This window comes from Vipera ursinii (assembly GCF_947247035.1).
Source record: "Vipera ursinii genome assembly, chromosome: 2".
Taxonomy (NCBI): Eukaryota; Metazoa; Chordata; class Lepidosauria; order Squamata; family Viperidae; genus Vipera; species Vipera ursinii.
In genome coordinates, this window is record NC_139513.1 from 125,693,895 (window position 1) to 125,765,983 (window position 72,089).

A 72,089-nucleotide genomic window follows, 5' to 3' on the forward strand; every position below is an offset into this window, starting at 1 on the left:
ATCTAGACAGCACACTAAAAAGCAGAGACATCACCCTTTCAACAAAAGTGTGTATAGTCAAGGCTATGGTCTTCCCAGTTGCAATGTATGGCAGTGAAAGCTGGACCATAAGAAAGGCTGAGCGCCAAAGAATTGAGGCCTTTGAACTATGGTGCTGGAGAAGACTCCTGCGAGTCCCTTGGACTGCAAGGCGATCAAACCGGTCAGTCCTAGAGGAGATCAACCCTGACTGCTCTTTAGAAGGCCAGATCCTGAAGCTAAAACTCAAATACTTTGGCCACCTAATGAGAAGGAAGGACTCACTGAAGAAGAGCCTAATGCTGGGAAAGATTGAGGGCAATAGAAGAAGGGGACGACAGAGAATGAGGTGGCTGGATGGAGTCACTGAAGCAGTAGGCGTGAGCTTAAATGGACTCCAGAAGATGGTAGAGGACAGGAAGGCCTGGAGGAACGTTGTCCATAGGGTCGCGATGGGTCGGACACGACTTCGCAGCTAACAACAACAAAGGAGAACCTTAGTGTTAGTGATTTGTCTAATTAAAGTCAATGTATAACTTCTTAGTCAATGGTGGAAGTCAACTTGCAGCAAAAAGAACTCAGAGGGCATTCCTTTAGAAACAAAAATCAGGAGCTAAACTCCATGCTTCCCGCCCTGCTTTATTACAACATTGTAATACTGTCTTGTATTTTGAAGTTATTATAGATTGATTTGTAGCTATTTTGTGTATAGACAAGCATACACAGTCCAAACAGGAGATGGTTCCCATGTGAAATGGATAATATGTACAATGGCACTTAAGAGGAAAAGTACTAAGGGTTGGCAGAAAAGTACAACAGTGTGTCTGACCAAGCCTTTTGGGAAGTTATGAAAGTGAATGAAAATAGTACTTCAGAACCATCAGACAGATGAACACAGTGGGCTTCCCACTCAAGTTCTTCAGGAATCTGAATCTAATATAGCCAGCAAGACTTTGAGTTAGGTAGATATGAGTAGGTTTGTGTATATGTATAAGAATATAGAATTTTAAAAATATAGAATTTAAAACTTCTCATTTACAAAGTGAATACAAGTGGTAAAGCTGCATTCACTACACAAAAAGCTTAGAAGTGTTATAACGCTTCTTTTATGATCTCTCTGTGCAACAACTTTCGTGAGAAATATTGAGTACAGTACTGTAGTTACAGAATACCTCAACCTTTACCTAAGACTAAATCCAAGTTGGGAAATAGGCTAAAACACAGAGTATACTCAAATAAAAATTTGTTTTTAAAGTAGAAGTGTAGATTGAGATTTCAATACTTAATCTCTAAATACAATTCACTAACTAGGTATTATACATTGTTCATTTAAAGTCAGTTTTCATCTCCATTTGAAAAACAACTTTAAAAAATCAAACTATATGTATGGAAATTTTACATTCAGCCAAGGCTCTTGTAGTTTCAGAGAGGCCTATTCTTTCTTAATTTCCCTTTCTACTGTCAATTTCCTTAAAAAAAATCCCTGGTCTCAAGATTAAGATCCTAAGATTATGTCAGTTTCCTGAGGCTTGTTGTGCATTTATCACAGTCCTTCTATACCAGCCTAACTTCTTATGACTCAAGACAGTTTACAAAGTTAATAATATTTTAACAAGATCTTCTAATTTAATTGATATTTGTGGAGAACTAGTCAGGACTATAAAAGTAAGACATAACTAGGAGGAAGACCTGTTCTATGAGCATCAAGAAGAATCTATTGTCAACCTCTTTCCAGCAGCTCACAATCACAAAACCAGAATTCCTATCAATTCAAAGTAAGCTGGTTTATTGAGTGAGAAAGGTGATAAGCTACTGAACATTGAAAACTGAACTTGGTGCTTAGAGTACTTAAAATAGTACTCTTTGGAGAGTGCTATTTTATTTATTGCATTTATATTCAGGATCGACCCAAATGGAGACGGCTTTGCCATACACAGGAATAACCCTAGGAAGAAGATTCTATTGCAATAAAAATATTCTTTTAGGTGGGGCTTTCTTGCTACTGTTAATCTTCTTGATAACTGAACCTTGGCTCAACAAGGATATCTTAACTGTTCTTGTCCTGTAGTGTTCGGGAAATGTCTATTTTCACTCCGAAGGTCATAGAATTCTGCCACAGACTCCTAAGGCACTGTCTCAGATCCTGAAACAGTGCATGAAGCTAAGCACATATGTGCAAGTTAAAGTGTTACATTATGAGAATAAAGATTTTTTACCTTGCTTTTAATAGGAAGTAACTTGGCCTTTTCAAGCAAACCCATTAAACATTTCAAAATACACTTATGAAGGTAGATTGCTTTGAGTATGGCAAATACAGTATATGCACCTACTAGCGTAACTGCATTTATGCAGAGTGCAATAAGCTTTTTGCTCTTAGGAAACTCATTCTCACATTCCTTCAAGGGTTGTTTAGAAAAGCTGAAAAGGGCAAAAAAATGCGTGGGCAAGGCTTTAGAGTGAAATAGTGTGTCCTACTCCCTAGAGGGGCAGCTTCTTTGCGATAAAGAAGAATGAACATCTCAGAGAAGGAAGACATCATGCTGAAGGGGAAAATGCTCTCCGTTTTTAGCTGCCTCTGAAAATATATGAGCCTTGATGGGCTTGTGGTGGTGAGTGATTCCATTATTTGAAAAGGAATTCAATGACAAACATAGCTGTGAGATCCTGAAGTCAATTCTGCATGGAACCTAGGAGGATTTTTATTTTTAATGTAAAATGAAAGAGAAGGAAAGACAGATATCTTTGTATAAGACTATCTAACTAGGCCACCTGCCTAGTAATACAGTTATCCTTCTGGGTTCCAGAAAAAAATCATCTTTTTTCCCCCTCAAGCATTTTTCCTCTCAAGGATTTTGTTCCAGGGTCTTTGTAACCAGCCTGGCCCTAACTGACCTACCATGTTTAAATTTCCGAATTAGTTAACTGGGCAGCTGTGCCTTTTCCCAGCCAACATTGCTTTGCAAAAGCACAAAAACGCCTGGCAAAAGACTTGCCACTTCCTTGCCCATTTTCACTAATTGGGCAAAATAATGGTATTAAGTGTCCCACTGATGGTTCTTCTCTTGCCTATCTGCACTGATACTATACCTGTTAGTCAAGAAAAAGAATCTCATCAATTAGTTATCTCTACAACCTGATGGAGACCTTTTCTTATCTCACATAAGTTTAATACTCTAAGAAGTGACTAGTTCATATTATATTTTCTGTGCAAACTTCGTTCAACTGGTGTGTGTTTTCTAAATTTAATTTTTCCTTGTTTTATGTAACCCACCCTGAGAAAACTTGTTATTTGGAGGACTAAAAATACATTAAATAAATATTCCGCACATATAGCTAATAAACAAAACTGAGGAGTCTTAATGCATGACCGCAGACAAGAGCAATTTACATTAGTGAAGCACCAAGAACCATTTAGCATTAACTAAGACTTATACAAAAGGGGCAAGCACCCCAGGATGAGAATGAAAGGAGCCTGCTGGTATTTAGAATCAAAATGGTGCCAGAATTACTTTTAATCTGAACCTTGAGGAAAAAGCTGAAAGAAGCTGTGGAATATCCTTTGGAGATGAAGCATCCTCAGTGAAGCTGAAGAGTCAAAAAGAAAAATACTATTTTTAGACTTCCGGTTTGATGTTGCGGCATAAAAGACATAGGAAGACGGGGTCCGTCTTCCACATTTGATTTTTCCCTGCTGGAGACCCTAAAAAGGGTCGGAAATCACCCCAGAAAGGCGACAAAGAAAGAGGGGACCCTCATTGATTGCGCCCCTTCTGTTTGATCCAAGGAAGCCTTTCAAACCAGTGGGGGAAAGACTGGCTACATTCATGTGGCCAGTCAGAAGCTGCTGACCACTGAAGAAAATAAGCACTAATGAGCAACGTGGATGGAACTGGGTGAGACCCTATCCTCTCATGACTTTTTCCTGGAAAAAAAACACCCAAAGCAAAGAATTCTCCCTGAGGAGAGGGAAGGGGAATTTCTGCCCCCTTCCCTCAGGAAAAGAAAAGTGGTGAATTAATTGCTTGGGGGAAAGCAGAGAAAATTACAAGATTAATTTGGAATCAATACATATATGTAACTTTGAAATTTGGGGACTAAAAGTGCTTTTGAGATTTTTTTGTTAAAAAAGAGACTTGAAAAGCTTGTAATATAAGCTTGGACTTAAAAAGCTGGAAGACGGCATCAACGACATCAAGACACCACAGCACTACAATTTATTATGTTTAAGGGAAACTTGGCTTGAAGCCCAGACCCAAATAAGACGTTTGTTGTCCTTGGAAACTTTCACTTTTCTAGACTGCAGCGGGGAAAAGGGGAAAAAAACCTCTTGGGCTACTTATCTCTGTGGCAAAGACGATAAACTATTTTGAAACTGGCCTGCCTAGACCACAAATATAAATACTAACTGACTTTTAGAGCTGTGTCGTGGAGCTATTTACCTGTAGAAGAAACATGCATTATGGATTCAGATGATGGAATACTTTGGATTATAAACCTTTGATGAACAACTTTTCATTGCTTTTTCTCTCTGGACAGAAAGGACATGTTTTTCATTGGACAGAAAAACTTGAATTTTGCTTATATTTGCTTAGGAGAGGCTTAAGAATGGACTGGTAGGCTGACTGGATAACTTGGCACTGAAATGACAATTGACTGAAACTTTTTAAATCCCTAAACAGATTGAACTATACAGACCACATATAAAAACAAAATGGATCTTCCACACTCAGCTTTAAATGGTAAAAAACCATCTCTAATACTTATCTCCAAAGTCCCCAGCTTGACATATTAACAAGAAAATGTTGATGAAGCTCAGAAGGAAATTCTTTATATGTTAAAATTAATACGAGAGACAATTCCCTTAGCTCATGATGAGACTAAAAATAACACAAAGGAGATAAAAGTACAATTTTCTAATCTAAATCCACAAATTCAGAAAATGATTATAAAGAAGGAACTAGTAAGCAGATCCAAAAATCAAGGACCTAAAGGAAGGAATTAACAAACAGACTCAGACAAACAAAGTATTAGAAGACGTAGCGATAATACCAGAAATGGAAAAGACATCTTACCCGTGAAGAGAATACTCTTGAGGATAAGGAAGAACCGATCGAATAAAGCTATTAGGAGAATTGTGGGAAATTGGAGAAGGAGGGAGGCTGTTTAATGAATATCAATGGGCTGAGCTTTCTTCCAAAAATACCTTAACCAAATTGTGTTACTTATTTATACAATATAGATAAAAATAGAGAAAGAATGACTTGATGGTTCAAAAGCATTGACTTGGAAAGTTAGTTGGCAAAGAAAGAAAGCTACAGTAAGATTGAAGAAAATAGAGGTCCTGACCCACTAGATGGGATATTATACTATTAAAGAGATGTTTGCATATGGCTAAGAAAATAGATAATTGTTAGAAATAGAAGTGTTATTAGAACTAGAAAGATAGGATTTATAACTAGAATTTTACATTTTGGTATGAGAAGGGAAATATGAAAATGCTAAGAGGGTTTGAACAAGGGAAGCCTTTGGTTGCCCAAATATAATTTATTATGAGAAAGTTATAAGTGATAGAGACACTTTGAACACTGATGGGAAATCAAAATTAAAATAAAAAGTGGGAAAAGCAGGATATTGATTGAACAAATGGATATTAAGTGAAAATGCAATTGAGATGTTTTGGTTAGAAAAGATATTTTAAATTAACACTATTGATATTATATATAATATTAGAAAAATGTAACAAAGATGCTCATATTCAATTGCATATGTATTAACAGCAATAAGAATTGTATTTGACCAGTATGGAAAATGTATAACACTGGAAGAAGAGAGGAAGCACTGGATGGTGTAGTATTGTACCTAGATTGAGAAAGTTAATATGTACCACTGAATTACTAATGGACCCAGACAACACGTTTTTTATTAAGTACTTATGATAGTAAAACTAGGAAATTAATAAAATATTTATAAAAAAAGAAAAATACTATTTTTAAGAATTCAGTTGAAGAAGAATACAGTATACAAGTACTTATGTTGAAATGGAATAAAACTAAGCCTGAGTTGGGTGGAGTGTGGGAAAGTTACATTATAAAAGACTAGTTTAATTTTCCAGAAAACTAATTATAGAACATTTTGACCTAGGGAAATTTGTGAATTTGGTTTTGGCTTAGTAGCATGTATGAATCTAGCCAACTGTGATCACAATAGAAATATGGCTGAATAAACTAGAAAGCATCTGATGTCACCTCTTCTGACTGGCAAATTTTATCAAAAGAGTGGCCAAACTAATACAGGGTTTAAATTGCTCTCATAGACTAACATGACTCTCTTGCTCTAATGGCTGAATAAACAAATCAGTCAGTGTAATTATCTTTGGAAACAAACCAGGAAGGAGTTATCAGATATAATATTTCTGTATATGTCAAAGAGGGCAGTGTTAAACAAGCTAGAAACTTCAGTGAGGGAGAAACTCTCAAAAGAATAGTTGTGAGTGACAACATCATATCCCAAAATAATGCATTAGTTTCTAACCAGAATGCTTAGGGCAATCTTGAGATACATAATAGGAATGCAAAGGAGAGACGAATTGTAACAATGGGTAACTTCATTTGTGTGAGAGTGTATGTCTATATATAGCTTGAAAACCCCTGTATATTTTGTGGAGGTCTTGATCCTCTCTGAGTTTGCAGACATTTCCTTACTCTCTGCTTGTATTATTCTCTGCTTTTTTGTTTGTGTTAATTCCTGTTTACCTGGGTGCTGCTGAAAGTGATGTGTTTTGGCCTTCGTTGTTTCCTTCTTAGGTTTTTGCTCGGCTCTGTTGATGACTAGCTTGTCTAAATGCCAAGCTTCCAGGAATTCTCTATAGAGTTTTTGGATTTAGGATATTCAGAGTTTCCCAATTGAAACAACAGTTGCGTCTGTTCATTATGTTGTGAGAGTAAGGAGTTCTCATTATGTCTTCTGACTGCTAGTTGGTGATCATGGATGCACTCTGCTAGTCTTCTGCTTGTTTGTCCTACATAGTGGCAGTTACAGTCCTTACTGTATGTTGTAGATCAGCGTTTTCCAACCTTAGGAACTTGAAGATGCTATGCTGGCTGGGGAATTCTGGGAGTTGAAGTCCACGCATCTTCAAGTTCCTAAGGTTGGAAAACGCTGTTGTAGATGACTTGTTTTTATTTCTTGGGCTGATGGGTTTACTTGTTTTAATTATACTTTTTTGTTCTAATTGTAACAAATCTCAAATAGGTTTCTTATCTAGAAAAGCCAGAGAATTTTGTTTCACTGGCCTTTTCAAGTGTAATCCACACTTCTCATGTGAGTATGTGGGTTGTATGTTTCTTTTAATCTTATTACTTTTTTATGATACAAAATAAATTTTGGTATATTTTTAAATTTGTAGATTGAGGCATATATTTGATGGAAGGGATTTAAAACTGAATAATTGTAAAACTGTTTATTCTGGTGCAATGTTCCTCAACCTTGGCAATTTTAAAATATGTGTGAACATCGACTCCCAGAATTCTCTAGCCAGCATTGAATTCTGGGAATTAAAGTTGCTATGTTTGACAAACACTGCTCTAATAATTAAAGCATTTGACTAGGTAGGCAGATCTGAGTTGTAGTTCTGCTTTATGCATATAAGCCAATAGGTGACATTGGGTCAGTTATTCTATCTCTGCTCTTAGAAGAAGGCAATATAGGTAATCCTTGAGTTACGACTGTATGGGCAGACTCCCATATGATCAACTCACTTAGAGATCCCCACCACTGCTCTTTCTAATGTAGTTGTTAAACGATGGGGCAGGTTGTTAAGTGGAGCATGGTGAGCCTTGGAGTGGTGGGAGCCCTGGGAGCCAAGCATAAGCATAAACCATCTGTCCCAGGCCCTCTCGTGGCCTCTTACCCTGAGGCACCCCATGCTCTTTCTTCTTCCCACCCCTCAAAGTCCATGCACTTCTTGGACCTTCTTCCTTTCCCCATTGGGTCCCCACAGACTTAGGCTTGCTTCCCTCCCCCCCCCTTTGGTCCCCACAGGCTTTGGGCTTGCTTTCCCACACAACCAGGTTGTTGCAAGACTTGGGCCTCCTCTCAATTCCCTCCTGAAACCTTGGGCTCACGGGCTACCAGCATGTGACCAGCTACTGCAGCCTGGAGGACTTGGCCTACCCCTCAGCCATCTCTAGGGTCCAGCAGAAGCTTTCTGTTTTTCTGCAGCTTTTGACTGAGGTGCCCAGCCGATACAAAACTCAGTTTTCCTACAGAGCCAGTTTTCCTGTGAGCAGGTGCTATTCTCAACTATTATGCAATCCTTTGGAATGCTCAGTTTTTAAGGAGGCTCTGTTTTTAAGAGGACCCGGCAGGGTGGGATGAGCAATCAGTCATTAGGGTAAATGTCAATGGGGGTGCTGCAGTGGCCATAACTTTGATTTTTGGGGAAGGGATTCCATCGCAACTTTGAATTATCACTAAGCAACTGGTCATAAATTATGGACTACCTATAGCCAACCACTTCAAATATATTATTTAGAAAACTGCATGTGCTTCCCTATGTGGGTGCCAAGAGCAGACTCAAACCCACCTGCCCTTTTTCCCCAAAATTAAAATGAACAGGCTATTGAGCTTTTTCTCTGAAATTTCCAGCAAAACAATTAAGTATTTATTTAAGCATTATTATTTATTATGTGTCATTTAGATGCAAGTTGATAAAGGTAGAATCTTATCTCTTTTATTTAAAGCACAAAGAACTTAAATCTTGCAAGGGAAATAAAGATTCTATCAACAATTCTGTCCTCAGTGGCGTTGTAATAACATATAATTTGTTTCATGGAACATCAGGTATAGAAAATACTTCCAACCATTTCAACAGAGACACATATAATTTAGATACATGTATTTGCATATTAACAGAGAAATGTGCTACTTCACTTAAATGTCTTTTCTATATATAGGAAAAGGAGAATAAATTAATTAACGGGACATTTCTCTGTTAGGCAATCTGGGAAGCCTATCTCTAAAATTTCAGTCACAGTTTCACAGCAAGGAAACATAGAGGTTACACATTTAAGAGGAATCACTAAGTGTCCTAGCTTGAGAAGAGTGAATAGAATAAGAAGACCCATAGCTCAGTGACAGAGCACCTGATCCACATCCATATTTTCAGAAGCTGAATTCCTGAAAACTTTATTTCAAAAACTGAATGGGAAGGAGGATTGCAGGAAAAAAAATGATGCCCCAAACTCTAGTTGGCAATCACTTTTGCTAGCAGACAATACTGTTGTTCTGTTTTGAATGGACATATGGTCTAGGTCTGAATTAGATGCCATATTTATGAGAAACATAAATGGTATCTGGGACTGAAAGTGGAATGTACTAAAGTGAAGCAATATGGCACTCATTGCTGAAAAAAATAAGGGGCTAAAGGAACACACGAGCCACATATTGTAGAGCAGTGCATCAAATCTATTGCTGAATTGACATGCATGATAAGGAAGCAAAGTACCTCTGACGGAGGATAGAAACATTTTCTCTGCATTTTATTCTATTTTTCTTTTCTACTGCCTGTAATTATTCTAGCATGGGAGACGGAGACATTTTGTTATTCCAACAGTCCCGAGAGGTCTGCATTAAAACATTCCCTGTTCTGCGGTTCCTCCGAACTGCCATTGCTGCAGCTTCTCTCTTGGTGAGGAACATAAACGGGATTTATGGCTGGTTGACATTAGGGATGTTCCCTTTGTTGATGTTTTAATTCTTGGTGGCAGCACAGCTGCATTTAAGGTAAGAGAGAGGCAAAGAAGCCACCAAGTATGGGGGTAACCATGGTAACTTCATGGAAATTAAATAAAAAACTTCTTTTAAAAAATAAAGATAATGAGGTCCCTGAATCAAGCTTCATGAGCCTTGTTGTTTCAAAGATAGAGATAGAGCTACCTCAGGACTCCTAATTAACTTTGCAAAAGAATAGTGTAGCAAGACAGATTATACACAGAAGCATTGCCTCTTTCTGCAAACACAAAACCCAGCATGCAATTTAAACTGCATCCAATACACAGAAACAAAAGAGGCACAAAATAAAGGAGTTAATGTCCCTTTGCTAAAGGCAGAGCAACCTATAAAAGTAGCAGTCAGTACAACAATCTGCAGTGAGAAGGCCAAGGAAGCCCAGCGACGTAACTATGGTGGCCACTAAGGAGAGAAATGGTTTCCTTTATGTATTATAGATAGAGACTGTTGACAACACAATGGGAATCAGTCTGTGTGTTTTCTTCCTGCTATAATGCTGCTTTAACTCACTGCAGCAGACAGTGTACTTTAATGCAGATTACCTGCAGAGTATTTCAGCATAGAACAGCACGCTCCATCCACATCTGCCTTCCAGACAGGTATACAGTATGAGAAGACAATACAACCCAAACACATAAGCACACAATGTGATATGTCCATCTTGGTTTAGCTTTTAAAGTTATTAACTGTTTGTATTTCACTCTTCATATGGTAGTTTATGACCATAAGGTGACAAAATTAGTGGATCAGAGGGATGCTGTGGATATAATTTACTTGGACTTCGGTAAGGCATTTGATAAAGTAGATCACAACCTACTACTTGATAAGATAGAAAAATGTGGGTTAGAATCCATCACCACTAGATGGATTAGTAACTGGCTGACCAACTGCACTCAGTGTGTGGTCCTCAATGGAATTGTACCTACATGGAGGAAGTGTGTAGTGGGGGGGCCCGGGGCTCTCTTCTGGGCCCAGTGCTCTTCAACATCTTCATCAATGATTTGGATGGGGGGATAGATGGGGAACTCATAAAATCTGCAGATGACACCAAGCTGGCAGGAATAGCCAACACTCCAGAAAATAGGCTTAAGATACAGAAGGATCTTGACAGACTTGAACATTGGGCGCTATCTAACAAAATGAAATTCAATGGTGAAAAAAGTAAGGTTCTATATTTGGCTAAGAAAAACCAAATGCACAGGTACAGTATAGGCAGTACCTTGCTCAATAGTAACAACTGTGAGAGGGATTTTGGAGTCTATTTTTTTATTTTAATTCCATTTATATCCCGCCCTTCTCCGAAGACTCAGGGCGGCTTACAAGCTTAGCAGTAGCCTTCATTCTATGTATATGCCTGCTTATTAGGGCTTTCACACACCCCCAAGCGGCATTATTACAAAGTCAGCTTAATTGCCCCCAACAATCTGGTTCCTAGTGGACAATCACTTAAATATGAACCAATAGTGTGCAGCAACTACCAAAAAAGTCAACACAGTTCTAGGCTGCAAAAACAGAGGGATAGAATCAAGATCAGGTGTTAATACCATTTTATAATACTGCATCTAGTTTTGGTCACCGAGGTGTAAAAAAGAGGTTGGATTCTAGATGGAGTGCACAGAAGAACAACAAAAATGATCAGGGAACTGGAGGCTAAAACATATAAGGAACGGTTGCTGGAATTGGGCATGTGTAGTTTAATGAAGAGAAGGGTGAGGGGTGACATGATAGCAGTGTTCCAGTATCTCAGGGGCTGCCACAAAGAAGAGGGAGTCAAGCTATTCTACAAAGCACCTGAAAGCAGGACAAGAAGCAATGGATGGAAACTAGTCAAGGAGAGAAGCAACCTAGAACTAAGGAGAAACTTCCTGACAGTTAGAACAACTAACCAGTGGAACAACCTGCCTCCAGAAGCTGTGAATGCTCCAACACTGGAAGTTTTTAAGAAGGGATTGGACAATCATTTGTCTGAAAAGGTAAAGGGTTTCCTGCCTAGGCAGGGGGTTCGACAGGGCTTTTCAACCTTTTCACCCATTGTACCACTTTTAGGATATGGCAACATCCGAGTACCACCAGTTGCCTAGCAAGGTGTCAAAAACTTGATGACCAAAAAAAAAAAAAAAAAAGGAAAAGTGATGAAGTACAGTACAAGTAGTCCTCGACAGTTCGCTTAGTGACTGTTCGAAGTTACAATGGCACTGAAAAAAGTTCCCCCCAAGCAACAGCCGAGCAAGACACCTGCCTGGCGGCGCTCTTCCTCCTGTCCGAGGTTTTCATTGTTGTGAGCATTTCTGTTGAGGACTGGCAGCGGGGGTGGGGTGGGGGTGTTTGGTTTTTATTCCCCCCTGTCTGCTGGGTGGTTGCAGCAGGTTTTGGTCACTTCACGTGACCCTGGGACACTGTGACCGTCATAAATATGAATCAGTTGCCAAGAATCTGAATGTAAATCACAAGACCCTGGAGATGCTGCAACATTCCAGCTGATTGGTGCTTTTTCTGGGCTCAGCAGAAGCACCAGGATCAGCGCCGACCTCCAGCTGGATCCTGGCGCTTCCGCTGAGCCCTGACAGCCCTGCAGCTCCAGCCGTCTCTCACTCAGGCTTGTGTGGTGCTGCCACCAATTCAGCTCATTCCCCTCCCCTGCTACCACTTTTCTAGGATGGTCGTGTACCACCTGCCAGGTGCCAATGTACCACAGGTGATACCCGTACCACTGGTTGAAAAGCCCTGGACTAGAAGATCTCCAAGGTCCTGTCCAATTCTGTTGTCTATTCTATTCTATTCTATTCTATTCTATTCTATTCTATTCTATTCTATTCTATTCTATTCTATTCTATTTTTCATAATAAAGATTTGACTGAATGTGATATGTCCAGTTATCTACTAGCTAACACCAACTTGGTTTTTTACAACAGGGCTATATCCTTACTACACAACAAAATTTCAGCTAACAGGACTATAACCCTCAACCATCTGGAAAATAAATCTTTGCACCAGGACATCTTCAGCCTATGCAAAATGTCACCATCTACTCCATTATCAAACTGGAACAGTATTCTGGGCTCTATCTTTTTATAATCATTCTTTCAAAAACATTTAATATGCAATGGAAGAGACTGAGTTTGACTGTCTGGAAAGCTTGGTGAAATCAATTTTATTATTTAAAAAAGCCAGTTAGACTCCCTCTGCCCCAATAGTGTTTGGGAATGAAGCAGGATTTTTCCTAATGTAAAGCAGACAAATGGAAAAAAGTATAATCTGTAATGATCCCATATTCATTAGACAGCATATAACTGACAGTCTCCTAGTGTGAATACAATAGATTATATATGTGAGGAACAAATAATCCTTCACTTTTTTGTCTCTCCCAAATCATAAAAAGTGTTAATATTTATAATTTATCCACATTATTTTATCAGTTTTAAAGAAAAATAGTTACTAACACAAGCAAGGAAACACTATACTCAGTCAGTTTCAATCCATTACATTCCCATACCAAATGCCTTATTAAATATCCATTATATTTTTAAGGATCCAAGGTTTAGGGAAAGTGGAACAATTTATGCATAAAGTGAAAGTACATGGTTTTGAATAATGAGATTTAAAAAGTTATACTAATGACTTTAACTTCCAAATAGCAAAATTTAGCTAATGCTTGTATCACACTATTTATACCTTCTGCTTGAGTAAAAGATGAAGTCTGGGGCCAGGAGGACCTTCACGCAATTACATATTGTGCGTCATTTGCAGCTATTTCTGCAACAGAAAGTTTTGTTCTTGGTTATTTGTGCCACCTAGCAGCTGGACTACTGCAATTGTCATCATATAGGGCTGCTCTTAAAATCTTTTTTAAACCTTCAGCTGGTTCACCCATGTAATACACTACTGTGGAAGCTACAGTAGATAACAGCTTTTCGGGGTAGACAATTCAAGGTGCTTATTTTCACTTTAAAAAGCAGTGTGGCTCAGGGCTTGGAGATCTCCAAGACCATCTTCTTTGACTTGATTCTACTCACCCGGGGAAATTTAACGGAGATGCTTGTTGAGAATCCCAAACCTGAAGGAATGTCATCTACTGGAACTATATGCTCAAGTCTTCCCAGCAATGGTCCCTACCTCTACAGCCTCAATCCCCCCGTCCCCCGATATTCAGATCAACCCGATTCCACTTTTAGATCATAAAAATATGGCTTTTCAGATATGGATTTGTGACCACTTAAACATTTTACAGTCTCAATGGTGAGATATCAGGGCTTTGTTACTTGTTTAGGTTATTGCCTTTTTATACTTCAAAATCTCAAGCTAATTGGACATTGTGAAAATGGAGCAGCATTTAAGAAAAATAAATGTTCTGAGATTGTAATAAATTGTTGAGTAATGGAGAGTCCTGAATTACATCTAACTGCATTTATGCCTTCTTCATCATGCTAGCTTGTACGGCTTTAGACCTTACCATCACTCTCTAATACTATAGTCCAGAAATACACTCTGTGTGTTTTTGCCACATTCCAGTAGAGAGAACTACTGTAGAACACTTTATTGAATTATTGCTATTTAAACTATTTATTAAAAAGTAAAAATAGAAAGAAATAATCTTTGAATTTGCTTGATGCTAGTCGATTATATTTGTCTTATTTTGTTACATTTTACTTTATCTGTGTAGCTGCCCATCTTCAAGGTTTCAGGGCAGCTCACAACAGAAGAATTTGATGGAACTGGAAAAGAACTGTGATGCAAAAGCTGCCTATAAGAGGAGAGAACATTGTAAGGCAGGGGTGTCAAACTCAATTTCATTGAGGACCGCATCAGCATTGCAGTTGCCCTCAGGGGGCCGGGTGGGCGTGGCCAGGGTGGGCATGGCCTACTGGGTAGGCGTGGCTAGAGTGCATATGGCCTACTGGGTGGGCATGGCCAGCTCTACCTCGTTCGCATCAAGGGTGCCTATGGGGGCCTGGGCAGGAGTGGGACAGATCTGGGGGTCTCTGGCAGAAGGAGGGTCTCTGGGCCAGGGCCAAGGCAGTGGGGGCCGTTCCCTCACTTTTTCCAGGATGGCTTCACGGGCCGCATGAAACCACTTCGCGGGCCGGATCTGGCCCCCGGGCCTTGTGTTTGACATGTCTGTTGTAAGGTCTGGAAAGGTGATATATGAGATCAGGACATAGGTAACCAGAGATACTACTTCAGAACATATCCCTACATATTTCCTAGGCACCAAGAAAGCAAAAAGGAATTGCCATATTTTTTTTTCATATTCTTCACATTCTCTTCATATTCTACCTATAGTTTCCAACTAATTCACTTTTGCTTCATGTTCCTTTATTATGTTTTTACATTTAAAATTCACTCATTACCATTTTTTTTCTAATTTTCCTTCTTAGCATATTTCCCACAAGGGCAAAGTCTGGGGTTGGTTTTTTTTTTCAGATCAACCAAGTGTTGATCTGTTGATTGTGGCAGGAATTGACTGACTGGCTTATTGCGCCAGCCTGACATGGGCTGAGAGTGATTGGCACAAAGTCACCCAGCTGGCTTTCATGCCTAAGGCAGGACTAGAACTCAGTCTCCTGGTTTCTAGCTTGGTGTCTTCACCACGATATCAGGCAAAATAAAATTGGCATTGCCAGTACTCTAGGTTTGTGCTGCTATCTACAAAGATAATGTCATCCTCATCCTAGAAAAACATCTGGAAAGCAAATTGAGCCAAAAGATGACAAATTACGGTCTCCTTGAACTACTGGTATCAAAAGACTGATGCCTCCCTAATATCCTTCAAGGGAAAATTATACATGGTTGTAACCACAGCTAGTATTTTTGCTTAGGGCTTGTCACTTTCCTGCCCCCGTCCCCCTTTCAGGAAAATGAAGAGTTCAATCCTTGTGGAATTTTTCATTCACAATTGCCAATCATGAAAACCTAGGGGCATCAAATCTAAGTTGCAAGATTAAATAGTGACAAACTTTATAGCTTTCTGCAGCTCTTTGCCACCGTCCGATATCTGGATTTTTGCATTCCAAATCAGGTAGTCCCAAAAAGAACTTTGTAAATTTAATTAAACTCTTAATACTTTTGCCCTTTTTTGTTCTGATGATCTCATCTCTGGCAAAATAAAATAGAATCAAATCATTGTGAAACTCGATGAGGGAAAATTTGCTCAAAATCAGTTTCATACTAATATTTTAGGAACTGTAAATTAGCAATACTCAAACACAGTCCAGTAGGAAATTTCCAGGTATCCTGTTGATGGATCTTAGAGATTTTCCTCTTTTGCAGTTCTTCAATAATCACATGAACAAGAAGAACACTATATTACATGTTGAAGTCACAACCAAAGCCTCTCAGTGATTCAGAAGAAGGGCTGGGATTCTCTTTTCCTCTGGAATAACTGCAAAGAATGCTGCATAGACAAGATTTATCAATGCAGCAGGAAAGCAGCAGAGATCTGCAGTGCTCCTGCTAAAAGATATTGTATTCTGGCTGCCATCACAGCCTCAGCAGGAATTTAACAAAGAAACAAGGGGGGCTGGATATAGTCATCCATGGCACAAATAAATTAACATACTGAAAAGCTATGCCCTTAGCACATTCCATGTTTTAGAAATATATTTTGACAGAAGTGTAACCAATCTCAGCCGTATTCATATGGTCCAGCAGTTTAAAATATGTCTCCATCCTTTGTTAATATACTAGTAGGGGATTGTACACAAATCACACAAGGACACATCAGACAATTCTATATGGACTATAAACCCGTCAACCATTGCCTTATTGATCCATCTAGCTCTATTGGCTAGCAATCTTATGCAGAATAGCTGTGGCCAAGAAATACAATTACTTTTGTTGCTCTTAATAACCAAAGAACCATACATTCCTTGTTCGCATATATCATGCTAAGATATAATCTGGTTTGTTTGGTTTGGCTAATTATCTTGTGTGACTGTGATCATCGTTACTGTGATTTGTAAGTCATATTAATAGTTTAGCATGTTGTATAAACTGAGTAACTGTAGCTGATTCAACAAGCAACAGCTAATCCATGGCTTAATGCAGGGGGAGCAACTTTTTCAAGCAGTGGATGCCATTATGAAATTTTAAATGATGCTGCAGCTGTCAACAAGCAGGGCAAGGAAGTATGTTTGAAAATATGTCTACATGTGTGAAAAAAAATAAGTTAAAATGACTACAATCTTATCAGATACTGTGCAGGAATATAAATCTTACAAGATTGGGGTAGTATTATTCTGAAAAATGGAAAGTAGATTCTATAGGACAATTGTGGGTATTAGGATATTTTAGTTTAAGCTGTGTTGCAAAGTTAGTTTTTCATCACCACTGTAAGTGCAAACGATCAGTGTCTGAGGCCAAGACTACCTATATAAGCCTACTCATTCCTGACATAAACAGGCCATTTTCCAAGCTGGCTGTAGAGAATGGAAATGACACCTATGTGTTCCAAAGTTGGTGACCTAGAGCTAAGAAGTATATTTTAGTCTTATTTAAATCACAGGGTTGTGTAAAGCAAAATAAAGGAAAATACATTCGATCATCAGTTCTGAATACTCAGATGTGCACTTTGAGCAATGTTCCATGGTTGAATTTTTGAGTGTCAAAGAAGCCATTCAAAGTTATCTCCAAATGCAAGTTATTTAGGATGATGACTATGTTGACAAAAGTATTGTGTGTCCCTGGCCAACAAATGTACAAATGATGAACTAGTTAAGAGCTGATCTATGTAATCAAGAATGAAGTGGATGAGCTGTGACAGCAACTAATGAGTTTCATATGAGAAAGTCTGATAACCCGATTAAGGACAATCTTAGGATCTTCAAAAGGAAATTGTTATCAAGCTTAATATTTCACAGAAATTTATAGGTCACATTGTTGATGTTCTTTAATAACTGAAGATTTGTACCAGATGGTTCCTGTTATGCTGATAGCAGAAATGAAAGCTTCACGAATTGAAATTTGCTCACAAATGTTGTTTCCCTATAAGAATGAAGGTGAAGAATTTCTTCATAGAATCCTGTCAGCAAATGAAACATGGGTTCTGTCAGGACCCACCCCAATCCACGTCTTAGGAAAACAAAAACTCTTGGAGTCAGTTCTAGTCCAAAAGGAATTTTTACTAGGACATGCTTGGTTGTGGAAATACAAGACAGGACTTAGTATTGTTTTACAAATTGAAACTTTATGAAGGGTTCCCAGTTCAACCCCCCCTTCCCTCAACCCCATTTGGTCAGCCCCCATCATTTTACTTCGTGTCATCCCTTTCGTGGGAAAAAAGGAACTTCAAATCTTTATGGTTATTGCCTTCTTCCTCTACAGATTTAAATGAAGACACAGGCCAGATGCCCTCTTCTCTAACCCTCCCTTTTGTTCCCCCAGTTCAAAAGGTTTCCCTTGGTCTTTGAAATAACCTAAGGCAGGCTGAATCCACATGTGCTCCTCCTTCCTCAGGAGATGGCAGAATCCATGGGGGGGGATAATGTTTTAAACATACATTTATGAATGTGATATAAATGGATTCTGACAGGTTCATCATTATGACTCAGAAACAAAGTGCCAGTCTATGGAAAACCTTGACAAAGCTTCACCTCTGGGGAAAAGAAAATTCAAAATCTAGACTTAAACCCTGTTACTTTTTTTGGGGAGATGCTGAAAATATTATTCATGTGGATTTCCTTGAACCTGACACCATTATCAACTCAGAGTACCATACTGCAGCAAACAAAACTTTGAAACAAGGATTAAATAAAGTTGGCTTCATACCTCATGAGCCACCCAGGAAGCAAATGTAAAATTGGATCACTTTGACTGAAGAGTGAAGTTTTTCATGATGGCTTTAAGAAACTTCTCTGTTGGTTGGCAAAAGTGAATTGTGATTATGTGGAGAGGTAAATATAGATAACCAAAGAATTTATTTCAAAAACCATTTTCTGTTTCATTTATTAAAATATACCTACTTAAAATTATGGAGGTGGAAGCATTATCTTTCATTCAACCTCTTATTTGCTCCCAGTTTCCAGGATATCAAACACTTTTCTGCTTTATTTTCAGGTGTGTTTTTAGCAGATTATTCTGTTTTAAGCCTCCAAAATTGAAGCAGCTGGTTACACACATACAAGCCAACTGGAATTTGGATTCACATAAAAAGCAAACATGTTTTATTAAGATGCTGATATGGATATAATTTAAGATAGGTGATATCATTATTAGACTGGGTCCTAATCATAATACTGAATGGTTAAATATAAAAGGGATATAGGAACTACAACTTAAAATTACATAAGAAATGAACATAAATACCTTGTGCTACTATTTGATATTGAAACTTGATACTGAAAAATGTACAATATAAACAGTACTGTAAAGATGTTGAGACTCTAGAAATAGTACAGAGAAGAGCAACAAAGAAGATTAGGGGGCTGGAGGCTAAAACACATAGGGAACGGTTGCTGGAATTGGGTATGTGTAGTTTAATGAAGAGAAGGGTGAGGGGTGACATGATAGCAGTGTTCCAATATCTCAGGGGCTGCCACAAAGAAGAGGGAGCCAAGCTGTTCTCCAAAGCACCTGAAAGCAGGACAAGAAGCAATGGATGGAAACTAGTCAAGGAGAGAAGCAACCTAGAACTAAGGAGAAACTTCCTGACAGTTAGAACAACTAACCCGTGGAACAACCTGCCTCCAGAAGCAGTGAATGCTCCAACACTGGAAGTTTTTAAGAAGAGACTGGACAGCCATTTGTCTGAAATGGTATAGGGTTTCCTGCCTGAGCAGGGGGTTGGACTAGATGACCTCCAAGGTCCCTTCCAACTTATTATTTATTTTTATTATATAATAATAATAATAATAATAATAATAATAATAATAATAATAATAGTAATGAAGGACAGCAATACCCATCTTCCATGACCATAGACTGCTGATAAAAATTAGAATCTACAACAGTTCATTTAGTGGAAAAAATGTCTGATGACCATTTCTCACACTTACACCTCTGCAGCATCCCCATGGCCAGGTGATCAAAATTCAGACACTTGGCAACTGGCATGTATTTATGACGGTTGCAGTGTCCCGGGGTCATGTGATCTCCTTTTGCAAACCTCTGACCAGCAAAGTCAAAGGGGAAGTCAGATTCATTTCACAACCATTTTATTAACTTAACAAGTACAGTGATTTACTTAATAACTATGGGAAGAAAGGTCATAAAACGGGAGAAAATTTTCTAAACAAATGTCTCGTTTAACAAAAGAAATTTTGGGCTCAATTGTGACCGTAAGTCAAGGACTACTTGTATCTACTTCTATAGACATCTGATGCAAAATACTTTTTTAAAAGTCATGTGACTTAAAAGATAGACATTTTTAAATCAGAGTGAGGTCCACCTCTTCTTACAATGAGGAGGCCGTTTCAGGCAACATATATACTAAGTCCTGTGGCTTGCCCTGCATTCCTTAAAATTTAATTTTTTAATTTAATAATAGTTCTATACCGCCCTTCTCCCGAAGGACTCAGGGCGGTGAACAGGGCAAGAATAAAAATACAAAATTACAAAAGTTAAAAAAAATAATTAAATACATGCCCATATACTAAAAATACATCTTAAAACCTCAATAAAATGACAATAACAACCCCCCCAGTCCCCTCATCAGGCCAGGCCAGCTTGTTCAAAAAAGTATGTTTTTAGCTCGCGGCAAAAGGAGCGAAGATCGGGCTCCGTCCGGAGCTCCACCGGTAGCTGATTCCATAGCTCCGGGGCGCCCACAGAGAAGGATCTCCCCCTGGGGGCCACCAGACGACATTCTCTGACCGGTGGCACCCTGAGGAGGCCCTCTCTGTGGGAACGCACAGGGCGGAGGGAAGTTGATGCCGGCAGCAGGTGTTCCTTAAGGTACTCCGGACCCCTGCCAAGAAGGGCTTTGAACACCATTACTAGTACCTTGAATCTGCCAGTGGGACAGTTCTGCCATTTTAAGACAGAAGCTCTTCCCTGCTTCTGTCTCACCACCAATACTAAAGCAAATTCGCTATTTTTCTTCAAATGGGTGTAGAAAAACAGTATCTTATCACTTAAATATCTTGGGTGGGCCTGGATTTCGGCAGCATTGTGAGCAGTCTGTTTTTCTCAAAGCTGGTTATGCTTAGCTGCGAGAAAAGAAGAATTAAGAGGGATGTGATAGCATTCTTCAAATATGTGAAAAGACTGTTACATAGAAGAAAACCAAGACTGCTGTCTCTTGCTTGAGTACGAGAACAGAATAATGGACTGAAGTCATCAGAAGCATCTGCTTAAATGTTGTGGGGGAGGGGGAATCTTCCTTAAAGGAAGAGCATTTCAAAAATTAGATCCATTTTTGAAATGGTCTTCCTGTAAGGAAGGTGTGGGTGTTGTTTTTTTTACCAGAGAACTAGTGGGTTCACCTTCACTGGATGTATTAAAATGAAAGCCAGGCAACCATTTTGTCAGAATGTTTTAATTTGGGATTCTGCTCCAAAAAAGAGGTTGGACTAAATGGCCCTATCCAACTCTATGAAACTTTAAGCTCAAAAATGTTATTACCGTGGCTAGAATTACCATGAAAAGTACTGGGTTGCAAAATGCTTCCATGGTACCTCCTAAGCCCTGCAACCAGCAGAAACTTTTTTATACAAATAAAAGGAATGGTGCCTTTAGAACAGGGTGGCTTCTCCCTGAAATAATTTTGTGCATACACTCTTTTACAGGAGGTCAAATCCACACAACACAGACTGTGTGGTACTTGCAAATTATTTTGTGTGTGGAACAGGGGCAGGAGGATTTCTGTTACTCCAGAGACTGGAAAGGGAACTGATTGGCGTTCCTGACTTGTTCTTAGAACTTCAAGGCTGGCAGAAAATTATTGGGTTTCTGAAGTACTGGAGGTAGAAATGTGGTTAATACTGTGCCGGGATGTTATGGTTTTTTCAGTGCCTGGGACTAAAGATGGTGGCTTGGAAAACATGCAAATTCAGAACATCTGCTCATTCTTTCCAAGCAGGTAACTGCTTGTCAAACAATTGGTACCGTCAGGTGTTAAGGAACAAGAACATCTCTGTGAGTAGGCCCAAATAGTTTCTTTATTGTTGTTATTCTGCTCACAAAAATCCCGCCAGACTAACTGTACCTACTGGGCTCATTAGTAATACCACGTGGGTTGCTGGAGCAGCTAACGGCTCTCCAGCAACCCAGACTACAAGTCTCCAGCGCTATAATTGCCTATCCCTAGGCGGTAATGGTTGCTTCAAACCTATTGGCTGCTGCCTATGGGCTAGACTATATATTGCGGCTTGTTGCAGCCATTTGCCAGTACAGATTCTACATGAAATAAAATATGAGTTTCCCTGTACTCAGTTACCTCGTCTTCATTCTTGCGTCAAAGAACCTGCTATTTAACATTGGCGACGAGGATGGGATCCTGCTTCACTGAAAAAAAGAGTTGAAGTCTACGAGGGGAAGGTAGCACACGCCGGAGGGAAAAGGCATTCCCCGCCCTTTTCAAGGTCAGCTAGCAAGCTACGCTAGCGACCTCGTGCTCAGTGGACTCATTCCCTGAGCCTGGAAGCAGGATTCGGAAGGTAACGCAGGAACCAGCAAAGAAAGAATGCCAAAGGTCGGGAAACTTCGAGAATTCGACGTGAAGCACCCAGAGGAATGGCCATCCTATTTGTCCCAGGTAGAGAACTACCTCAGGGCAAATCAGATCGTGGAAGAAGGACTGAAGGCCGCAATGCTACTCTGCGTGTGTGGCCCAGCAACCTTTGACTTGGCCGAGAACCTTTTCACGCTGACACCGATTGAAGCAGTCTGCTACGCAGATCTCAAAAAGAAGCTAATCGGACATTTCCAGCCCAAGATGTCTGAAATGGCTTGGCGGTTCAAGTTCAACCAAAGAGTGCAGCAACCCGGGGAATTAGCTTCAGAGTTCATAGCGGGCCTGAGGCAGGCTGCACGCCTTTGCAAATTTTCAAATTTAGAAGAGTGACTACGAGACCGGCTCATCTGCAGCCTACGGGACAGAACGCTTCAGCAGAGACTCTTTGCAAGACCAAACTTAACGTTTTCTGAAGCACAAGACGAAGTGATGGCCGACGAAGCCACCAGGGGCGCAGTTCAAACAGTACAACCTGGCAAAATGACAAAGTTTTAAGAAACGGTCCACCTTGAGGACGCCAAATGCACCGTGGAATCTTCCGAGGAAGAAGAGCCCGAAATCAACAGACTCCTTTAACTATGGTAGTAAGATTTCTAGTAAAGAGGTGGAACTACTGATTATAGAAGAATGGACTGTAAAGTTTTTAATATCGAGGATATGGTAAAGACTATAGTGCACCTGAAAGACTATTTGCAACAGAGAGATACTACGGAGTAAATATGGGACTAAAAAGTATTATTCAGCATTTGAATAATTATTGATTTGATATTTATACATTTGGAGTTTATCTATATGAGTTAAAGTGCGATAGTTTTAATAGTCTAGGATTGTTTGCATAAGGTAGATTATGATTGTTTGTATTTTTATACCCTGTACTCAGCTCTGGGAAGTCGGGGGGGAGGGGAAAGGGAGGGAGGGGCTGGGGAGGGCTGGGGAGTGGGAAGGGGGTGGGAGGGGAGGGGGTTGGGAGGGGTTTTGTTTTGATAAAATGTATTGTAAAACTTTTCAATAAAAAAAAAACAGACTCCAAAAGCAACCCAACGTGCAACACCGCAACAGCCTGCAGCGAGAGAACACTTACAAGGCAGTTTTCTTACCTAGATATAAGGGGTGTGTTTTCTATATGAAATATTAGTATTGTTTGTAGTTATCTTATATGAGCTAGAGAGTGATAGATTTAAGAACTTATTGTTGGTAGCATATGGATGTTTATGATTGTTTTTTGTTTTTATACCCTGTACTTAGCTCTGGGAAGTCGGGGGGGGTGGAGGGGGGGAGGGGTAGGGAGGGATAGGTAGGGGAGGGGGAGGGGGGTATTGTTAAAGATAAAATGTATTTTAAAACTTTTGAATAAAAAAAGGGGTGTGGCAGCAACCATTTTTGCGCCGATTGCACATTCCAATCAGCCATGTGCAGAGCTTGTGGAAGGACAGGCCACATTGCAGTGGTTTGCAGAGCCCGCCAGAGAGACCGGCCACCCAAACACCTGTCGGAAGAACCAACTAGGAGAGGTACTAACCTATATGGGTTGTTGTTGTTTCGATTACTTTATTTTAGTATGTTTTTATATTGAGCTTTGATAATTGCATTGAGGCTAATTTGTGTTAATATTGTCTGGTCTAAGAGGGGAGGGGTGTTATGTACTGGGCTCATTAGTAATACCATGTGGGTTGCTGGAGCAGCTAACGGCTCTCCAGCAACCCAGACTACATGTCTCCAGTGCTATAATTGGCTATCCCTAGGCGGCAATGGTTGCTTCAAACCTATTGGCTGCTGCCTATGGGCTAGAGCAGAGGTGTCAAACTCAATTTCATTGAGGGCCACATCAGCATTGCGGTTGCCCTTGGGGGGGCGGGGGTGTGTGGCCAAGGTGGGCATGGCCTACTAGGTGGGCATGGCTGGAGTGCAGGGGCCTACTGGGTGGGCATGGCCAGCTCTACATCATTTGCATCAAGGGTAGCTGTGGGGGCCTGGGCAGGAGTGGGACAGATCTGAGGGTCTCTGGCAGAAGGAGAAGGGACAGGGCAAGTGCCAAGGCATGGTCCACTGGAGGAGCCTCACTATTCCTCTCAGGCCATGTGGGGGGGCTGGATGGTGGCACGGAGGTCAAATGCCCTCAAGCACCCACGGCACTAAGTCCAGCCCTACTTCCCCAAGGGAGTGCCCAGCTGCACTTACCTCCTCAAGGCTGCTGCTGCTGTGCTTCCTCTCCTTAGCCAGGTTGCTCATGATGTGTACGAAGGCAAAGTCAAGAGGGAGGCCCATTCCCTGTCCATGTGATGAGACCTGGCTTTGTATCCAAAGCTTCCTTAGCAATAGGATGGGAGACCCCCCAGGATAGGACAGGAGGAGGGGGCAAGGGGATGGTGAAAGGGCAGCAGGGAAGGACTAAGGCAGGACTTCCCTCAGACCCTTCCTTCCTTCCTTCCTTCCTTCCTTCCTTCCTTCCCTTCCTTCCTTCCTTCCTTCCTTCCTTCGAGTTGTAGGAAAATATTTGACATGAGGGAGGGAGAAAAACAGGCAAGAAACGCAGCTGGGGAAGTGTCATCCTTCGTGAGGAATGAAGAAATGCACCATCGCATGTAAGTGGCCAGCACCTCTGACAGTTACTACTATTGAGCAAGGTACCACCTATACTATACCTGTGCATTTGATTTTTCCTGCCTAAATGTAGAACCTTACTTTTTCACCATTGAATTTCATTTTGTTAGATAGCGCCCAGTGTTCAAGTCTGTCCAGATCCTCCTGTATTTTAAGCCTATCTTCTGGAGTATTGGCTATTCCTGCCAGCTTGGTGTCATCTGCAGATTTGATGAATTCCCCATCTATCCCCTCATCCAAATCGTTAATGAAGATATTGAAGAGCACTGGGCCCAGAACAGAGCCCTGGGGCACCCCACTACACACTTCCTTCCATGTAGATGCAGTTCCATTGAGGACCACACGCTGAGTACGGCATGTCAGCCAGCTACGAATCCATCTGGTGGTGATGCTATCTAACCCACATTTTTCTATCTTATCAAGTAGTAGGTTGTGATCTACTTTATCAATGCCTTACTGAAGTCCAAGTAAATTATATCTACAGCATTCCTCTGGTCCACTAATTTTGTCACTTGGTCAAAGAATGTGATAAGATTTGTCTGGCATGATCTGTTTTTGACAAACCCATGATGACTTTTAGTGATGACTTTGTTTGCATCTAGGTGTTCGCTGATTCGTTGTTTATCTTTTCCAGAATCTTCCCAGGTATTGAGGTCAGGCTGATAGGTCTGTAGTTTCCAGGATCTATTTTTTTCCCTTTTTTGAAGATGGGAACTACATCAGCTCTCTTCCAGTCCTCTGGTAGTTCCCCAGTGCTCCAGGATCTTTGAAAAATATAGTTCAGTGGTTCTGAGATCACATCTGCCAGTTCCTTGAGAACTTTGGGGTGTAATCCATCTGGTCCTGGTGATTTGAACTCGTCTAGGCTGGACAGGTGTTCACTTACCATTTTTTTTGCCTATCTTAACTTGCGTTTCTATTCTGTTTTTTATGGCACTGGTTTTGGTAGGTTGGACTGTTTTTTTCCCTTTGTGTAAAGACAGATGCAAAAAGCGAGTTGAATAGTTCTGCTTTCTCCCTATTGCTGGTCACCTTCTTGCCACTTTCCCCCACTAATGGACCAATCATTTCCTTAACTTTTTTCTTGTTTTCTATATGTTGAAAGAAGCATTTTTTGTTATTTTTGACTTTGGTTGCAAGCCTTAGTTCATTTTGAGCCTTAGCTTTCCTCACTTCATCTTTGCAGGCACGGGCTATTTGCTGATATTCTGACTTAGTTATGTGCCCCTCTTTCCAATTCTTATACTTGTCCTTTTTATCTTTCAATTTATCAGAGAGTTCTTTACGCAGCCATGCTGGTTTCTTTTGAGAGCTGTTATTTTTCTTCTTTGTTGGAATTGTACTAGACTGGGCCTTTATTATCTCACTTTTCAAAATTTCCCAAGCTTCTTCAAGTTGTTTTCCCCTTTAGGATTCTCATCCATGGAATTCTTCCCATGGTCTCTCTAAGTTTATTGAAATTAGCTCTTTTAAAGTCCAAGACTCTAGTTTGACTGTGTTCTATTGCTTGTGCCTCCAGAATGTTGAATTCCAATATTGCATGATCACTTCCCCCCAAGGTTCCTGTGGCTTCGACACCTTCTATCATTTCATCTCTGTTTGTGAGAATTAAATCCAATATGGCTAATCCCCTAGTTCCCTTCTCTACTTTTTGGGAGAGAAAGTTGTCTGCTAGGTTTGTCAGGAATCTGTTAGATCTTCCACTTGGTGCAGAGTTTGTCTTCCAGTTGATATCAGGGTAATTAAAGTCCCCCATTACTATTGTGATGTGCTTCTTACATACCTTAGTTAGCTGACTAGCAAAAAGTTCATCTATTTCCTCTGCTTGGTTGGGCGGCCTACAGTATACACCTATGGCAATGTCATTTTTCCCCCTTTTATATTGACCCAAATACATTCAAGTTTACAGTTTTCGTCAGTGTTGTGCTCTATTTCTGTAGAGATAAAGTTATTTCTTATATAGACAGCAACTCCACCTCCTCTTTTGTTTAGTCTGTTTCTTTTAAATAGTTTAAATCCCTCTAGCTGTGTGTTCCATTTGTGGGTTTCATCCCACCATGTTTCTGTAATGGCAACAATATCATATCTGCCCTCATGTACCTGAATTTCTAGTTCACCCTGCTTACTGTTCATACTCTGTGCATTAGTGTATAGACATTTGAGTCCTTTATGACTGACCCTGTGTTTACTTGCTGCATAACCTGTGTGGTGCCTGGCTTCCCCTATTTTCTTAGATTGCCGGGGACAGTGATGTTCTGTATCAATTAACTCACTGTCCCCATTGTTTAGTTTAAATGTTCCTCCAGAAAAGCTGTGATTTTATTGCCAAGTAACTCAGTCCCTTTCTTGGATGGATGCAGACCATCTCTTTTATACATTTTTTCATTGGACCAGCTACAGACATCGTGACTAATATAATTAGTGCAGGTTCACATCCCACCAGGCTCAAGGTTGACTCAGCCTTCCATCCTTCCGAGGTAGGTAAAATGAGGACCCAGATTGTTGGGGGCAATAAGCTGACTTTGTAATAATGCCGCTTGGGGGGGGGGGCGAAAGCTCTAATAAGCAGGCATATACATAGAATGAAGGCTATTGCTAAGCACATTGATTTGTGCTTAGAGTGTAAGCCGCCTTGAGTCTTCGGAGAAGGGCGGGATATAAATGGGATTAAAAAACCAAAAACAAACCCTTCTCCTTTACACCACTCCTTTAGCCACATATTAAATTCTGCTATACGCTGGCCTTTTCCATTTTGCTCCTTATACACTGGTAAAACCTCTGAAAAAGTAAGCCTACAGCCTATTCTGCTAAGTTCCTGCCTCAAGCTCTGGAAATCATTCTGCACAGAGAGTACATCTTTTTGGGACAGATCGTTAGTGCCAAGATGTACAATAGCTTCCACAACACAGTCCTTGCTGGCATTCTTGATTATTTTAGAAATACGCTTCTTGTCCCTACTGGCAGTAGCACCTGGAAGACACCTGACCTCTTTCAAAACCTCTGTGCCCTTTCCTAAATTTACATCCCTTACAATTGAATCACCAACTAGAAGGTGGCTTCTCTTTTTGGATGCCTTTCTGTTCTTGCATGACTGGTGTGTAATACCAGATTCACACTTCTCCCTGTCAAAAACAAGTTTTTCATCTTGGACCAAGAACCCCTGCTTATTTGAGTTATTATCACAGATACCTTTACCTGTCTCCTTAATGTCCCTATTAAGGTCAGAAAGGGCACTGTATCTGTTGTGCAGGGACACAGCGAAAGCTTTGGGTTTATGGTTCAAGGAAGAGTTTTGAGTCAGTAGGAGAGCTAATCTAGGCTTAGAAATATAGCCAGTACTGGCTTTCTATGAATCACATCTATATTTGTGAAAGATTTGGACCTGACCTTGTCCCCAATTATTATTTATTAATAAGATTTATAAGGCTGTTCAATTCAAAAAGTGTGACTGGGGACAGTATACAGCATTAAAAAAAATCAACCAACCCTACTTAAAACCTTATAATACTAAACATATTCAATATATAATTAAATTTTAAAAAATGGTGACCAGGCAATAGAACAATTTGACCAAAAGGGCACTTTCATTCAACTAGAATAAACCTAGAATTAGAGCCTGTCATATATCCGGGGGGCAAGGGGGGGGAATCAATCCATAAATTATAATCAATTATTTTGGTTGGAATGATTTCTGTTAATTGTTTTTCATAATGTATTATTACACCCATTTTTATTCATTTGTATTAGTGTCAATGGATCATTAAACAACTCAATCCAGAGTTCTCACCTGAGGTACAAATAATCAGGCTCAAATTATTCTACTTTGGACACATTGCTGAAGATCCAGCTCTCTGGAAAGGACTCTAACACTAGGAAAGGTGGAAAGAAGGAAGAAGAGGACAACCACAGCAAGGTGGATGGACTCAATTTTACTGAGTGTACCTGAGGGAGATTTGAAAGAGCAGGCTGAGATAGATTGTCATGGAGAATATCTTATCTATGGTTCCTAGGAGTAAAAAAAAAACAGCTTAATGGCACATAATCAATCAACTAGTTTCTAGTTTATTCCTGGAAGTGCTGCTTTATAATAAACATGTAACCATAATAAAGTCCTAGATATTTGGGATCAAGTTATTTAGAACTATCTCTTCCCATACTGTTTTTTTATTATTTAGTATCTTTATTTTTTTAATAATCTTAAAAGAAAAAGACAGTGTTTTTTAAAAAGTGCAAACTAAACAAAAATACTAAGAAAGGAAAAGAAAAGAAATGATCTATTTTATATTTTACAATTACTAATACCTACTGAATTACCAATGAATTTACTTCTATAATATGAACAGTATAATGCTGTAAGATTTCATAGACTATCTGCCATAGTAACACATATTGCTGCATCCTTTGGTTAGTAGAAAAAATTTCCATTTGCAAAACATATCACAAATTTATCCTTCCACATTGTATTCAACAACCAGATCTTTACATTATGTTCTACTATCTCCAAACTAAGTTATACTTCTCAGTTCCAGCACATTATTTCTCAGACTAAATATTTTAGTTGGCCCCTGCTCTATCATTTATTTATTTATTTATGGGATTTATATCCCGCCCTATCTCCCGAAGGACTCAGGGCGGCTAACAACAAAACATATAATAAGTACAGAAATCAAGATAAAAATAAAATTAAGATCATCTGTGCAATAAATTAAAATTAAAAACTAAAAAATAAATTAAAAATTCTAAATATAATTAATTAAAATGCCTGTCAGTCCAGGTCAGCCTGGTTGAAAAGGAGTGTTTTGAGGCTGCGGCGAAAGGATTGGAGATTTTGGGCCGTCCGAAGCTCAGGGGGGAGCTGATTCCATAGGGCTGGCGCTCCGACAGAGAAGGCCCTCCCCCTGGGGGTCGCCAGCCGACATTGCCTAGCTGACGGTACCCTGAGGAGGCCTTCTCTGTGTGAGCGTACTGGACGATGGGAATTTGTTCCTGGCAGCAGATGGTCCTGCAAGTATCCCGGGCCAAAGCCATGTAGGGCTTTAAAGGTAAGTACCAGCACCTTAAATCTCACCCGGAGGGCAACTAGTAGCCAATGCAGCTCACGCAGGAGGGGTGTAATATGGGAGTATCGGGGTGCTCCCATCACAACCCATGCAGCTGCATTCTGTACCAGCTGAAGCCTCTGGGTGGTCTTCAAGGGCAGCCCCATGTAGAGAGCATTACAGTAATCTATACGGGAGGTAACGAGTGCGTGGGTGACTGTACGTAGGGCATCTCGGTCCAAAAAGGGGCGCAATTGGTATATAAGGCGAATCTGTGCAAATGCCCCCCTAGCCACGACTCCAATATGATCTTCAAAACTGAGTCGTGAATCTAGGAGGACGCCCAGATTGCGTGCTCTATCAATGGGAGGTAACATCTCTCCTATAGTCAAAGATGGAACCTCTTGGACTAAACGAGATGACGGTATGTACAGCCACTCAGTCTTGGCCGGGTTGAGTCGAAGCCTGTTTTCTCCCATCCAAATCTGTACCGCTTCCAGGCAACGGGACATCACATCAAGGGTATCACTGGGTTGGTTCGGGGTGGAGATGAATAGCTGGGTATCATCAGCATATTGATGATATTTCACCCCGAAGCCACGGATGATCTCTCCCAGCGGCTTCATATAGATGTTGAACAGGAGGGGCGAGAGCACTGATCCCTGAGGCACTCCACAACTAAGAGGCCTAGGGCTTGACCTCTGCCCTCCTGCCAACACCGTCTGCGAACGGTCCGAGAGGTAGGAGGAGAACCACCACAGAATGGTGCCTCCCACTCCCAGCCCCTCAAGACGACGCAGTAAGATACCATGGTCGATGGTATCAAAAGCCGCTGAGAGATCTAATAGGACCAGGACATAGGAATAAGCTCTATCTCGGGCCCGCCAGAGATCATTCACCAGTGCGACCAATGCCGTCTCCGTGCTATGCCCGGGTCTGAAACCCGATTGGTACGGATCTAGATATTCAGTTTCCTCCAGGTTCAAAGGGAGCTGTCGTGCCACCACACTCTCAACGACCTTCGCAAGGAAGCAAAGGTTGGAGACAGGACGGAAGTTGTTTAAAATAGCTGGGTCCAATGCCGGTTTCTTGAGGAGGGGCCTTACCACCGCCTCTTTCAAGGTGGCAAGGAAGTACCCCTCACTCAGTGAGGCATTGATAACTGCTAGGAGCCAGCCTCGTGTAACCTCCCGAGATGCATAGACTAGCCAGGAGGGACACGGGTCCAACAAACATGTGGCGGCACTTAGTTTCCCCATGATCTTGTCCACTTCATCCGGAGTCACAGGATCGAACTCTTCCCAAATGTACTTGGCCGAATTCATCAGTAATATGTTTATTGCTGTAAAATATTTAAGATTAATTATGAATTAATATTTTAGTTTTGCTTTGATTTCATTAATTTATTCTATAATGTTATATTTTAATCTGGAAGGTAAAGCTTTTAAATTAAATAGCAGTAAATTTATTGGGAAGTATTTCCCACCTTTAATAAAGCTAACTCTCACATAATAGAGAGGTTCTACTCATTAAGGAGATATCAGTTTGGTTAAGGTACCAGGCCTGAAACCAGGAAAGTGTGAGTTCTAGTACTGCTTTAGGCATGAAGGCACCTGTATGACTTTGGTGTCTCTCACCCACCCCTAAAGAAGAAGGCAATGGAAAATCGCTTCTAAAATCTTTCCAAGAAAACTTCAGGGACTGATCAAGGTGGCTATCAGAAGACATTGATTTAAAGGCATGCACTCATGTGCATACCAATAAGGAAAATGAGGACTATACCAAATGAAGTAGGAAAGAAGAAAAAACATGTTTTAATATTTCAGAAGTAGTTCAAGATGCAGTACTGAAGTGATACTGTCACTGATGAATCTTAATTAAGTGTGTATACTTTTCCAACCTTCTCTATACCAGGGATTATCCCAGTTTGGCTACAATCCAATTGCATACCCATTATAATTTCAACAATCATGAAATAGCCTGCTGGCTCCCCTGTTGTTTTCATCTTTTTTTAAAAAAAATAAATTACATATGTTTAACAAGAACAAATGTATGTACTAGCCATCCAAATATGATCTAAAAACATACCAACTAATTAAGGACTTCCTTACTTGCTCTTTATGATCTTAAGTAACCTTCAAAAGGCATTTATTTGCCATCAGCTGTTATCTCTTAAAAACCTGTGATGACAAACTGATTTAGCTAATGCACACTTAAAATCTGTGTTTACAGAATGAACGAGTAAATTCATCCCATAGGCTTTGATAAACTATCTTGAAAGCAAACAAACACAAACACACTCATCATTTTTAGATAATAATACTTACATACATACAGTAATTATAAATGCCTCACTAGTCCAGCCTAGATGAAGTTATTCAGTCTTATTGGTCCACTGAATTAAGGAATATGCTTCTCAAACACATAATTACCAGCAAGATTTATAAAAGTTTCCTAGAAATTCCTATAATGTACAAAGTGATAACAGTAGAGAACTCAGAATGATGAATCCCCCTCCATATACTAGCCTGTCTCTCCGACCTGGGTTACTCTTAGTCCAAGTTGAAGTAACAGTATTTTCAACAGTTTGTAAATGCATACAAGCTACCTAGATTGCCTCAGGGTGCAATTATACTATGCCAATAGACATAAATAATTAAACTCATTCCTGATGGAAACAAAGAATAGCAAACTAATTGCATAGAATTCTATGTGCCAACAATTACCTATCTCTGGACAAAAGGAGCAACTTTTTCTTCACATTGAGAGTCCACTGGTAATGTAGCCTGATACAGCCTACTGCAACAAACAGGGTGTGTCCTTTTTAAGACTGTTGTGCCCAAAGTATGTTCCTCTCAGGAAAAGGACTCAGGCAGTCACAAAAAGGGTCAGAACCTGGCCAGTGGGTGCTCTCAGTCAGTTGCAGGACTGCTTTGAAACCACTGACTGGAGTATATTTGAAGAACAAGATCTAAATTCATATACAGATGCCGTACTCTCTTATATTAGAACATGCACTGATAGTGTAACAACGGATAAGTGCATTAGAGTTTACGGGAACTGTAAACCCTGGATGACTGCAGAGATACGAACACTCCTGAGAGCCCGGGATTCTGCCTTTAAGGCGGGGGACAGGGACAGATACAGAGAGGCCAGGGCAAATCTCAGAAGAGGCATTAGGATGGCAAAACAACAATACAAAAAAAAGGTGGAGAACCATTTAGCAAACAATCATCCGAGGCAAGTATGGCAGGGACTGCAGCACTTAACCAACTATAAGGGCAGCACGAGGAGCATGGCAAACACCGATGCCTTGTTGGCTGAGGAGCTGAATATCTTCTTCGCCCGCTACAAGGTTAAAAGACCAGACCCCGTAGCCTTTGCTGGCCGGCCTTCTGACTCTCAGCCACTCACCCTGTGTGAACACCAAGTGAGAGCTGTATTGAAGGCTGTGAATCCCAGCAAAGCCGCAGGCCCAGATGGGGTGCTGGGGATAGTGGTCAGGAATTGTCCCGATCAATTAGCAGGGGTCCTGACAAGGATTTTTAACATCTCCTTGCAAACGGCATGTTTACCATCGTGCTTGAAAGCAGCTACCATTGTCCCGGTCCCCAAGAAAACTGCAGTTGAGTGCCTGAATGACTACAGACCTATTGCATTAACGTCTGTAGTCATGAAATGCTTCAAAAGATTGGTTCTCCAACATCTTAGGACATGCCTCCCACTGGACTTTGATAAACATCAATTTGCCTACAGTGGAAATAGGTCGACAGACGATGCCATAGCTTCTGCTTTACACTCTGTAGCAAGTCATCTCGAGAAGCCTGGAAGTTACGTCAGGATGCTTTTTGTTGACTACAGCTCGGCTTTCAACACCATTTTGCCGAGCATTCTCATCGAGAAGCTGACTGACTTGAAATTCTCCCCCGCCATCTGCGATTGGATTCAAGACTTTCTTAGGGATCGGTTACAAACAGTGAGGGTCGGCTCTGCTTTGTCCACCCCCCTGAAGCTTTGCACCGGCACGCCACAGGGCTGTGTGCTTAGCCCCTACCTGTACTCTTTATACACATATGATTGTGTATCATCTGACCCATCCACTGCGATAATCAAGTTCGCAGATGATACAACTGTGGTGGGTCTTATTACAGGTGGGGATGAGACAGCATATAGGGCGGAGGTAGAAAAACTATCCATATGGTGTAGTAACAACAACTTGCACCTAAACATCAGCAAGACGAAAGAGATGGTGTTAGACTTCCGGAGAAAAAAGGAGGAACCTGCCCCACTTCACATTGGAGAGAACTGTGTAGAGAGAGTTTCCTCCTTTAAATTTCTGGGAGTCTACCTCTGTGAAGATCTGACCTGGAAAGTTAACACAATTCAGGTGGCTAGAAAGGCCCAACAGAGGCTTCACTTTCTTAGGGTCTTGCGGAAGAACAGGGTAGAACAACAGCTAATGACTCTCTTTTACCGGTCTACTATAGAGAGCGTCCTCTCGTATGGTATTGTGGTTTGGTATGCTGGTCTGACAGCCGCGGATAGGAAAGTATTACAGAGGGTAGTGAGCACAGCACAAGACATTGTGGGCTGTTCCCTGACACCACTGGATGACATTGCCAGGGCTTGTTGCCTTGGAAGAGTGAGGAAGATTCTCAGGGATGACTCACACCCTGGACGGTATCTCTTTACTCTCCTACCATCCGGTAGGAGATATAGGAATATAGCCAGCCGTACCAACAGGCTGAAAAATAGCTTTTATCCGTAGGCTGTTAGGCTTTTAAATGGGACATAATCTTATGCAGAACTGACTTGGGAGGCCGGTGTGTGGTGTAGTTGGTTCACATAGTGTGGTCAGATGGAGGGTTTGTTGTCACTGTGTGTTGGGGGGAGAGAGCACGGGGGGAGGCTCAGCTAATCTCAATGTACACATGTTGTACTTTGACAATAAAGGTTTATTATTATTATTAAGAGGGTCCAAGCAAACTTACAATCATTGATTTAGTGACTGTTCAGTTACAATGGCACTGAAAAAAGTGACTTATGATCAATCTTCACACTTATGTGCACTGAAAGCTTATGTTTGTATGTACATTGTATGTTTGTATGTATACTGACAGCTTATGCACCAGAGACAAATTCCTTCTATGTCCCATCACACTTGACCAGTAAAGAATTCCTGGGGTTGCAACATCCTGGGGTTACAGTATGTATTTGCCATTTGTGATCTTCCCAGCCTGCTTCTGACAAACAAAGTCAATGGGGGGAAACTGAATTCACTTAACAACTGCAGTGATTGGCTTAACAACCATGGCAAAGAAAAAGTCATAAAATCGGGTATGACTCATTTAATAACCATCTTACTTAGCAACGAAATTCTGATCCCAGTTGGGATTGTAAAATTTATGTGGTAAGATCAGCATAAAATATACTGAAAGAACTCAACACTTAGAAATCCAAATGAATCAGAAGAACAGGTCTTGGGCACACGAGTACAAGGAGTGTTTCAACAGAAGATGCTTCTATAACAGAATCCTGAAGCCTCACCGCAGTTCAGCCGGCATGCATTAGCCTTGCTCAGAAAACAGAGTCATTTGAAAACTATAGCAACTCTTGTGTTTAGTAGGCCATTCCTCCCTTGAAACTCTTTCCTGCCCTTTGGTAGTTCTGTGGCTTGTAGATGTTTTGTATTGTACTCCTTGTGGCTGGCACTTTCATGGACTTGGAGCTTGTGCCAGAGAATCTAAACCTGAGTCTGAGGCTCTGGGCTTGTGGAACTTCGTTGATCCCCATAGCGGGGTCTGCATGGTAGCTTTCAGAGTTATTCATCCCTTTCCTCAGAACAAATGAGCCAACAAACAAGACCATGGCAGGAAGCTGAATCTGGTCCAAGCAATAGGTTTTAGACATACTCACCCATCAAACTGGACACCTTCTTTCCTGCCTTGCTTTTCCACTCAGAAAAAGAGAAAGATTTGTTAAGAAGACACTGGTTATAGGGAGACTCATGCAAAAGGAGAAAGGAACTACTTTTTTTCTATGTCTAAGGGAAGGGAACTATACAGGTAATTTTCGATTTACAACCATTTGTTTTATGACTGTTCAAACTTCTGATGGCACTGAAAAAAGTTGGTAATGACTGTTTTTCACAATGTTTGCAGCATCCCTGTGATCACATGATCCAAATATGGATGCTATAACTGGTTCATATTTATGATTATTACAGTCTCCCGTGGTCATGTGATCACATTTTATAACCTTCTGACAAAGTCAATGGGGAAGCCACATTCATTTAACAACCGTGTTACTAATTTAACAACTGCTATGATTCACTTAACAACTGTGACAAGAAAGGTCATAGAATGGAACAAAACTCATTTAACAACTGTCTGACTTAGCAACAGAAATTTTGGACTCTCAATTGTGGTTGTAAGTTGAGAACTACCTCTTATCTCTATTTTCCTAACTCCAATATTTTTCTGTACTAATTCAGAGGGATCAAACTGACCTTGGACTTCATTGCAAGCAGCTTCTAGATCAGTGAATTTCTCTACCAAACAAATAGTACTTCTCCCATTTAAAAGAAGCAAATGAATTACTAATACAGAGATATGTGATTCTTCTTTCATTATTAACAGAACTCCTTAAAATTATTTAAATCAAAATCTGAAGATAAGAACTATTTTAGGTTGAGCCTGATTATATGTGAATTTTCCATAGCTTTCTTAAGGATTTTTTCCCCAGTTTTTTCAGCTGTACAGTTTCCCATCTAACCACTAACTAGCTCTTACCCTATTTAATTGAGGGCAGGATCAACCAAGTTCAACTGAGCACTGCCACTTGCTATAGTAAAACAAAATCAACTTTGCTAACCAGGAACATAAAGAGGAAGCAAGCGAACTGTGCTATTACAAATATTAAATAAGCAATGGAAACCTCCACTAAATCACGTACAACTTAATTGCAAAAATATAGTTTATACTTCAGGGAGGTTGTTTTTAGGAATACAAGGAGGATTTGATGCAGGGGCGATTATGCAAGCAATCCTGTTCAAACTGGGTTAATTCAACTCCTAGCAGAATCCCCATCCACTGCTGCTACCTTTTCTCTCTGTGCTTACAACAACTACAACAAATTATGAGGAAAGGCTAGAGTGTGTCAAGGCTGTACAGAAATTGGGGGAGGGCTGATCTGCAGGCAAGAATCCTTAGAGTACCATTTTTTATGAGAAGAGAGGCTTGCTATAATGTGCCCTATCCTTCTTGTCCATTTTTTTTCTTTCTTTTCCTTTTTTTCCTTTTTGCTGAAGAACATGGAATAGTAGGCAAGGTTGGTTTGTCATTGCATATTTTGAACCTGAACATTAGTGTTCCATTACCTCTTGCCAATCTCTGTTACCAAAATGTCTAAGTACTGCGTCCAAGCGCTATGGCAAGGTGGTCACAAACATGCATACATGTACTACTGTTATACGAAGCTCCATGCTATCAACCTTGAGAAATCAGTATCTGTAGTCAATTTTTCCTGTAGCCCAGCGGTGTCAAACTGCCGACCCACGAGCCGGTTGCATCATATGGAGGCTGCACCCACCCCAGCTCCAAGCAGTGCAAAAAAAGTCATGATACGGCGCGACATGTCACGTGACACAGCAAGTTTGATACCCGTGCTGTAGCCAGTCAAGTCTCTTCCATCTTTAATTTATATGTTGGTTTTGAAAGTAACAGAAGCTAAAAGAAGTTGAGAGAGAGAGAGAGAGATTAGCCCAATCAGCTGCTCTGGATTTCCTATTTTCATCCAAGTTAACAACTCTAATAAAGAATACTAGTTTTGAGATATAGATGTATGTTCAGTACAGAGCGTTTTTCAAAAATAAATGAGCCAAGAATAACTCAAAACAGGAAGCAAAATTAGAAAGAGGGCAATATGGCTGGACTCCCATGGAATTCCTTCTTCATGCAGACAGGCTGTCTCAAATAGCTTCTAAATCGATAACTTTGTAAACAAGCCTCCATTAAGGAGCAGTTCTAGTTTTCATCTCATCATTTGAATAAAGATGCAGCTGAGAACAACAGCAATTAACACACTAGAAATATTTCTCATGGAACTGGAAGAATTCATTATTGTTGCCCAATTCATAGTTAAAACCTTCAAAGATACTCCAAGTTATTTTGCTATTATAAACAATACACAAAACATTATTTTATCTCCGCGCATCAATGTCTCCTGCTTTTTCTGTTATTCTTCCTGCTGCACTGAAAGAACCAGAGACAATAAGGCATTATGAAGATCATACCCCATTCTATGCAAAATTAGCTGAGAATTTTGTTCAGCTACAAAAACAAATAGCCCAAGAGCAAGTCTAGAAAGTAGCAGAGGAAGCATTAGGGAAAGAAAAAGGAAGATTTAATAGCCCTTTCCTTGCTTTTCATGTCTTCGCAGCAATTTCTGATCCCACTTTATAGAGAAGAGATGACCATTATTGGCTTTAGAATACAAGAAGGCTTCTTAAGACCTATAAATGTGAAACTTGTCCATTTATTTTATTTTATTTTGTCCTTTTGAGTCAGTGACTGCTTGGACAAGTCCCTGCAGTCTTCCTGGAAAGGTTTTTCAGAAGTGGTTTCTCTTGCCTCCTTTCTAGGTCTGAGAGTGACTGGCCTAAGATCACCCAGGTGGCTTTCCGCCTAAAGCAGGACTCACTGTCTTCCGATTTCTACTTTGATGCCCAGAGTAATGAATAAAAGTATCATAACTTAGGCACAGAGGAAATTTAATCTACTATTATATACAGTATACAAAAGCAGGTGATTTCCTCTATTGGTCCTTCATTGCCATAAACACAATTTTCCATTTTAATTTTGGGCTCCAAGGAGTTGATAATAGCAGGAACAATCTTATTATGAGTTTTTATAGCAACCAACAGTCAACAGAAATCTTGTCATCATGTAGAAATCATAAATAACAACTATCTCCAAGAGTTGACAAACTGTTTCTTTTGGAATCTACATCAAAGATTCACTTGACTAAACCAAAAATATACAGTCTATAGCAGGGGTGTCAAACTCAATTTCATTGAGGGCCGCATCAGCATTGCGGTTGCCCTCAAGGGGCCGGGTGGGTATGGCCAGGGTGGGCGTGGCCTACTGGGTGGGCATGGCCAGCTTTACATGGTTCGCATCAAGGGTGCCTATGGGGGCCTGGGCAGGAGTGGGACAGATCTGAGGGTCTCTAGCAGAAGGAGGGTCTCTGGGCCAGGGCCAAGGCAGTAGGGGCCGTTCCCTCACTGTTTCCAGGATGGCTTCGCGGGCCGCATGAAACCACTTCGCGGGCCGGATCTGGCCCCCGGGCCTTGTGTTTGACATGTCTGGTCTATAGCAAGGGAAGCAATGCCAACAGCATCAGATATTCATGGCAGAGTTTTGTTCTTTAATGTTCTTTGAATCTCTGGTAAGACTACCACATACTGGTAAGTGCCATATTAAATGTGCACTAGGTATGTATATATGTGTGTATATATTTATGTTTGTACGTACTTATGTACGTATGAAGGTGAGAACTAAATGCAAGAAAGCTGTTTGCAAAGAATGCTCTTTGAGGGATATTAGCTTTCTATAGGAGACTAACTTAATATCTCTTTCTTGAAGTGGAAAAGATGCTCTTCTCTGTCCATTTCCAGCTTCCTTCCAATATTCATAAGGATTAAAAGAAAGAAAAAAGAGGCTCACTAGGCTTGTAAATATTTGACAATTATTGTAATACACGAATAAGACCTAAACTTTTATTCACCTCTCAATCCTTTATTTACTTCAGCATTAAGACTTTTATTTCAGAAGTACTTACTTCTGAATAAAGATGCTTTAATCTGTAAAACTGAATTGCTTTTCCCTACTATAAAGTATAATTCACACAAAGTTTTTTATTTAATTTTTCTTTCAGGGATTATAGTCTTATGTACACTACATCCTGAGTCAAATACCTATCATATGAAATGGTGCCGCTCTTAGAGAGATCCCATAATTTTCTCTCAGCCGTTATCCTCTTTTACTTAGAACATCTGGGGTTTTTAATTGTGCAGTCGGTAATATGAAATAATATTTATTTGATTTCCATCCCACCTTTTTACTTTATAAGTAACTCAAGGCAGTAAACATACATAATACTCCTCCCTCCCATTTTCCCCACAACAACAGTCCTGTGAGGTGGGTTAGGCTGAGAGAGAGTGACTGTCCCAAAGTTACACAGCCAGCTTCCTATACACCGAGAAGCCAAATCTCCCTTTACTGGAATTCTTCTGAGATTTACTAAGCAATATAAGTATAATTAAGAACTTGACTTTCCAGATAAAATCTCAACTTAGCAATACCAATTCCCTTACACAACTGGTATTATGGATTACTAAGGATTATAAGGGTAGGGGTGGTTTCTGTTCAAAAACTTGTCTGATTATCAGGGACTGTTTTCTTGGCAAGGTTGTTCAGAAGTGGTTCGCCCTTGCCTCCTTCCTAGCACTAAGAGAAGGTGACTAGCCCAAGGTCACCCAGCCGCTTCATGCCCAAGGCGGGACTAGAACTCACAGTCTCCTGGCTTTTCCCTTGATGCTTTAACCAGCATTCACCAAACCAGCTCTCAAGGATTGTGGTATTCAAACAATAATTATAATAAGAGAAACATTCTCTGTAGCCCCAAAATATTTGTGGAAAATTATAGGCTAGTTTTATTTTTCTTAGCACGCAAAGACTGATCTAACTTTGAAAGTACCAGTGTAATATGCATACAAATAGACTTCTTTTTAACTTTTATAGACAATGCTCAGCTCAATAAACAATGGCAGTGCTTCAGTTTCTTGAATGAGTGTCTGTGTGTATGTTTCAGTCATGACTGGTAAGCAATAAACTTACAGAAGATCCCCATCCATACATCCCAAAGGTACAACGAAGTACAGACATCACTGTCCCTCAATCAAAGGTCTGCTGATCTTCCACTACAAATTTTCCTATGGTTGTTTGTGTTCTTAAAAATACCTCTCAGTATTTTCTGCCTTGGGCTAAACAAAACCACAGGACAGATTGAAAGCCACTTGTAAATATTGAAAAGTACATTGGGGAATTTTTTTTAGTTACTCTCTCCTCCATTATAGCCTAAAGCCCAGTTGTTCTCCAAGATAAATGGTGTTTCCTGCCACCTCCTTCTCAAATGTAACAAGATTCCAGTTGCAATTTTTTATTCCTCGGGCATGCAACACTTCAGTCTAAAATTTACCTGAAAACATCTAAAGCCTGTGATCAAAAATACAATTCATATACATATTAAACCCAACCTTGGTAATATGTTTATTGCCAATGCAAAATCAGGATGATTACAACTGTTCCCTAAAAGTTAGGCAACAGAAAACTATACTTTCTTAACTCTAATAAAATATCTGTTCAATTTCCTATTTCTCATTGGTCGTTTAAAGGTCTATTTCCAGAAGTAACAAAATCCATTCAATCATTGCTACATACAGTATTTACTGATTAGCAAAATTAAGGATCAAGAAATTAATAACACAATAAATAAAGATGGATTTAAGGAGAATAAAGAGTTTTCTCGGGATGCAGAAAACCACATGAAACTCAAGAGGCTAAATATATATGCCACTCTGAAATCCCGAGTCCCAGGTTAGGATGGGATAAGAATCTTTTGCCAACTGCTTATTTAGAACATGGGGACAATGCTAAATTTCAAAGATGAATCCACTTGACTAGTGGAATGCACTCTGACTCAGATTACATAAAAGAAAAATTCAAATCACCACAAGTATGCCATCACGCAATGAATAGCAATACCCAGGACCACAGAAGTGTGCCTGCTGTTTACATATTCACTAAAATACAGGTTTAAAATCTATTTTCTTTAATTCAGAGGGTATTTCTTTCCCCCTTCTTAAACAAAATACAGTAAGTGCCCTAGCTTGGAATATCTTTTTTGATGAAGACACAAAGATTTAGATTACTTTCAATCTCCAACTTAACCTTTGCCGCTAAATAGCCTTTTACTGATGTCTTTTCTTCTCACTATTGCACCCTAAGTAGAATCAAAAAATGAAAAGGGAGAGAATAAAAAATTAAAAACAAGATGCAGTCCTAAACAATCATTTGAAAGTAAATCTCGTAAATTTGTGGGACTTACTTATATAGAACTGGACTCAATCTAGCTGGATACTCTTTTCCTCCCCTTTAATCAACCAGCACTCCACGCAACTCTTTTCTTTGCAATTTACATTCACCTAGAGGGGCTCATTTTAATTAGTGTTGATGGGGAATATTACAATAGTGCCTAATTAAGATCTCTATTAAGAATCCAAAAATGCAAACTTAATTGGGAGGAGGTTGTAGAGAAAAAATAATGAAAGTTTTACATTTTAATAGATGTAATTATTAATGGGTATATTCAATCAAAATCAGCCATTCAGGTATTTTTGAAAACAAAAAAGGAGGGAAAGAGCAAATCTTCAAAGTGGCGCACTCTTGTAAGAACTGCCTGCTGTTTAGGATGAATATTAGGAGTTTCATAATAAATAAATGTAGATAAATATATCAGTTGCCATTATTTACCCAATAATTTATTTAGTCAACCTCAGTCCCAGAATAAACTGGTACTGAGAATGAAAATATATATTCCTGCCCTCATTTAAATGTTTGATAGTGTATGCTATGTTATGTCTGAAGAGATTTCAGTGGCCCTGAAACAATTTGTTCTGCCTCTTAACTAAGAGTGCATTTATACACACACACAAACACAACCCGTGTCAGCTTTTCTATTCAAAGAAGGTATCATACTCTTAGGAATTACACCCCCACACACGCATTTAATACCTATATTTCTTTTGCTCTTGCATTTTGATTTCTTTTTCCCAAATCCCAGAAAGGAAAACCCACTATTATTTCCGATAGTCTCATCCTCAGTTTTCCACCTTTGAATGACAAAGAATGATGACTTTTGAGATTCAGAGGTGAACACTCCATTTGGGTCTCCAGTTGATCACTGGAAAGAATTGGTTTTAAATCCAGCATGGCTTGAACATTTCCCAGTTATCCTCAGTCCTGAAGTCCAGAGGAAAAGACAGCTGCTTTTCAAGGCATACCTTCTTGTTCTGGTTCTACGCAAAAGAGCTAGTTTAGAATTAAAGGTACCTACATCAGACACATTATGCCAAGATCCAGCTCTGGAAAAAGGCTGTAGTGCTTGGAAAGGTGGAAGGAAAGAGAAGAAGAGGATGATTAACTAGCAGCAAAGTGGATGCATTCAGGTGCTATGGTGATGAGTGCACCACTGGGAGTCTTGAAAGAACAGGTTAGGGATAGATCATCAAGGAGAAAATCTATCTATATGGTCACTAGGATTGAAAATGATTTGATGGCAGTCAATCAATCCATCAACCAACCAACTGTATGGTATCACTTTAATCCCTGCTTTACTTAAGACAAAGCGTTGAATTTAAGGCCGAATTGAAAGTGGAATCCATCTCTCATCTGAGCTATCACTCTCTTCTCTGAGTTCAGAGGGAGAGTGCACACTACACATGCAGAAGACCAAGGTTCAATCCTTGGCATCTCCAGGTAAAGCAGAAAAACTCTGCTTGAAACCTTGGCGCTGTCAGTTCATAAATATGCCAGCGAACTAACTCAGTAGAAAACCTCTTTATGTCCGGATGCCCACATCCAAGCTAATTGTCTACCTGCAGTCTCTCTTTCATATCGTATCAACCAGTTCGAAACATCTTGATTTTTATCAGCTGATTTATATGAATGAGAGAGTTCCCTCTTTCCCACATTCCATTAAAGAAAAAAGAAATGTAATGACAATGCTGCGCCTAAATCTCCTTTCCCATCTAGCGCTTCCGAACTGTATCTAACGAAACCAAAAAGAAGAGAGCTTGCTAACTCCTGTATGGATAGCAAACTGATCAAAGGCAGAGGTGATGGGGAAAAGAAGGGGAGAGAAGGGAAACAAAAGCTAAGGTATGAATTTGCACAATACAGTAACCTTCAAGGCCCGCTCTTATTTGCTTTTGCGGGTTGGCACTTCCTCAAGTTATCTCTCATTTCCATAGGAGCTACTTTGCTTCAGACCGATTCTATCATTCTAAGGGAAGCTCTTAACTGCCAGCTCCCTGCTGAGGTGTAATAATGTGTGTGTGATAACATAAGAGGAAGGGGGGGGGCACCGTTGGGTAATAAATCCCCTCTCCCCTTCCATTCTCTGGCAGTTCAGCTCGGGATGATGGTGAGGCTGATCTCGCTCAGAGAGATTAGCTCTGTATTGTTATTCTGCACAGCAACCCAACTTCTCTGGGAAGGCTGCAGAAGAAACAATAAAGAGAAGGAAGGATTTTGCTGTGCGCTTGTTCCCACCCTCCACTCTCCGGAGCCCGTTAGGAGCAGGAGGGCAGAAGAGGAGCGACAACGCCATCCTCCTCGCTGCTTTCTACCCAGATATTTTAATTAAGAAAGTAACGGTCACCAGAACTAAAAAGGCAGGTTTTCGCGTTCAGGAACAGCCCGACCTCCCGCTACCCTAGACCGTCCAATTAAACCCAGACCTATATTCTCTCCCCACCCCAATCTCGGCAGGATCGAAAAGTTGCCCGGGCAGTCCTAAACCTCGGCCAGATTGCTCAGAAGCAAAAGCCCTCCAGACTTCAATGACCCGCGTTCCCCCTAGAGCAGCGTTTCCCAACCTTAGGAACTTGAAGATGCGTGGACTTCAACTCCCAGAATTCCCCAGCCAGCATAGCTGGCTGGGGAATTCTGGGAGTTGAAGTCCACGCATCTTCAAGTTCCTAAGGTTGGGAAACGCTCCCCTAGAGCGCCGCGCCGCGCGGCCACCCTACTTTCCAAGAGGACTGCAGGGGCAGGAGGTCAAATGGCGCGTCCTCCGGCATCCGGAACGCTCCGCGCCGCTCCGAAACACCCCCCCACACACACACACCCCGCCCACCCTTCTCTTGCCTTTGAGGAAGAGGAGGAGGAGGAGGAGGAGGGCAACCGCTGGGGGAGGACAAGCTGCGGGGCTCATCTCCCCGCCGCGCAAGGATCGGAGCCCGCCTCTCGGAGCGCGCGCGCGCTTGCTCGCCATAGCTGGGGAGGGAGGGAGGGAGGGAGGGGGGGGAAGGGTTAGCCAAACGTCTGAACGCCTCCCCCGCGAGAAATGAATCATCTCCCCGAGCCAGAAGCAGCAGCAAGGGCCAGCAGCGCCTGGCGGTCGGCAGAGCCCCCTTGCCTCCGCCCGCCCTCGCGCGCCGGGATTTTCCTTGTGGCGCGCAGATTCCGCCTCCCCCCCCCCAGCCCGAATCGTGCGCGCGCCTCGCCCACCCCACCCCGCCGCACCTGAGGAGAGAGGGAAAGCCAGGCAGACCGCCGTCACCCACCCCTTCCCACGCAAAGCCCCCTAAAGCCTAGAAGAAGCGGCGAGAGAAGCCCGGCCGGCCCCTTGGCCGGAAGCTCCCGGGCAGCCCTCGAGGGTGACTCACGCGGTCTCAGTAGTCCCTGCGACGGGGGCAGGCAAGCGCAGGAGCTCCAAGTCCCTTTGCCCTGAGCGACATCCCAGGGGCTGCCCAGCGTCAGAAGGAAGAGGCGCGCCGAGCGCGTGGAGCGAGGCCGGGAAAGACTGGGAAGACGAGCCTCTTCTGCGCTCGGCTCCGGCTCCGGTTTGGCAGGCTGGCAGAACATGCGGCTGCGCCCGAGCCGCCTAGAGCCCGGAGCGAGCAAACGAGAGGAAGGAACGCGCGAACCCGCCCCCGTCGCGGGGGAGGGAGAGCCCCGAAGAGGCCACGTGCGGCAGCACCTGCGGCCGCCTCCCAGCCCCGTCCCCCGCCACAAACTTGCGCAGCGGAGGGAAGGCTCCTCGAGCAACCTCTCGCCTTTCTTGGGTGTATCAATTCGGCTCCCCTCCACCTTCCTAACGACACTCGGAGAGGCACCTGCTTCGTGCAAAGTGAGAATTCCGCCCGGGTCTCCCAAACCATCTATTCCACCGGTATCTGAGGTGGTAAGTGCTTAAAACGCTGGGAAACCCTAATCCGACTTGCTTCTCTGAGCGGGTTGCAGAGTGGGAACCGTAGAGGCACCGGATGGTTCTCAGAATTGTGTCAAGTATGGCTTTTGGCAGAAATCCCTGTATACATGATGCATGAATCCAAGTCCTGGTTTTTCCAGCCCAAAAGGTTCACTTGCCAGCCATTCTGTCTCCTGATCAACCCACCAGAATTCCTAAATATCTCCCAGCACTCCACCTGAAAATGCACCTGCTTTATTCTGCCTTCCCCAAAACCAGTCAACCAATATTCCATTAGCAACACGCAAATCTAAAGCTGAATTTCCCCAACCGTGGAAGCTAATAATGTACATTTCCCTCCATAAAAGCAGAGTAAAAGTTTAGCAGTCATCCACTACTATTACCACAATACACATCCATACATACACCTGCCATTCTCACAAACAGCCCTTTGCACCTACCAGCTTAAACATTCTCAAATCTATATAAGATAACCATCCCATTCAAGAAACTGTCCCCGGTAGTGCCTAAGTTTCACACTCCTTCATAGTTCTCAGGACCAGGGCTTTTTTTCTCATAGAACGCTCAGAACGGAGTTCCGGCACCTTTTTTGAATGGAACCTTGTAGGGTAGGCAAGGTGGGTTGTATGACATGCGTGAGTTCCGGCACCTTTTTCTTTTACAAAAAAAAGCACTGCTCAGGACTCATTAAAGACAGTCCCTTCTTTCTGAAGAAATATGTTGTTCATTGTCTGTACTAGCCAGGGTTCGTGTCTTCTTAGTAAAGGGCATGCATTCTTCTCCTTTTAAGCCTTGTTCAGACAGTTTCTTACATCAACTCATCAATTCAATCTGAAAATATATTAATTCCTTTTTCAGCAGGTTTCCAAGGATTCCTTCACCTTTTCTAGTCACAATTTTCTTAGCCTCGGGGCTTTCAACTACCTGAAGGTGTAATGCCGGTAGCTGCTTTATCATCCTACACTCTGAGATCATCAGCCAAAGGCTCCCGTCTTTGTTCACCCATTGTCAGAAATGAACAAACAGAGGGGTTTATGTCACCCTACTTATAAAATGCTTCTTCGGCACTGCTTCCTTTTCAGAAACAATGTTATTTTTATTTACTCGTTTTTTAAAGGATTGAAAGGGGATAATCACCTCCCATATTTACCTATTGTAGCATAGTGTCTGGTTATCTGAGGGACAGCTATCTGCAATTGTTTCTGCCCACCAGGTATGTTCGGGCAGAGTGATTTTACTCCAGGTCCCTTGAATTAAATGTTGCCATCTTGTGGGATCAAGGAAATATGCCTCTTTTGTCATGGATCCTGCCCTCCAGAACAGCATCTCCCTAGAAATACAGACAAGCACCTATTTTCCTGGAGTTCCAGAAGGCCTTTAAGACCTGGCTCTAGTCCCAGGACTGGGGCTCATAATTTTTTTTCAGGACAGATGACAAGCTTTGAATTTTCCCAAACATTTTAAGCAGAATTTTGGTATTTTCTAATTTTCAAATATTTGGCTTTATTGTGATTTTATTTTTATTTTGTTAATATATATTTGACATGTCTTATCATAACAGAGTGGTTATACAAATAATAAAGTAAAAAATTCAAATGCAACAGTGACATTATTAAAACTACAACATAGTTGCCACCACAGAGAAGTCCATAGCACTTGGTATTTATTACCAGTATTATTTAAACATCACTAACCACAGGAAATTCACAATGAATGACCATAAAGAATGTATTTTGGAGTGGGTGCTTGTAAGGTCTGGGCACTCCTTCCAAAGAAATGTTGACTTATGGACAGTGCTTTTTTTGTAAAAGAAAAAGGTGCCGGAACTCACACATGTCATACAATCCGTCTTGCCTATCCTACAAGGTTCCATCCAAAAAAGGTGCCGGAACTCCGTTCTGAGCGTTCTATGACAAAAAAAAGCCCTGCTTATGGATATAATGACCGCTACATGGCAGAAAGAGCTGATCTCTTAACTACAAGGCTGTGGTTTCTTGGAATTGTGCAGTCCAAATGCAGTTGCTGCATGAGTGCTCTTGAAGGCAGATTTCTTTAAAAAGAGGTATTGATGTTTGAGAAAGACATTCAGTCATACAATGCTTCCAGGCACATTTGCATAATGTATCCAAAACGGTTATTGACCTTTCAACTAACAAGGAATTAATTTTTGTCTCTCTTATCTGCCATCTAGTGGTGGTATGAATTTGTGCAGCTATTGCTGAAAAGCTGAGATTTGACAAATCACTTTCCTGATTCTTATGTCAAATCACACACAGCATATAGACAGATCTTATCACCTAATAGGGTAGGAGCTATATGTTGAAATCTTATATCCATACTGGATTATACTCTACAATAGACATGGTAACAAGAAAGCCATATTAGCTCCTTTTCCAACTAACAAACTTCCAATGAACAAAAGACTCATAATTTTTAATCCATAGAGTGAGGAACTTTCTGTGCAGAGGAAAATGGGGAGCCCACAGGTTATAAAAACACTATGCCATTTTATGTTATGTACTGAGATCATTGGAGGGGATATTCTTTAATTTCCACTTATGGAAAGAAGTATATTTTGTAATTACAGCTTTCTGTTTTGTGACCCATCAGCTTTTGAATAACATCCCGAAGAAGATGTGATTGGTGCTGATTCTTTTGGCACTAAAAGCCTTTTGGCTAGCATATTAGCAATGGGTCAACATCTTACGGGTGGGGGGAATCTGTTAACAGGATGATGATTGGAAGTTGACTACTAAATGGTCAGTCGTACTACTAGATGGGTTAAAGAAGTTTGGTCTTCCTGATCCAGACTGATGAGTCCCAGTTTAATTCATATGAGAGTGGCAGAGGAGGTTGATTTTACTTCTGTTTTTTATCTTTTTTTCTCTTGCATGTTTCTCTCCTTTAGTCAGATCAGTTTGACTAGAAGAGATTTTCATCAATCTTTCAATTTTAGTTTCCTGTGTAAATTATCAGCAGAAGAAGACTTAAATCAGGGACATGGTATTGTTAGTAATAATAATATGCTGGTTAAACAAAATGGTGGAGAAAACCTGAAGTGTGTGTTGTGGGTTGCCAATGATTTCTTTAGCTATTCCATACTAATTATTTTTCTAATGTATCATCATTCTTATTAGAATGTGAATATATATCTGTATTTGAGCCTATTTTTCTTAAAATGTCATTTTCCAAATTCTCTTAAGCTATGTGTTAATGTTTTGGAGTTATGATTAATAAGGTACCAAATACCTATTGTCAATTTGCTATGGCACTGTCTACTATACAGGATCATATATTTATATCATGACCTTGATTAAGAATTCCAATCAACTATCCAATGAATATTTAGTGTTTGAGGCTCAGTAAGTTATAACCATGTCACCATAAGGAAGGTGGCTAAGAAAACACAATGAGTAGTCATTAATACTCAATCATCGACCTCTCTTTTGAAGGTTATGTTGTTATGTAGCCATGTTTACCTGGAAGCGAGTCCTATTTAATTAAGAATAATATTTATTGTTGTTTTCAAAACATACCAAAGACTTAGATAGTCTGTTCAAATTACCATATATACATGCAAATAAGCTGAGAAATTTACACCTAAAATACACCCCCCAAAATAGATTTGGTTTAGCTTATCCTCAGATGAGCTTATCCATGAGTATATATCAGGGGTCTTCAAACTTTTATGACCTGTGGACTTCAACTCCCACAACTTCAACTTCTGGGAGTTGAAGTCCACAAGTCATAAAAGGGCCAAGTTTGAAGACCCCCTGGTATATATGGTAAGTGTATCAGATATCAAGCCATCTCACACCGTGTGTCAACCCTTTGAGGCAGCCCATACTAGGAAACCAAAGATATGAATGCCCGTACTGTGGGGCTCAAGTCCAAAGATGTCCAATTGAGTTCACTACTGTAGTGCTTACATCTAATGGACAGAATCTTGCCAAAGTAGAGCTACAGCCTTCTGACTTACTAGATATATCTTGAGGAATTCTAGGATATGACTATCCTGAACCCCTTCTCCCCTCCAGCTCAGGACTATGCAGTCTCTTAATCTGGGTCTCTCTCTCTGGAAAAAGTCTATGTTGCCCAAACTCTCCCTCACTACTTCTCCAGAAGCACATTCCATCACATCTACTACTTTTATTGTAAGGTTAGAGTAGCAGAATCTTGCAAAGTCTAAATGCATCTCCCCCTTCCTCCCCCTATCTACAGGAAAACTGAGGAGGGTGAAACCAGAGGTGCTTTCTCAAATTATATTTCTGCTTTAGATTCAAATTTCTTTCATCTAACTATTGTCTTAGCTGTGGCTCTTCCTCCTGTTCCCCAAGATTATTCTGTAAGATTATGTCATGCCAGACCTCTGGTTCTACAGCTACCCCTGCACAGTATGCAGTATTCCCAATAGCAGTTGCTTTCCAGGGTTTCCTGAAAAGAAAGGGGAAGTTCAAAAATAAATAAGTTTAATATTTTGTCTGTGTTCCTGATTTTGAGCTGCTGAATGCTCTTCAAGCGTAGAGTTGTCACTCAACAAGTTACCGTGTTTCCCCGAAAGTAGATTCTTTTCTTTCTCCAGCCACCTTGAAAATATTAAGACCATTAAAGAAGTTTCAGGATTTTCTGGAGGAGATTTAAAATTCTGTTGTATGTACTTTGGGACATCCCCCAAATTCAAGTTCAGACCCTTTTGTCCTCTCTAGCTTTGGGGAAGGCCATTTTTTTCCCCCGTCATGCTATTTGAAAACCTTTCCACCGAAGACTTTGTGCATGTATGCTTTGCCGCTAAACTTGCCCTACAGGATTGTAAGATAATAAGGGAAGAAGAAAAAGGAAGAGAATATTTTAGGACTATTACGAATGTAAAGTACATGACCATCCTGGATTGGCCTTTTTAAAATAAAAGGGCAAATTTGGTACAAGCACATAGGAAAAGGTTGGTAAAAAGGGGGCTCCCAGCTTCCTAGCAGTCTCTGATTAACAAATTGGAATCTCCAAGAAGGTGAAGAATTCAAAATAATTGCAGCAGAGAAACATTTGCTCTGGTAAAATACTACTTCTTATAAATAGGAAAACATATGGTCAGGAATTTATGCTGTTTTCCCCCTTTTTAAATTTCAGTTTGCTATGTTATACCTCATATTCTTTTATGGCCCTGTAATACTTATGGAAAAGTTTAATGTCAGCCTTCCATCAAATATCAGGCTATGTTCATGAAGATTTCTTTAATTTAGAAACATTCTGTGGTCTCTTATAATATTTGTAACCTTTCTTCTAGGAGAGGAGATTTGGGACCTCTAGGCTTCCACCCTGCAAGGACTCAGTAATTAACTAAAAAAGCATAAGATGCACGAAAAGGATCATGCTACAGAAATTAGAGTAAACATTTAGGTAGGAACAACAACAACAACAACAACCAAGTTTATCTACAAGGCTAAAACTCCAAATATATGGCACCATACCTAACTAATAAAATAAAACTATTGGTTTAGAGACTTGAAATATCATTATATAAGCCTTCACATTTATAAACAAAAATAAATAAATAAATAAATACATAAATACATACATACATACATACAGTAAGAAAAAGAAACCCCAATAAAAGTAACCCAATATTGGAGAGTTCAGAAGAAAAACAAGGACTGGAAATCATAAGGTTAGCAGAAAAAAGATCAAACTGAAGGATTTTTCAATGAGAAATGGGGAAATTAGAAAAGAAGGGAGCAACTTGGTCTGGCAAGAATAAAAAAAATAATAAAATAGAAACAAATCTATATTTAAAGAATGGCAGTATAGCAGCATAATCTTTAGCCAAAATATTTTAATCAGGATGTATTTAACCAGACATAATGGCTTATATGTAAGGCTAAGCCATAATGGATAGGTTTATATATCATGCAAGCCCAAAACAAACATCTCATTGACATTTTATTTTATTTTATTTATTTTATTAAAAATTTATGCTACCCATCTCCCCTATAAGGTGATTCTGAATCAAGTACTATAAAATCAATGGAGTGCATTTTTCTAGACTCTGCCCTTCATTCCAGTTTAAGATTAAACTACTCAAATATTTTCCCAGTTATACTGAAAAAAAATTATGTCAGCTATCTCTTACGTGTCCTAAAGTCACCTAATCCAGTACAAAACTCTGCTTCTTAGCAACATGGATCGTTTGTGAGAAGGTCACCATTACAATACAGCAATGAGCATCTGCAGCAGTAACCTTGCTCACATTTGAAAAATCACTGAATGTTTTATTATGTATCAGATTTTATTTATTATATTTGACTTCTGGTCACTTACTAATAAAGTTCTGATCTGATTTATGTGAAATCAGCTAATAGGAAGTTGAAATTGATAATGTATTGCTGTTCTAAAAAAGTCAAACGCAGTTTCACTTATAGATCTTGAAAAACTAGGTGGATGGACATTACTTTTTTTTTAGGTAACAAATAGTTTAAAATTTTTGTTTTTTTCATGAAATACTCTATCTAAAAACTATGATTTTCATCTCAAATGTACTAAATCATACAATAAAAGCTCTCTGGAAAGGAAGGGAAAATGTGACTTTTGGAATTCTTTCCACCTCGTAATGATAGGTCAGCTTAAATCTGGTATCTAGAAAGAAGGAGTAGAATCTAGAACAGAGTAACCACCAGCATTTCAAGCTGCTACCCAACTGCTTCGATGCATTGGGGCAATTTCCCAGTTCATAACTGGACTCAGCCCATTTTTGGTACTAGATGTTTGTTTTATAGGCTTCTCTCACACCAGACCACCTCCCACTTTGTTCTGTTTTAGGGAAGTTCTTTTGGTGACAGATAGGCTGAAATACCCTGAGCCCTTGATATAATTTATTCCTAACAATTGACATATATTTATTTATCATATTTATACAATACTGTATCACAATACTGAATTAATTACGGTATGTTATATTCACACACATTTAAATAGACACTCTTCCATGTTTTTCATCTCATGGAAATTATTCTGTGCAGTACAACTGCCAATTCCTAAAGGCTTCTGCTTCTTTGACTAAGTCATATATACATAGGCTGATAAACAAATTGTTCTTTCTTTATGTGGTAGTGAAGCTGAGTTGAGGTTTAGAAGGGTTAGCTGAAATAGAAAGAACCCAACAAATGTAATCAAAGGCAGAAGCAAAAGTTGAACTGATATTCCTTTCCCTTTACATTCTATCATAGCTTGTTTTGCCATTGATCATGAGTACAGTATCTATACTTACTAAATTAATTATAAAAAGTGCTATCTTAAAAAATAGTTGCTGACCTCCAATCTGGCATCTTTAGCCACTGGTCAAGGCTAGCTGAGGCTGCTGGAAGATTCGACCCTCAAGTGTACTAAGCTACCTGTTACTTGCTCTGTTAAATATGACTATGTTGAATTGCACAATAGCAATATTTAATGATCAGAATCACATTATTGTTTAATACATGTAAATAACTTGCATGGCAACCTTGATTCTTGGTGATTAAAATGTTATTTGAATTATTTAAATCATTTTCACACTAATAAATACAATATTTTAGGTGAAGAACAACTATAAATATTGGATGAGAAAAAAGACAGTCCAAAGAATGCTTAGGAAAACAACCTGAACATTGAATCCTAGAGACATTAAATTTTAAAATATGATGATATATGTAAGATGGGGGAGAGAAGAGTTGGCAAGAGAAGGGGTCTTCAGATTTCAATCTTTAATGGATAAGATAAGAGCAATGTTTGTTTTTCTGTTCCATGTGGGGTATTTTAATTCAAACAAAATAAGTTAGCAAATACTGTGGCAAGCCAGTACAATAATTGTTTTGTATTTGAGAGATAAATAACTAACTACACCAAATGATAAATACACCATTCTTATACCAATATTATTTTTTCTCTTATAACAGCTCTCTTCCTGATAGTATAATATTCTAGTTAAAGTGGGGTAGGTTATATTTTTCTCCCGTTTACTTAAAGGGCCAATTGTTTTTAAGCTTTATGTAGCAATAATATTGTATGAGCAGAAAAGCTCTTTCCTTTCCCTTTCTTTGCTCTCTTTTTATTCTGTCCAACTCTCCACAATCTTTTCCTCTCTCATGTCTTCCTTATTAATGCCCAGTTAATCCTTTGCTTACTTCAGGAGAATACAAGTGTTATGCCATTTCATCACATCAACATCATATCCAGTATTTGAGAGGCTGCCACAAAGAGGAAGGGGTCCACTTATTTTCCAAAGCACCAGAGGGCAGGACAAGAAACAATGGATAGAAACCAATCAAGGAGAGAAGCATCCTGGAATTAAGGAGAAACTCCCTAACAGTGAGGACAATTAACCAGTGAAACAGCTTGTCTTCAGAAGTTGTGGGTCTTTCATCACTGGCTGTTTTTTAAGAAGAGACTGGACAGCCACCTGTCTGAAATGGCATAGGTTCTCCTGCTTAAACAGGGGGTTGGACTAGAAGACCTCCAACGTCCCTTCCAACTCTATTCTGATTGAAGGTAGAATGCTATATTAAGTTTATGTTCATTTTTTCCCTCTTTCCAGATTACTTGCTTATTTCTATAAATGTTGACCTAAGGCAGGGGTCAGCAACCTGAAACAGTGAAAGAGCCACTCAGAACCGGTTCCCTCACAAAAGGAAAAACTGAGAGCCGCAAAAAATGTGTGCACATGCGTGTACATGCGCGCATGCGCAGAACAGGGTTTGACTGAAGAGTGGAGCCAAGGCGAGATATGCACCTACCCTGCATATTTGAATTGATTGGTTGAACTTTTTTAGTCCCACTTTTTTGTTTTTTGGACTGCACATGGCAGAGGACTGGGAGCCGCAGGAGACGGCTGAAAGAGCCGCATGTGGCTCCGGAGCCGCAGGTTGCAGACCTGTGACCTAAGGTAATTCTCCCACTGACTTGAATTCTAAGAGGCCTTTTTGTGAAAGGTATGTTGCCCTGAGAAGTAAAGTTGTGTGGCACTAAATGTTTAAAAAAATTCCTCCAGAAGACAGATGGAACTGTGAAGGGACAGATGCAGCAGATGTGTCTATAATATGCATGTCTGTCTTTTGTAAAAAAAAAAAAAAAAAAGCCAAGCCAACAGAGAGAAGGAGCTGTATATTGTGACATACTTTTGTGAGCAAATTGCACCTGCTGTCTTTGTGCAAAGCATACACCTTTCTGGGGCAAATATCTTAGGTCATTCCCTATTGCCTTATGCCCAATGATACCAGCTTTTATTATCCAATTTAGTGCCTGTCCTCACACTAAATTCTCCATGTCTCCTGTAACCTCACAGAGAGGCCACCCTATTGCTCCTTATCAAGCATCTCCCTTCTAACTTGCCTTTGCTGATCTAAATCCTGACTGTGGTCCAGCAGTTGGTGAAGGAAAAGTACTGCTTATACCACAGGTGATTAGTATCTTTCACTTGTTTCTTTGAGCGCTGCAAGAGCCCACCTGCTGTCTCTTGTCATATCAGATTCACATCACTGGTAAAGTTTTGCCAACTATAATCCAGCCACCAACTGTGTAGCCAGTCAGTTAACTGTTTGTGTTTCAGAAAGAATACGGCAGCGTTGCTGGTATCACTACTATAATTAGAGATTTGACTGTGTTCCAGCCTCCCTGGTGTCCAAGAGATAAGTGACTGCATTTAATATTTATTTATTTCATTTATTACAATGATCTGCATGCTGCCTACTCTAGGTGGCTTAAATATTAAAACAATAAAAATATAATACATGTAGTAAAATCACAAACAAAACAAAACCTTCCCACACTATAGTCAGCTACTGAGGATCCCTCATTCCAAAGGACTCTTTCTATCTCTCTGTTCTATCCACCCCACTTTCTAAACACCAGAACTCAGAGGGGAACATTATTGCATATTGAGGTGGCTACTATTGAGAAAGCCATTTATAGACTCCTGTTCCTTTGACTTCTCGGCAGGGGGATTCTTAGAGCACCCCTTCCCACTTAGAATGTGCTGCTCAGCCAGATTAAACCTGAAACAGGAAGCCCTGAGGGTAACAAGGGCCCAAGCTATGAAGAGTTTCATGGGTAAATGTCACAGCCATGAATTAGGCCCCAAACCCTCCTGGCTACCAGTGCAGCTCCCACAATGTAGGTGTTATTTTATTAAACTGGTATCAATTAATAGGCAGGAACCTGCATTTTATGCCATTTTTAGCTTCCAGGTCATCTTCAATGGCATCCTCATGTAAACGAAATTACAGTAGAGATAGTCCTTGACTTAAGATCACAATTGGGACTAAAACTTACATCACTAAGCAGTGTGGTTGTTAAGTGAGTCATCATATATAACTGCTCAATTTTGCAGCTTTTTTTGCCACAGTCTTTATGTGAATCCAGCTTTCCCCATTGACTATGCTTGCCAGAAGCGGATTTAGAAGGTGGTGATCATGTGACCCCAGGATGCTGCAACCATTGTAAATACATGTCTGTTGCCGAACCTCCAAATTGTGATCATTGATCAGAGCCATGTTTAAAGAGCTCTGTGGCCTTGCATGGGGAGCCCAAGGGGGGAAGCAGTTGTGAGGTTGGTTGGTGTCATGAGAGCCCTCCCTTTGCCAACTAATTTGTAACAGAGTTTATTTCTTGCCTCCTAAAAGTTTTGAAAATTTTTAAAACTTTTAATTCTATAATTTTAACTCTTAACATTTTCATTTTTATGTACTGTTTTTATATTTTGATTTTTTTTTATTGTGCACTATCCAGAGTCCCTCTTTGAGGGAGATGGGCTGTTCAGAAATGTGCAAAATGAAAGAAAGGAAGGAAGGAAGGAATGGAGAGAGAGAGAGAGAGAGAGAGAGAGAGAGAGAGAGAGAGAAAGAAAGAAAGAAAGAAAGAAAGAAAGAAAGAAAGAAAGAAAGAAAGAAAGAAAGAAAGAAAGAAAGAAAAGAAAGAGAAAGGTGAGTGTGATGACTGGTTGTAAGTCACTTACTTTACCACTGCCGTAACTTCAAAAGGTCATTAAATGAATGGCCGTAAATCAAGGACTGCCTATAATCTGAGATGACAAAAATATGAAGGTTCCTAGTCCAAGAAGAGTTGCATCTGGGAGATCAGCTAGGGTTGGTGAAAAGGATCAACTAGCAATGGTTTTGCCATTCTGCTACACCAAGAATTGTGAATCCAGGAGAACACTGAAATTGTAACAGCACCCCTTCAACAACATGAAACATCCATGGATTCAGAAAGCCTCTGCACCATCAGCAACCCTGGGTTGCTAGGATTAAGTCTGTTTGACTCCATCCGCTTATAGCCTCTAGAAATTCAACAAAAATTTGCACATCATCTCCTGCTTGGCCTGTCATGCAGATGTAAAGCTGGGTACCATCTGTATATTAATGACAACTAAACCAAACTGACAGATGACCTCACCCAGCAACTTCATGGAAATATTGGAAAGAAGGCCAAGATCTGCACTGACATACCCTCTCCTCTAGAATACCAACTGGAAAGAAACACTCAGAACAGAGAGACCCTTTGTAAAACAATGCCCCCAGTGCCAATGAGAGAGCCAGAAGGAGCACAGCATAGCATGCCTATTGTCAGCCCTGCACGGTAGACCACATCGGGAAACAGACACTAAAAGAATTCCAGGAAAGCTGCTTTACTGTGTAGGCTATAATAACAGAATCTTGAAAGCCCATCAGAGTTTCTGCCATCTTATACCAAACACAGTCAAGGTGGAGTTGTTTTAATTCCCCCCCCCCATGTTTCCTACTTTCCTGATTTTTTATTTTTCCTTTCTTAACAGATCATGCACTTGTCCATCAACATTATATCTACCTTTCTTTTCGCCATCTTCTCTCTCACCATCTATAATTCTTCTCTTCTCCATGTGCAGAAAGACCCAGGCAAGTCACTATAGGAAATGTCTACGGATTTCTTTTCTCCTGCCCGCATTTGCAGATGGGCCTGGCAACTCCCCAAGTCGTGCCTGACCACAAAGAGTCAGTTCCCCCTTGTTTCTTGTTGCACAGCAACTGGCACAGGTGAGTGTTACCCGGCAGAAAACGATGACTCTCCTTCATTCTAAGGTTTGTTGTTTATTGATAGTGGTGGCAGGTGACAAGAAGGTAGCTTTATGCAGAATTTCAAGTGGAACTGGTGTACAAGGTTCAAAACATGAAAATCTATTTTTCTTTCCCACAATCTCTCCAATTACTGAATAGTCCTTCCAGTAAATAAGCTATTCCAGAAGTCTCCTCCTATGTTTAGAATCCAGAATAAGTTCTATGTCATATTACTCTTCCCACCAAAACCGAGGTTGGTGACAGGGTAAGCAGAGAGTTTGAATATGATGTGCATGGTGGTTCTTTATCAAAACAGAAGCAACCAATGGAAACCTGGAAGATTCTTCACTGAACTAAGCAATTGTAAATGAAAAGCCACTGGTTGTGTAACTAGGAAGGGGCCAGCAAACATGGAATCCTGCTTTTGTGATAGTATGCGGGAATGACCTTAGGGAGAACTGCAGGATAACCAGCATGCAAAATGTATCTCAGCCCACAGAAGGAGCAGAGAAGCATTTCAGAAGGGACCCTTCCTAGTTTTATAGAGAGTAAAAGGAGAAGAGGGGGAAAATATTTTCAGACTTTGAAGATTCTGTTAATGTAACCTTACAATAAAAATAGAGCCAGTACTCCTGCTTTTGCTTCTTGTCTGGACTACCTCACTGGGCTAACACTAGGCAATTCAGTAGGTCTTTCACCCACCCAGACTCCTCAAGCTTCTATTCTTCCATGGCTCCTGAACTTTTGCTCTCCGTATTTTTCTACTTCAGAGCACCATGGTTCCATACTTCCCTCTGCCTCCTATGCAGAGGAAGAGCTGTTTACCTAAGCCACAGGTTCCTTTTTCCTTTGTATAATGTTGGTCCCCCAAACTCTGAACCTCGGTCATCTCTTGATAAACAGAGCCACTCCTTTCCTGATATTAGTTCTGTTACTTCTCATTGTAATAGCAGTCATGGCTCTCCCACTGTGGCACCCACCAGAGCTCTGAATCTTTTCAAAGATGACAATCTCTCCCCATTCCATCTTGCTCACCATCATCACTGTTTCTCCACTCATGCCACTAACCACCAGCTCCCATCCAACACAGTTCTATTTTTTCCCCCAGCCAGTCACTTCCTACCCAACTAGAATATGCCTCAGTCTTTCAGTCTTCTGCATATCAGGGCTTCCATATTATTCCTGTCACCATTTCCAGTTCTTAATCTCTCTCCTCCATTATCTCACAATGACCATTTCCAGCTTTCTCTCAGTCTGACCTTGTCTACTTATCCCTTCTTCTATTTCCATATATTTCCTCTGTAAGCTCTCCCAATAACCATGTTCCAACCATCCATCTCAGAGTTCCTTCTCTGTTCTGCTTTGGAAAGCTCCTTTATCTCCCACAATTCACCGCACCCTTGGAATCATGACCAGCCTGTCATATTCTCCAAGTTATACCTTCACCTGCACTTCACTATTTTCTGGTCGGAGACAGGTCTTCAGCAGTATCATCCTCAGGGAGGAAGTGTCTTTAAGATATTACAATATCAAAACTAGTGTTAGCCATAAGTCATGCTACTGTGATAGTTTAAAAAGGGAAGAAAGGGTTTCCGGTTTTGCGCAATAGCGCAGCAGCTGAGGGATTGCAGGGCTCCACACCCTATGGCCAATTTTTGACTGCTAGGAGACCCTAAATGGGCCTGAAGTTGCCCCGCCTCATAGAGGCAACAAAGAAGGAAGAAAGTCCCACCAATTGCAGAGAGAGAGTGGTTGATCCAATTGGTGTGGGAAAAGCCCTCCAGAAACCAGCAGGAGAAAGGCTAGCTTAACTTCAGAGTCTAGCCCAAGTTACAAGCAGCCAAAGCCCAAAAGCACTACTTTAAGCTGACTGTAAATAATATGTTTGGAACTGGGTAAGAACAGTGATTTTCTCTCTTCTATTTGAAAATTGATTTCCTGGGGGGGGGGGAGAAAAACCCCAAGAAGCAAAAAGCCTCCGAAAGTAAGAAGAAGGAGGATCTTTGCCCCACCCTCCTATAGATGGAAGCAGCAAATTAAACTTTCCAGGGGAAACAGAAATATACTGAAATGAAATGAATATAAGACTTAATTTGGATAAGTCTGGAATCTGTTAAGATTTTCCTTTTAAATCTTGAAAATAGAAGTAAACAATTGTCTATTACTGTCTGGTGCTGACATCTAGTGGTGTATAAAAATATACAACAGCAGTTGCTTTATTACAGGGATTGGCAAAGCCCAGGAAAAGATAACTTGTTTTTGGTGACCTTCAGTGTCTTAATAACAGAGAACAGCTGTGACAAAAAAGAAAGAAAACATTTTGGGCAATCTATAAAGTGAGAATTATAAACTCTAAAAAAAGAATTGGCCTTTCTGGATTCCAAATGCCAACTGTGACTCTAAAGCTTTCTGCGGAGAAAGGAAAACCCTGATTTTTAGCTATCATGGAAAACTAGAGATCTGCAGAAAGAATATACCAAGAAAAAACAAATACTTTCCAGAAGGAGATCTATGCTATGTTGCAATTAATCCAAACAACAATGATCTCAAACCACAATGAAATTAAAAATAACTTTGAAAATATAAATGAACACATCTCCAATTTAACTTTACAACACAAAAATTCTCAGAAAATAAAAACAGAGAGTGAGCAAAAAACAAGCAGACAACTGAATATGAGACAGAGGAGAGAGATCTCAAGATGGAACTTGACAATAGAAGAAAGTATGACTTAACCCAGATGGAAAAAACCCTACAGGAAATACTGGACATGGGAAAGGTAACCTATACTCTAAAATTACAAAATAAGTTTGAGGACAAGAAAAAAGATTTGACAAAATGGATTCTGCCAGGAGAACTATTGAGAACTTGAGAGACAAAAAATGATAAATAAAATCAAGAAAGAAAGAAATGAAAAGATTCTCAATGAATACGAAGAGGCGAAGCCTTTCTATAAAAACATCTTACCTGTTTTGCCTTTTGTACCTGCAACAACATTTTTAAGATTATGGAAAGATTCTTTCATTCAGCGAAGCATATTGATCAGGAAAGATGTTTGGCAAAAAAAAAAGGCTAAAGTGAGAATTAAGAAATTAGATGATGGGATTTACCAGAGGGAATATTTAAAACTTAAACACCTGTTTGAATATGGTTAAAGAAATAGAAAGATGTTGGATATAAATGAAGATTAGTTTAAGAGGGATGAACCCCTCAAGTAACATAGTATTTTTTCTTTCTTTTTTCCTTTGTGTTTTGTTTTTTGACATGAGAAATACAAAAATGTTGGGATGGTTTATATAAAAGAAATGTTTCCTCTGGGGTTTTTTTCCCTTTTTTTTAAGATACGAGAAATGTAAAAGTGTTGGAATGGCTTGTATGATAAAAAAGACTTAAATACTTAAGTGTAACTAATGTCAAGAAAATCTTAACCAGTAAGAATGTTTTGAATATTGTGGGGAAAACAAATTTAAATAAGAATTCAGTAAACAGGATTCATGACGAGGCAATCAAGATGATCAATTAGAAAAGAAGCTTTATATTGAAGTGGTTATTATTTGCAGAAACATGAGAAAATGTCTATATTTGTTATTTATTCAAATAAAACTGTATTAATTTAAGATTGGCAAAAGAGAATATTATTGGAAGAAGAGAAAATCAAGCAAAGTTATTATATGGACTATAGAATTATAGAAATAAATTGTTATTGATTGTTTTTTAAATACTAACACAGACAACACGCTGTTTACCAAATATTAAAGTGATTATGTTAAAAATCAATAAAACATATTTTAAAAAATAAAAACATAGATAGATAGATAGATAGATAGATAGATAGATAGATAGATAGATAGATAGATAGATAGATAGGCAGGCAGGCAGGCAGGCAGGCAGGCAGGCAGGCAAGCATGTATATTTGGTTTCAGAATTATATAAACACACAAAGTATAGCTGAGAATAAAGCATAGCAATCCTTTCAGCAAATTCAAAATTGAAATGTATTTTGTATCTCAGTAAGCAATCAATTATTTGATGTTTATAGTACATACAACTATTTTATAGCCATAACTTTATTATCCAAAGAACTCAAGGTATATTGCCTTACTTGCCCCATTTTATTATCACAACAACCTTGTGAAATAAATTGAGAGACTGGTACAGTATGACCCTGTGAGCTTTATAGTAGAGTGAAGATTTGGATGGGGTCTAGTTAATTATACTTCAGGGCTAAAGAATCTGTGGCACTGAAGATGCTGTTGAATTATATTTCCAGCATCCCTCTTCACTGCCAGAACTGACTGGGGAACAGCATCTGGAGAACCACTGATTCCAACCCACTCCTAGTCCATTAGCAAGTACTGTTGACAAACTGTAGCTGGCAATACTTCTTTTCTCTGAATATTTTTTGTGAGAAAATTAAACAAGCGAGTATAGTTTGTTTTCTAAGTTGTGCTGATTCCTTCTCAAATCATCTAGAGTTCATTTCTTATAACATACAGAATGGGGAAAAGTACAATATCTAAATACTGAGTTCCTTAAATAGCCAACAACATCATACCTGAAATCTATTTGTGCAAATGCAAAACAGAACTCATTTTGCAGCTCAATATTACAAATCAAGAAGTACATCACTGTTAGCCAGAACATAGTGGAGGAAAAGCTTCCAGTCACTGTGAAGAGATCATGAAAGATTGCTAGGCAACCCCATGCTACCATGTGAAAAAAAAAGTCCTACCCTGAACTGATGCCAACAATTTTCATATTATGTTTTATTTTACTTATTATTTATTTATTTATTTAGAAAAAAATGTTGCTGTACTTGGGCTGTTCAAATGTCACGTGTCAAACAAGGAAAGCGTTTAGAAGAAAATAGCAACCAATTTGAAGGGGCTAACTTTGGTATGTCTTGTGCATATATATGCACATGTTCATGCACACAGACATGCATACACACACACACACACACACACACATTTCTGTGGAGAATGACTTAGCCATATGAGACCTTTAGGAAAAATATGGATTTGGAAAAATAGCCATTAATAGAGTTAGATCAACAGCTTTTGTGGAGAATTAAGGCTCCACAAAGGGATGCTCAGTTGGAATCATAATATTAAAGTTTAATATTTTGCAGATTTATCCTTAATTTAGAGGAAAAATTATTTGCAATGAAAATGGGGGTGGGGGAGGGATTTCCAGAATGTGTAAAAAAGAAACACTTCCCACTGAGTTTCTAAAGTTGAGTCTGTACCCTTGGTTGCCACAGTTCTGAAAAAAGCTGGAAGTGGGAGAATGATCACAAGGTACGCTATGCTTCAAAAGGAGGAACAGCCTGGTGTGGGATGATTTAGTTCTGATAATAATTTGGAGTTCAGATTGTAGCAAAAATGAAATTCAGATCCTGTAACATAAAAACAATATCAGCTCACAGGAATCACAGGCCCCAGTTATGACAATTCAGTGTCTCCAACCCACAACATTTCCAGGTAAATACAATGAAATCAGAAAAAGTTGTTAAGAAGCTGAGAAAGCAACAGTAGATTAATGATTAAGCACTATTATATATTCATATGCTCACCAGATCTTTAAAATGCTCACCATTCCTGCTTCTTCCTCCGCCAGTTACAAAACCCAACAGCTTAAAGATTAGTTTGAAAAGATAACCCTGGCCTGCAACAAGGAAGACGTAATTTATAACCTTAGCAAAATGTTACTGCTGTTATTTTGGTGTGTAGGGCTTTTTCTCTTTTGAAAGGCAAAGGAAGAAATTTTTGAACTCTGCCTCTAGCGAGTTCAAAATACCACTTTGTTAAATGAATTAGAGGAATGGCGCTATATGAAAGAATATATTTGCATGATGGCTGTGACTTTTGGGTGGAAAATGAAACAGAAAAAATCTCTGATTTCTGATTTCCTCCTATGAGTGAATGCTCCATCCTGATCCAAGGCTAGGAGCAGTTGCTATAATTACTTCAGTTCCACAGTGTCATATACCATGTAATATAGGGATGCATCTCTGGCCTTTTGCCTTTACCATAAGCTGACAGCGCTCCCCTTTGACTTTTCTTAGAGCTGCACCACTGGGGCTAAGGGCTGAACATTAATCCTATTCTTCTTAGCATTTCAGAAAACACAGGATCCCCTCCCACCTTTCCTCCCTCCTTCTCTTTCTCTAAAGGCTGAGGTACTTTTCCATTTGCTCCAGAAGAAAAGGTAAAAGGGGAGGACACTCAGTTTTCTATTCATCTGTGACTTTACTCACTGATGCAAATAAAAGGATATATTTGTTTCGATATGCAGATTACATAGAGTAAGGCGATAGGAACGTTGGCAATTACCTTCAACATATGAACAGTATATAGATCTGCATGGAGATTGTTCATTTGTGTCTGTGGGTGTGTGCATATACACACACACAAACATGCCTATGAGTCAGTTTTTGACTTGTGGCAACTGCTTGAATTAGTCCCTGCAGTTTTCTTGGCAAGGTTTTTTGGAAGTGGTATGCCATTGCCTCCTTCCTGGGGCTGAGAGAGAGTGACTGGCCCAAGAACAAAATGCTTTTGTTCCTAAGGCAGCAGGACCAGAGCTCAGGGTCTCCCAGGTTGTAGCCTGATGCTTAAACCACTACGGTACATCAAACTGTCTCAGCTGCGGCTTTCAAATGTGTGCAACGCAGTACCCGTAGTATCAATAAACAAGGAGAAGTGCCAAGGCAGGTGATTGTGCTCACTACCATCAAGGTGAGCACAACCCCTTCCCTTGGGACCTCTCCTTGTTTCTTTCCTGAGTCTTTTTAAAATGTTCTTTTTAATAAAAAGAATGTTCAGTATAAAATAAAGCATCAGCTTCCCCTATCAATTTTATGGGAGTCCTTTCCCATATAAGCCATATATGCCTTTTTTTAAAAAAAATAAAGACAGCGGATGGCTATAGCCGAGCATTTCGTTTGGAAGTGCAACCACAAGCAGAAAGAAACAAAGATAAGCAGTGGTGATGGGCAATTTTCTGGAGGACTAGACTGTGGAGTGACCTTCCCTCTTTATGTTCTGATAAGTGGGTGTTTTGTGACTGGTCATATCCCCTGGGGAAGCCATGCTTTTGGCAGGATCTCAAATTTTCAAATTTGTTCACTAGTCCAAAAAGCTTTCCTATTTTCTGTTATCATTTGTAGCTTTGAGCTACATCAGAAGCATATAGGACAGGGATATTAAGCTCCTCTTTTGTGTTCCCATTTTCTTCTTGCTCCTGCCTCTTTTACAATTTTAGGAAATCTGCAAAATTCCGTACCGGAGATGATGATACAGAGTCAGTCATGTCCAACTCTTGGTGATTCTATGGGCCAGGTCTCCACATCTTCTGATCTTGCGTTGCTTCTTTGAGTTTTTTTCTGTGCTTTGGCTGGTGTCAGCTTTGATGGCGTCTGGCTTTGGATGCCCAGTTTCCTTTTACTGCTAACTTTTCCCACCATAATTGCTTTCCCCAGTAATTGTCGGAGAAAAAGAGAAAAATTGGGTGAAGAAAGTTATAAAGTATGATTGTGCCTAATTTCACAAGCTCTTTTTCTATTAAAATCAGCCTTTAAAATTGTGCACGAACAGGGAAAATACAGGAAAGGAGATCTCATTACAAGAAGCTTGGCCTTCAATTCTGGCATTTTTTAAAACTAATTTAGGTAGAATTACATATGTAATTACCAGAAAATCTTATTAAATGTTGCAATAGCTTAGAAAGCCAAAATCTCAAGGTAAGCTACCATTCGCCTATAACAAGATTATATATTTTAATATCCACACACAATTTTAAAATATGTTTAAAAATATTTCATTATAGGGCCTTTTGATTTTTTAAGAACTTCTGTTGGTTATTCATTCATTCTTGTGAAGAGTTCAACATATTTGTCTTCCATATTTTTTATTTTCAGGTGTATGGACATTGACTTAGAAGCATTTTGATTTGTGCAATGAAAATGCACAATTCTCAGGTGAAATGTAAGCTTTGTTTTGTAACAAGTTGAAGAAAGAAAAAATGAGATATGCCATTATCCCATCTTACTGGGTAAGAGTACGCAACCTCAGGGCATAGAGGGTTTAGAATCACAAATTTTGCAACCTAGCTACACATCTAAGATAAGCATGACTAATAAGATGCTTATGTTACAAACTAAAACAATTAAACATAATCACATTGGCCTATAGAAATGTGTACAATTGAAAAATATGTTGCGGATGTAAGCATATCTTACCTACCATTTTGGAATAAATAATGCTGTCCTCCAAATCCTGAGAACAGAAAATGACAGATGTAACTCTGATCTTTCATCTGTTATGGATTTTATTCATGGCTACCTGGCCTGACAGAGAGCAGAAACTAATTTTTTTTTTAAAAAAAGCATGATGGTTTTTATATTAGCAAATGCGGAGATTAAATTTGGATGAGCAAGGAGGAAAGGCCAGTTAAAGCCAAATGGCATATTCCACTTAAATGCTGGCAGGAAAGGAGACATGTGATTTCAAATAAAACATGTGATTCCAGGTGTGTCATGTGACCTATTCTATTCTATTCAGATATTGCTCTGTGGTTCATTCTCTTCTGCAGCCTGATTTTACCCCCGTGATTTGTTAGGGCTCTAGGGGTCACTTCTATTTTTTTTAATGGCTTGATAGACTCTAACCTTTTTCTAATGCAGAGTTTCCTCCAACTTCCTGCAGGACTGCCATTAGATCAGCATTCAGAAAACATAAGTTAAACCAACCTTGCTCTTTACTCTTTGCCCTTAAAGAGTGTAGAGATCCATATTTTGGGGGTAGTAATGGAAGATTGTACCTGAAGTTATACATGCCTTTCTATTCCATCCTTCCCTTAAAAAGGCATTTTTAAAAACTGCATGTTGCACCAACATTTTAAATTCAGATGAAATGTACATTCATTCAAAATTAACCTTTGAATTGTTGTCTGTCCTTCATACCATAAAAACAACTCTAAGCACAAATTGCTGCTACTCATGAATATTCTTTAGTAGAAAGAATATTGTGTTGTTCAATATCATCACATTGTTTGTAATCTTCACAGTATATCCCTATCTGGGCTTTTATTTTTGGGTTCCCTCTTCCAGCTTTCTGAATGTTAGTATTTATTTGGGCTACCTGTTATTTGTATGTGTTTGCAAATCCATTTTCATTCCTTGACTCATTCTCACAATCACCCATCTGTCAGCTTTCATGGGGAGGCAGGGATGGGGTAGACAACAGGCTCTGAACCTTGATTATGGGGAGCTGCAGCCCACCTCTGCTCTCAATATACCACATTCAGATAGATAAAACCATGGGTGTAATTCTAGATCAGGTGGGGGTAACTACGGCCCATTTACAACTTGTGGACTTCCGTTCACAGAATTCCTGAGTGAGCATGGAATTCTGGGAGTTGAAGTCTGTAATGTACTGGCCTTTTTCTATATGTGCAAGTGTTTGCTTATGTTGCACTGCTTGCTAATTGCTTGAGTTCAGTTGCTAAGTGCTAGTTCACATGTATGCTTGTAATGGTTGCTAGCTGGCCCAGACTGGTTGTCTCCAGTCGGCTAAGTAGGTCTTTGGGCGGGAAACCTCTGCTTTAAACCTATTGGTCGCCACCTACCGGCCAACCATATAAATAGCTGCGCAGCAGCTCACTTGTTGCTTCTGTTATGTTCTGACCTTCAATAAAGCCTGTTGCTGTTTGAACCTCCTGTCTCGCTCAATGCCTGCAAAGAACCAACTACACAACAAAGTCCATGGGTTATAAAGAGGCCATAATTGCCCAGCCCTCTTCTAAATCTATATACATACTGTATGATGGCCTTTGATCATTGATGGGATTCAGCCAGTTCGCACCACTTCAGCAGAACCGGTAGCTAATCTTTTGTTGCCCAGGCCCGGAATGGACTTCCAGAAGCAGCATCCACACATAGAACCGCCTGTTCACATATTTGAATCCCACCACTGCCTTTGATATAATAGACTTGCTATAAATTGGGACACTTATATGTCTGTATTTAAAACATGCCCTCAAAAATTTCACTGTAAGATTCAGTTTAGATCATTCATTAGTGAAGCCTGGTCCCTTCAGTTTAGGATCAGCTTTTCTGGGACAAGTTTCAAAAAAGTGGATTCACTTCACAGTCAGTTTATATTTTTCTTATATCTTTTTGAAATCCCTGATGGTCTTTCTCCTGTACAAAGTTTCTGGGAATGAGTAAAATCTCTGTTAATTTTTAGAAGCCAGGTTTGAAAATAAATAAACAAACAAAAAAGACAACCTTTGATAGGTTTTATACTGGTTATCATAAAATGAAACACTTGAAAATATTCTAAATATGCGGAAATCATGCATCTTCACCAGCTATGTGCAACAATCTAAATCTACAGGTGATAATTTGTGATTGACCCACATCAATGGGCAGTTATGTTTAATCAGGACAAGAGGGCCCTAAATTGCAGGTTGTGTATAGAAGCATTTTTATGGCAGGACCAGAAGTCTTAAGTATGGAGTTGTCAGTGGCTCTTTTCTGTCATGGATGGATGCTGTAGATCAGGGCTTTTCAACTAGTGGTACCGGTACCACCTGTGGTACATTGGCACCTGGCAGGTGGTACGCAACCATCCTAGAAAAGTGGTAGCAGGAGAGGGGAATGAGCTGAACCGGTGGCAGCACCGCACAAGCTTGAGTGAGAGGTGGCTGGAGCTGTAGGGCTGTCAGGGCTCAGCGGAAGCACCAGGATCAGCGCTTCTTCGGGGCTGTCAGGGCTCAGAAGAAGCGCTGATCAGCTGGAACGTTGCAGCATCTCCAGGGTCTTGTGATTTACATTCAGATTCTTGGCAACTGATTCATATTTATGATGGTCACAGTGTACCAGGGTCATTTGAAGTGACCAAAACCTTGTGCAACCACCCAGCAGACAGGGGGAATAAAAACCAAACATACCCCCATCCCACCCCCACTGCCAATCTTCAACAGAAATGCTCACAACAATGAACACCTCGGACAGGAGGAAGAGCACCGCCAGGTGGGCAGGCAGGTGTCTTGCTTGGCTGTGGCTTGGGGGAGCACTTTTTTCAGTGCCATTGTAACTTCAAACAGTCACTAAGTGAACTGCTGTAAGTCAAGGACTACCTGTACATCACTTTTTTCCTTTTTTTTTTGGTCATCAAGTTTTTAACACCTTGCTAGGCGACTGGTGGTACTCGGATGTTGCCATATCCTAAAAGTGGTACAATGGGTGAAAAGGTTGAAAAGCCCTGAGATAGATGATAGATGGATAGATAGATAGATAGATAGATAGATAGATAGATAGATAGATAGATAGATAGATAGATGATAGATAGATAGATAGATAGATAGATAGATAGATAGATAGATAGATAGATAGATAGATGACTAGCTAGATAGCTAGGTAGAGAGACAACAATAGAGAAAGAGAGAGAAAGATAACCCACTTAACTTTTTTTATATAAAAGTAACTGAAAAACAGCTTAGCTTTGGGTAAGGTAAGCCTTAAGCTATGTACAAACATAACCGGAAGGATGAGAAAAAGCATTCCCAAGAATTCACAAGATATGAGAAGAATAACTTCTGAAAAAGTGCATGTTACAAGTATAATTTATAATGAGTTGTTCTGCTAAATAATGCAAGGTAAGGGAGAAATCTAAAATACAGTTATTGCAGTGTATTCATACTGAGATCTTGAATCTTCATTAAGCAAAATAACCTATTTAATTCATGAAGCTCCTACTGCATCAGCAAGAACCACAATAGTGCAAGGATCACTATGGTACGTATGCACTCAAAGCTGACCAAAGCAATTGCTACATATAGTACGTTATTAAGAATGTTTTTGATTATTACATATGATAGGAAATAGCACTGCATGGATGGGTGATTGCCAATTTTTTTAACATGTATGGGATGATTTTCCTAAGAAATTTATATTTGCATAAAATAACTTATTTATGCACCCCATTTCTACCTGAAATCATCATCCTACATAGATCTACCTCAGTAAAGATATTTCCCACTGCAACCTCCACCATGTCAATGTGTAAGTTTTTCTTTCTAAAAATGATAATAGCATAGCATTCTAAGCAGTAAACTCATTACAGACTCCAGGGCATATATTAAAACAACATTGTAGATGGATATAATGAGTAAAATCCTTCAAAATTTTAAGAATTATATTTTCCCCTCCATTTTTACTGAAAAATTCTTTACATAACTCACATTCTGTTCACTGATTTTACATAATTCTAATTGCACAAATTAATCATCAGAAAACTTGTGAGTGTGTGTATGCGTATGTATGTATATGTATGTTTACCTAGCAACTGATGCACAGTAAGAATTATATTATAAAAAGGGAGGAGTTGCTCAATTTACTCTGATAAAAGTGTTTGGTAAGATGTTACAAACCTCAAACCACTTCTATTCGTACCATTTCTTCTCTTTCATTTTTTCCCCTTCTCTCAGATTAAATTTTAAATTGATTTGCTGATACCAGACCATTCATGGCTTTCAATATGTCATCACAGGTAATGAACCATACCACAGATACATTTATAAAGCTCGATTAGCTTCCTCCATCAGGAAAAGAATGGGTTGCTTCTTGATTCATTTTGAAAACTTGCTCTGAAATTATAAAATTCAGAAGAAGGGTAAAACATAAAATTTGCCCCCAAAATGTCTTTTAGTAAAAAAAGTTGTGGGTTTCTTGGTGTTCTGTGAGCTTGGCTGTTTTATGAAAGACCATCAAGAGCCCATCAGTTTGACCTCAAGCTATATATGTTCTCTTCTGAAAGTGTTGCTGGCTGAAATAAAGGCCAGTATGGACAGTAAAGAATCACAATGCAGCAGAGCAAAATTAAGGTTACAGGGGAATTAGAAACCCTTACTCCTGTAGAAACTTAGTACTTCCTTAGTTGGTGTGATGATAAAGGTTTCTGATCTAACTCTACAGACATTTCTCCATTTAGCTATTTGGGTCATACATTGCACTAAGACATCATTGTTTTAGGCTTAACACATTGTGTGAATGCAGTTTGTAAACCATGGATTGCAAGTTCATATGAACCCAGCCAACTGAGGTTTAGTCAACAAATCACAATAAAACCATGCCTTGGAGAAAGATGTTGATTGGATTAATGTCATAGTATTAGTATGGTACATTGTTCAGTTGTGATATTTGAGGTGCTAATATACTCTTCTCCAGATTACATTATTATTACTCTCCAGTTGTTTTGGACTTCAACTCTCGGTTGGATACTACTTGGCCAGAATCCAGTGGAGTGGATAAAGCTAAACCTTGGAATGCTTTCTGGGATTCTTTGAGCTTATTGTAGTTGAGGAAATTGATAGGCTTCACTGCAGCACTATCACATATAAACATGGATAAGCTGAAAAGTTGGGTGCTCCTCCCCAAAAATTGGGTTTTGCTTATTTGTGAATGGACTTATCCACAAGCATATTCAGTACAGTTCTTCTACTTTGGCTCATCTAGGTAGTTAGATAGGATGTGTAAATTGCTGGATCCGGAAAGTTGTCAATGTCTCTCTGAGGGAGAAGTAATGCCAGGAGGTGATTGACCACTACCTCTTGAAAAAATCTTACTTAAATCCAACCAGTTCTTGATAATTTCTACCCTGTCTCCAGCCTGATCCTTTTAGAGGAAGTTGTTGAAAAAATAGTGGTGATTCAACTGCAGAAACATACTGTATTAACTGTATCCATGCCAGTCAGAAGTCCTACCTAGTCTTGGAATGGAAACAACATAGGTTGCTCTGGTCCGGAACATCTGTCAGTATCTGAATTTCTCCCCCTTTATCCGAAGTTGAGATAATATGG